Here is a 60948-nt window from a genome sequence, read left to right as displayed (position 1 = left end):
TTCAAACTTTTTGATGCCAAGCACAGCCAAATATGATGATCCCCTTACAAAGGACCCCTTTCCTGAAATAGAGGCGGTGCTTTATGTCTTAGAACTTATTTATAGGCTGCTATGTAAGAAACAATAGTGTTATAAAGAAAATGTGTTGTTTAAAATTGAATAATTGGTATTTATGTTTTCATTGTACTAAAATAATTCAAATGTATTTGTATATCACAACAAATCTACACACTTGTTTTAATGTATAATGGCAAACAAGATAGCAGTGTGCAGAGTAAATTTTTTATTTGCATTCACGTTTTGCTGGAAGAGTCTGCAGGGACACATACAACAGAAGATAAAACGCTCACCTGTTACTCCTCAGAATACTAATTACACTAACTCCGCCCACCATTGTGCGATCGAGGCAGACAAAATTACTAAAGAAAACCACTCCATGGAGAGTAACTTTTAACGCGATGACCCAAATTCGGATCCGCCGTTTTCCGCACTCATTCTTCTCCATTTTCCCATCACACATCAGCTCAGAGAAGCGTTTATTTTAGATAGAAAATATTCGAAAAGTGGGAATAAAGTATGTATCATGCATAGCTAAACTCTTTCCCCACCAAACACATAATTTTCTGTTTAGGGGGTGCTATGACATCTTCTGAAAGAGTGCTGAATCTGTTTTCTTTTGATGTTCTTATTGCATCAGATATTCATACAACAAAATATTCTGGGGGACATGACATTTTTGTGAAAATGATAAAAAATGCTGGAGGTGGCTGGCCACTTTTTAAAATGAAAAACACTGGTAGGGAAAGACTTAATGCACTTAGTAGTATCAAAAGTAAAAGTATAAATACTGCAAAAAATGGTCCCTGTCAGTGTATTTATCATGGTTTAGTCTGCTTAGTTTAGTTCTTTGTATGTTTCCATGGTTTCTAATTTGTTCATTGTTTTCTGACACCTGTTCATAGTTTCTCCCTTCACTTAGTTTAGTGGTTTTCAATCCTGGTCATGGAAACCCATCGTTCTGCAAATTTTTTTTGTTGTCTTTTTCAACTAGATTTTTCTACTGGTCTGCTTATTTCTATAATAACTGGCTGGACTTAATCTTGCTTTAATTGTGAACAGAGGCAGATAAAGAGTTAAATTGGAACTAAATTACATTGCGCACCAAAAAGACAGAACGCGTAGCAATACAATTGGACGCCATTGTTGGGCCAATGGATGATCCTTAAAACAGAGAAATTTAAATCAAATCAAAGGATGTTCCATCTAGCTCAGCTCTTTAGGAATATAAGCAATATTAACTTTCAAACAAATCTCATAGTCTGACATAAGCAGCTAACAAAAGCAGGTAAGATGACACTAAGAAAACTCCTTCATGAATCGCTTGTGGAATGTCTTCAGTCTTTGTAGAGCATCTTCCATGGTGTCCTCATGAGTTGCCACCAAAAGCCTGAGAAACAATTGAGAATTTGGTTTTCACAGAGAATCTATAGGATACACAGAATATGCTTTCAATTAAAATGGCCTAACGTTTACAGTTTATTTGAATGTCTACTATGGTAAGCATAACTGTCTGTAATTTAGTCAGAATTCATATAAAATTTGGCAATTGAAAACAATAAAATCACACAGATAAAAAGTACTGACAAATGCACATTTTCCAGCATGATTTAGTTACGAATGTTACTAAGTTATCCATTCACATCACTCATTCAACAGTGGCAGTGCAAAAACCTGAAGTGATAGCTGTCCTTTCTTTGTCCAAATTCACAGCCCGGCCTCACATGCAGACCTGTTTCTTCTAGCAAATGCAAACAATACAGCATGTCTGGTTCCATCTGTTTTTTCTACAAGGGGAAAACAACTTTAATTGAGGAAAATATGAGAACTACAGTCAGGTTACTGCATTTTAGTATTGCCTAAAGAGATTTCTTCACTGCTGTGATTCTGGTTAATTAGTTATTCAGAGTTTATGGCTTGACTGAAGACACTGCAATTGATCATGGGCCACAACTCACATAATGTGTATCGAGACACTGCAACACTTAAGTATCAGTATTTCATTCAGCCATATGTAAAGAGACTTGATTAGAAATCTGAAGGTCCTTGCATTTTGATTTTCTGTGTCGATTATTCCTATAGTTGGGTATGATCTTATGATGATTAAACTAATACCACACAAACAGTTGTGCTTCTCAAATTTGTATCAAAGTCATTGAGCAATCATTTACAGCGCAAGATGGAATGAGTAACCCTTGAAATTATTATCTTGTAGATCAGGGGATGTCAATCCTGTTGCTGAAGATCTGCCTTCCTGTAAAGTTTAGCTCCAACACCTGAACAAGCTAATTAAGATTTTCGTGAACATTTGTTATTTAAAAACAGGTGTTTTTCGAGCAGGGTTGGAACTAAACTCTGCAAGAAGGTAGATCTCAAGGAACAGGACAGCTAACTGTCAGGAAAAAAATTGCAAAAATTGTACCTTTAGGGGTACAGCAGCATGTCTCTGGGTCAGTACCCATAAAGGACAACTTTGTACCTCATCTACCCCTAAAAGGTGCATTTTAGTACCTTGGAGTAGTAATATGCAACCTTAAGATTTTTGAACTTTAATGGGGAAATAAGGTACAAAGATGACCATTTAAGGGTACTGCCCCAGTGACCATCTGTTGTACCACTCAAGGTAAAATTTTTGCAAAAAAAATTCTGAGAGTGTGTAGTAGAACCTCTTTTAGCAGCAACAACCTCAACTAAATGTTTCCTGTATCCTGCATGTTTGGGTCCAATATGTACAAATCCAACCGTTGAGTTTAAAAATTACATTTTTAATTTTAAACCAACGGTTGGGTTTTACTCTCCTTAACTTTATATTGTGGCGCTGTGTTGCAGTACTAGGGTTTCCCCTCATACGTCATACTCCAGGATTACCTTGCCGTTAGGACATATAAAACGCTTAACGTTGCTTAAAGGGGATGTTTAATGCCATTCTGACTTATTTACACTGTTAAAGAGTTGGCCCTGTGGATGTCATAAAGGGAGGAATTCCTTGTATGGGCACTCCTCCCGGAAGAGGGTGCACAACATAAACCAGAGCGAGAGCGCGCCCATCAACATGCAATTACGGGTTACGGAAGCGGTCGACAGCGCTCCACGGCACACCTCCAGGAGCTCGGCTGTTTTCGGAAAGACTCGGTACAGCGTATCTGTCTTTTATAAAGCTGATAAAACTAAAGACTCTTCGGAGATATGAAGGATGCAATACTACTCTATAGGTACTCAATAGTAACATGAGATTGGCAGAAACTGCGTGTGTTATGTTCCCTTTATTGGACTGATACAGTGATATAAAAAGACCAAACTCATACCTTACTGGTGATGTAGGTTATACTATATTGGCTACACGCAAACAGATGCACTCAGAATATGAATGGCTTGCTCCATTTCTGCAAATCCGTTTTTGTGAATGAATCTCTACCTGTTGCTTTGGTCTTCTTCAACACACGCTTGCACCACCTACTGGTAAGGCTGTCTAACAGCAGCTGATGATTTTGCATCGGTACTCTACTGCTATTCCTGCAGTTCCCGGATGTGCAATGTTGAATTTTCTGTTGAATTTGAACCACCGAATGTGGAAGCAAATTTGTAAAGCGAAATAAAATGGACCGAAAATTGCCTATCGAATATTATAGGCTGTATTTTTAAAGAGACTGACTATTTTGGAAGTGAAATCTGAAAGGTGAATGTGGATTATTGAATTTTTAATAATGCAAATGTGTATAAAATATTTTGAATTGAAATATTCACAGCTTAAATATACGACCATGTTGAATTTCAGCCCAAAAATATGCAAGCCCTAAAAATACAATGCATTAAAATGCAAGCACGGTTAAATGCAATGCATTTTTTCTCTCGGTTTGTTAATTTCAACAAGCTTTTTTTTGTTTCAAATACATTTGTCATTATTTTACTTCCATATTACTCATTGTTTTCATTGTCTTATTGAAAAGTACTAAACTATTTGTGTGTTAATAGTTCAGTCAGATTGTGTTTGACTTACAATTGTGATTTAGAGGAAGGTAAGATTTGTTTTTATAACATTTATGAGCAATCAAATGGCATTTTTTTTCCTGTCATGTAGGGATGCTACTGACTTTTAGACTGAATGATGAAATAGGCTAAATGGCAGTTGGAGGTGATATTTACTCTGTAGTTACTATTATTCAACAACAGTAATTGTTGTAATACGGTACACAGATTCTCACCTTGGCCCATTTTATTGCTCTTAGAGGTAAGTGTAGACAGGGGAAGACAAAAAATCCTGCCTTCAGTGGCTGGCAGCTGATCCCCGGTATCTCACCAAAGACCTCCTGAATCCGACAAGCATTTTTACTTATCATATTTTTAATGGACTGGACCTCCTGACAGAAAAGATAAATTAAGTTCAATACAAAATCAAGAAGTTGTGATAGACAGATAATTGGTTTGACAATTTTTTTTTTTTTTTACTGATATTGACACTTTTCAACTTTATCAGTTCTTTTATATCAGGTCTACCAATACAATAGACCATTAGGTGAGTCTCTAAAACAAGGAAAACCAGCCCTTCTCTTGGAGAGCTACCATCTTGCAGAGTTCAGTTCCAACCCTGCTCCAACACATCTGTCACATCTGTAATTTTCGGCAGAAGCTTCCATGATCTTGCACCCCAGCTATGAGGGGGTGACAGACCACATTACCACTTCCTTGATCCACTCGAGGATGTCGGAGAGAGTTAGCCATGAGCTCTCGAGCAGAATAAACCACGTCGCCAAAAAGCCCTGACTGGGGAATGGGTGCATCCAGCAGGAAAGCTCTCTCCTTGATACATATGTGAACACATTTGTTCGTACCCTTCCATGAAAAAGTAAAGAACCCAAAATTTTCTCTGAAACAACTTACTGACAAAAAAATAAAAATCCATATTTAATAAAACAAAATAAAAAAATAAAAACCAGACTTTGCTTGGGATTTTTGATTCAACAGAATATTTTGTTGCACTACCTTTAGAGGCTTTTTCTGTAGCTCCCAATGAGACTTCTGCAATTGTCAACAGATACGTTTTGGGTCATTATCCTGTTGGAGGACCCATGATCTGCGACTGAGACGCTTTCTGATGCTCAGCACAGTACATTGCACTCTAGAATGCCTTGATAGTATTGAGACCAGATGGTGGACCTGGATGTCAGCGGAGACCACAACAACTAGACGAGCCCTAGAGACAGAACCCCAGTTAGATCTTGTCGACTAGACAGCCTTCTGCACAGATCCTCGGCAAAGACCATGGGAACCAGACAAAACCTCTGCTCAGACCCCTATGACCAGTTACAAATCACCCTTCCTCCATATGCCAATGTGATGTATCCTAATCTTCAAGCAGAAGCAAATGTATGAAATATTCTGAATGATATCAATCCACAATCTGACTTGTGATGCAGCCTGGAATCATATTCACACCATGTTCATTCGTTTAGCCAGAGGATAACTTCATCCCCGACTGAGCCTGGTTTTTCACAAGTTTTTTTTTTTTCTCTCTGTTTCTGTCACCTGATGGAGTTTGGGTTCATTGCCACTGTTTCCTCTGGCTTGCTTATTTCACACTTAATATTCAGTAATATTATTGATTTGACTGCACTGACACAATCGGATGGGAACTGAACTGAGATGGATGATTACATCACTGTTTTCTGCAGAGCTGCTTTATAGCTGAATTGAACTAATTTCCAAATTTTTCAACTTTACACAGTTATTGAACTGAAAAGCAAATTCCAGTCTGGCTTTTTTATGACCATATGACCATCTGACCTCATGCCCATGGGGGAGTCCAGATGCTCACTGCTCCAGTACATCAAGTATGCTTCATGGATTACTGGTTCTCCCCTCACAGTGGAAGCAGCAAGAGAGGAAGCCTGCTCCACAATTTCCATCACCATTCCAGCCCATATTCCTCCAGTGGACTTCATAAAGCCAGAACTTAAACCCACGCCCACTACAGACACAGAGCAAGAGCCTATGCCCGCAAAAGACCCCCAGCCAGAGGCTACATCCGTCCAGGAGCTTGACTCTGCCGCCCAGTCTGACCAGGTGTGTGTGCCAGTACATCCGTCCCAGTGGGAGCATTAGTGGAGCTGGATGAAGTAGAGGCTGGTCATCCCATCCTCCAGAATCTGAATTCAGTCCACCTCAGTCTGGAGTGATAAATTACCTGATGACTTCCTGTGCCCAAGCCCTTCCTCTTCGCTAGTTCCGTCCAGCATCCAAGTCTCCTCGTCTCTGCTGGTTCTACCCGGCCACAAGTCTTCTTCGTCTTCTCCTTAGCCTCCACCAGTTCAGCCTAGCTTTGCTGCAATGCCTCGGGCCTCCTGGTCCCCTGCTCCACCTTGGTGTGATGATCACTGGCTCCGCCACAGGCATCCAAGCCCATTACTCCACCTTGGCTCCTACCTCCCTCGGCTCGACCGGCGACCATCGTCCTTCCAGCTCCACTGGGCCTCCTTATCCCTCCGGCTTCACCTAAGTCAGTCGTCACTCTAATTCCGTCACAGACAGCCGGGCCTTAGGCTGCACCTCGTTCCTCCACCCCTTTGGTTTTGTTGTGCTCCTCCTTCCCTCCGGCTCCTCCTCAGTCCTCACTCCCACCTGCTTTGCCTCAGTCCTCTGGTACCCTAGCTCCACCTCGGCCACTCATCACCACAGCTCCGCCTGGGTCTCTTGGTCCTTTGGTCTCACCTGGTCTCTTCGGACATCGGACTCCGCCTGGGTCTCTACATCTCCCGGTGGCACTCCTGTCGGTTGTGCTCATGACTCCACTCTGGCTAATACCCTACAGATTTTGTTATGGTTCAAGGCTGAGAAACGTGCTCAGCCATGTTTGCAGAGTATGACTGTGTATTGGTGATTTGGGGACTTTTTTCTTAAGTAAAAAAATTGTGCATGTGATTTTTCTGTATATGTTAAGCACTCATATGGAGCATACCAACCTCAGAGAAGGTGAGGAATGAGGGATCTCTGGGTTTTGGAGGATCTGTCATGAGGTCAAGTGCAATTTGTCCACCAACAGGTGGGCTGGACCTAGCGGAAAAAAGTGTACGAGTGTATTCCTTCACGGCAGGGTCAAGATTCACCAGCTCCACGTAGCCACCACGAAGCCCACACCTGAAAACAAAGAATGGTCAGAGAAGTAGACTAACATAGATTTGCTATTTATTCCATTTGTTGATTAAATAAATGTGCATCTGTCAGACTCACTGGCCACCTCCCATTATTATTATTATTTGTATCCAGAGTAATATTAATAGAAGGATCGATACACTGTAATTATAATAGAGAGAAATCAAGGAAGAATAATACTCAAGAGCATAACACGCTACTCACTCTCCCATGAAGCCCTTGGAAGCAGAATTGAAGGAGGCTAGTTCCACAGTGCTGGCAATAGTAGAGCCCATTTCTGATAACACCTTCTTATAGGATTCAAACTCAGTATCTTCTCCATACACACAGCTCTGATACACCTGAAGAGAAAGATACAGCTCACAGTCATGTCAATGGAGGGTTCAAGAACATAAGTGTGCAATATTGTTCCTGCAGGGCCACTTTTATGCAGAGTGTAGCTGTAAAGTTCGAGACACACCAAGCCGACGGTTGGCCATTGGGCGATTTCGGGCCGTTTTTGAGCTTAAGTCAGCTTAATTTTGTCGGTATGTTCCGCACCGTTGGCTCTAGTCGGACACCGTCAGGGTTTTTTGGGCCAATTCACCATGTTGAATCACCATGGTGAATCGGCATCAGGCCATCGGTGAGAGAACTCTGATTGGCTGTTCAGCTTAACGAATGAGTCAGTGCACGAGAATTAAAGCGAAAGTGATGAAAGCGAGTCAAGACGGTACAGACAGAAGGCTGTTTTTACGTCATCTTAATGCACAAATATTTCAAAATAACATGAGCTGACTGGAATGAAGAAAGTGATCTGCGTGATTAATATTCAAAATGGTAAGCAAGTGCTGCTTTGTTTACAGTTTGTATATTTGCAGTCCTAGTTTTGGTTTCCCTTTTTGAATGACATCAATAGGACTATTGATACCTGCTGATAAAGACAAATATTTACTTACACGCAGGTGCAGAACACACATGCTAGTTGACATTTGCCTTTAGTCCTTTTGGTGTGTTCAAGCGCAGCTTTTTGCCCGAGACGCAGCTAACGTGAGACGACAACACAGTCAGCTTTTGCCGCTGCTAGATCTTTGACGAATTTAGAGCTAAATTCTGATGGAAGGTGTCCCTCCAGGAACAGGATTGTGTTTTGCCAAAGACGGTGCACTCATATTACTTATGAATGGGAGAAAGTGCAACGCTCAATATAGCGGAAAAAGACTGTCTCTAAATAAAAGAGCCAATTGCTGATTGGTACAGTCATCGCATCACTGCAGCTGCCATTAAAAGCTGTTTTGAGGACTGCACATGCATCTAGCCTGAAAAATCATGGCAGATTTTGTTACTGATTTGAAATATGTTATTTAACTGTGAGTTTGCCAAGCAGTTTTGAGATTTCAGGATTTCCCCATTCAAGTAGATAGGACATGGTCTTGGATGCCCGAAATAGCTGCCTGGAGGCATTGCACACATGGTCGCAGAATGAACAGACTTTCCTTGAAAGGGACTTTGGTTTTAATGACAGAGAGCTCTTACATTACTTGAGAAAAACTCACCTCATCAGCCAGTAGGAAGAGCCTTTCTTCTGCAGCGAACCGAATCACTTCTTCTATGGATTTCCTACTCTGTATGTGACCTTATAATCAAAGCAACATTCATCCATTGATAATTACAAGAAGCCATTTTCCTTTTCTCAATTTTGGTTACAAGATGGCACATATTTCTCAAAATAATAAGAGTAATCTATTGCTGTACCTGTAGGATTCCCTGGGTTGCAGATATAAAGCGCTACTGGATTGCATGTCCTTCTACCTGCATGGAGCGCTCTGCGAAGCTCCTCCACCTGCAGTGTCCAGCCCTGCTCCTCACACAAATGGTAAGGTATGATGGCAGCTCCCTGGTCCTCCAGAGCCTGGGTAAATGTAGCGTAGGTGGGCACAGGTATGAGCACACCAGTCCGACACGAGCCCTTGCTCTGAACCAGCAGCTTCAGCATTAACTACAATAAAAAATATTTACTTGAAGTTAAACTTATACCATCCAATCTTACATTTTCAAAGAAAAGTGCTTGTGTGTTTATGCATTTGCTTTAAAAAAAATATTAAAAGGGGACCTATTATGACCCTCACAAGATGTACTGTAATATAAGTATCTGGAGTCCCCAGAATGTGTCTGCAAAGTTTTAGCTCAAAATACACCACAGATCATTCACTTTCCAAAAGAGGGCGGAGCCTTTACAGCTCGTGCTTCGGATACTCCGTTAACAACAAAACCGGAGAATGTCACGCAGCCAAAATGTCAGATAAATGTATGTAGTTCATGTGGAGTTAAGTTGATTCAACTCATCGACTAGCATGTACCGCCATGTTAATTAAAAAATCTTTCAGAAACAACTATTGAGCAAATCCAGAGTTGAACTGACCCTCATTTGTAACAGTCCGGCTTAAAATTATTTGTCCAAATATATAACACTTTAACGACTTTCTTTGGCACATTTCCTTCATAAATGAAATTTATCCACTGCGTCCTCAGTTGCCAGGAGTCTATGGAGACTCTTATGTTCGTTGGTACATCCAATAACAGAACATTTGTAATGTTTTTTGGCACAGACGTATATTTTCAGCTGCTACAACGAGGAACAGAAATGGCAGACTGCTCCGGCTCCCTCAGGGCGGGATCTATGCTAATAGAGCAGATCGTCATGGGTCTTACGTAAGAGTCGAGGAAAATCAGGAACCACTCGTTTGAAGAGACTGATTATGATTAATGGGGATTTAAAAAAGGAGTGGGTGGATTTTTACCATTATAGGCTGGTTGTTTAAACACACAATGGACACACATTTGTATTCAAACACCTTATAATAGTGAATTTTGCATAATAGGTCCCCTTTAAAAGGAAGAAAAAGCGATAAATGATTTTTGTTGACTAAACCATGAGAGCCATCTGTGACCCAGATGCGATGAAGATGTTGTCGGGTGAGGAAGGAACTCCTCCATCTCTCCTGGTAATGAACTTAGACACGCACTGTTTGATTTTGGCGATTCCACACGAATCTGTATATGAGCCTGAAGAGATTGGCACCACATGATAATCATGTACACATGAAAGGATTCAACACTACACATCTGCGATTCATATACTTCAATTAACATTTGATCAGACCTGTTTGTCCACACAGTAAAAAAATAAATAAAAAATCAACTCACTGAAACGGAAAGCTTAAATTTAGCTGATCTCTTGAAGTCATAACATTTGACAATAAACATTTGAAGTGGTACTGTGACAATTGCACTTTTCTTATCAAGTTACTTAAATGTACGAAAACAGCAAGGTATGCCACTGTGCACGGACAAAAGCTCACCTACGCTTCCACCATCACATTGTCTAAGAAGACCATCTGCCCTTTGTTTAACATCTAATGGCAGACTGTCATCCTCCAAAAGTGCTGGATAGAAGCAAGCAGCAAGGACCTGAAAAATATCACACAGAAACACTGAGCATTAACTGTTCCAATTTCTCATAAAGGCATGGGTTAAGAAATAATATTTTTCCCAAAATGTTTTTTTACTGTTCTCCATACAACTGAGTGACTGGTAGAAAGCTGCTACCTACTTGACGAACAAAGGTGATGGGTTTTATTCCCCCTCTGTGGAGATCTCCAGAAGACAAATCAAGCACCTCGTTATAGTTTTTTCTCTCATCCTAAAATCAGTAAAATTAAAACAAATATATTGTGTCATAAAAGGAACCATATGTTGCTCTGTGTAACCATAAAAATGGGATCCAGGATAGAAGTTCAGTAAATCAGTAAAACTGGTTTTAATTCAGGATCCAGATTTTGAATCGATTATCAAGCTCCAATATGATACAAAAAACTCTCAAAGTTAAACACTAAACGTTTTTTTCTCTCAAACAACATATCCATGTAGTCATCTGCCTAATTTCTACTTCACATCAGATACATTTGCACCAAAATATGATATTCATAATATACAAGAATAGAAGATGATAGTATTGTCAAAGTAATACCACACCTGTTGTATTTCAGCTGCAATCTGTGCCGCACATATGGATAAAACATCCCTCTCTGAGAGAAACGTGTTCTTCACCAATGGGCTGATCTCTCTCAGGAAAGACATTGTTGTTTCCCAGTGTGGAGATTTTCTTTGTTGTCTAAACTACTTGGTTAGAAACTCCCTTCTTTTGATGGCTTCTATTCCTGGACCAGTTGAATTAAGCAAGATCTTAACAGTCAGTCAAATGTTCAAAACCACTCCTTACCATGAGTTTCAGTTATTAAACCGAATTTTGCTTATACATAGGGGCAAAGTTCCCAAGAGTGGGTCTGCCTTCTTGAGACATTAACAAAGACATTGCAATATAAATAGATGATTATTCCCTGCTCAACTTCTCCCTACAGGATGAATGTGAATCATCTACAGTATTCACATCTCATATGGAATCATGTCTTGTAAAATGTGACTGAAATCAGCATTTCATGTTTTTGAAATTCTAGCCATAATATAAGGCAAGTTTAATAAGCCTAGTAGTAAGTGAAATCATTTTAAATACCTCTGCTCCCATGTGGTTGGTGGCTGCCAACACCAAATTATTTTGATACTTCACAAAAGTATATCATAATCATAATTGCGGTGGAGCTGTTTGTCTATGTGTATCACTAATCTATTCAAAGTATAAATAAATAAAATAAAAATTATGCATCGGCTCCATTTTTCATCTACCTAAAATGAATGAAACTAAAACCACGTTTCTACTTCTAAAATTCTTCAAACATTTACAGAAAGTTCAACAATTGAGATGCAGTGACGAGAGAAGTTCAGATTCAATAGTTTCAATTCATGTCAGTTAACTATCAAGCTATTAAACATGTTAGGTAAAGTAAAAAAAAAAAATGTAATTATGCAGCACAAGACAGACTACATACCATTACTAAACAGTGAAATATTGCACGAGACTAAAGATCACTCTCAAACCATTATGTTTATTCACAGCAAAGTCATGGTGAAATGCAGGTAGACTTTCTTTTGGCAAGAATTTATAACAATCATTTACAATACACATATAATCAATGCAATTACAATTCAAATCAACCCAATTCAAAACAATAGACTTTTCATTAAATAATATGCTATGTATAAAAATAAAATAAATGCACTTAATAACCCTGTCTGAACGTAGTTCGTTTGTTCCAAACAGGAACAAACTCTTTCATGAGAATTCCCAGTCAGTAAGATAAGGAATACTTAAAATTTACATAACATTTACATAACATGCATTTATGAAAGTTTTATTCAGCTGATAAAACGGTTGTTTTTCTCACTGTTTACTGGCCTCGTCACATAATGACAAAGTCACATTTAAAACTTAAGCCCCTAAAATAGAGCTTGGCGAACATAAAGAGTAAACTGATATTTGTCCAGTTCCAGTACAGCTGTGGAACAGACATGAACACTGACTTGCACGCCGTGTGGTAGAGCTGCACGATTAACGCTTGCGATGTGAAACTGTTTAAACCAGAGCCTTTAGGGACTTTAGTTAACCTTTCAACATTGAAATCTGCGTTTGCGCTGCCGCTGATCCGGAGAAAACAGCTGCCATGTAAATGTACAGTATGAAGCAGCTTCACAAACACTCTTTTCAACCACACATTATTGTTATTTATGCGTTACAAATATTTAAATAACTGGGGGGGAAAGTGTACTGGGATAAACGTTTATAGTTTGGGTATAAACAATGATGTCTACGGTAGTGATCAAAATAAGAGTAAATCATCTTTTGAAAGTATTTTGACTCTTGTACGTATTGAATTGATTACGGTAATTGAGTGTTTAAAAAAGTGTTTGTCATTGAATCATTATTTATTCACAAATGCTGATTTATCCAATAACTAAACAAGTCTTTATAAATGAGACATTGAGTCCATTCAAATATATTTTTGAATTATTTAGTTCAAGTGTAATGTTTTAAATAGACTAAAGGAATGAACATTTTGTCAGAACCTCTAGTTTGCATGTTATTTTGCTTAGTTGTCTAATGTTTTTTTCGTAATTCTCAATTTATCCAGAATCGTGCAGCTCTACCGTGTAGTGAGTGAAGAAGATTTCTAAAATGTTGCACAAGCAGAAATTACAATACACAGCAAATGAGTTTGTGATTTAAGAGCAAAAGAAGCAGAGTCACATCTGACTCGTGCATAATCTCCTTTCCAGCAAGGACATTAAAAACAAAGCTTGAAATGCTGTACGTTTAATCAGCACTGAATTCTACACTGAAGTTTTGCCAGGGTTGTTTTTTTATCTCAGATTACATATCTGAATCTGCAACCAAAGCTAAAAGATTCTTATTTTGTCCCATTTGAAACAAGAACTTGTGTGCTATAGTCCAAAATAGAGTGAGTTTGTACCATCAAGTGGCACAGAGGACAAAGCTTCCGTTTAGCTGATAAAATAAACCGAAATAACTTCTGATGCCTATCCACTTATACTGTTCAACAGTATTCAATTAAGAGAAACAAAGCAACAAATCGATTGGGCAGTTACTAGTTACTGACAACTGCACTGTGACACGACCAGGAAAACCAACTAACATTCCCCATTGCATAACCACAATGGGAGTTTGAAGCTTTGTTGCAAGTCAACTCTTATTAAAACTACAAGTGGAGGACTAGCATGTCAAGGGCGAGAGCTGGAGTTTGTGGTCGTTCGAAAGTGAATGAATGGGAGTTTATTTTAGGGTTTTATTCTTGGTACCTGTGTGTATTTACAACACAGTTTCACTGGTTAGATCTTCTTGCTTTTTCCTGTAATAGAGAAAAACAAACACATATTAGCCTGCACACTGTTCCAGCACAGTCAATGTTGTGAGCAGGTGTATTTGCTGGGGGAAGTCACCTGTTGAACGCTACTGGGATTGGGAGGGTTTGGCCGATCTGTGCTGCAGATTTCACAGCCAGGTCTCGTAGACTTATTTATGAATGTACAGGAAGGGCAGGACCAGCCTGGCTAAAGAGAGAGAGAGATATGAAAATACAACTGTTTGTTATTTATATCCAAATATTTGCATTTGTTATGTACATGAAGCTGGAAGACTGATCCACATCAATCAGGGGATACAAATGTATACAAATATACATTGCAATGATGTTTTTCATGGAATCATTTCCATTTGTGATCTCTTTCTTTGAAGGATTCTTAACATTTTAAGCTGTCCTTGCTACAATGGCACTGTCTGTGGGAGTGTGTTTTCATGGTTCATGATTATGTGGACGTAGGCTACTTATTTACAATCTGGCTGCATTCGTTAGTTTCAAGAAATGGTCAATGTGAATGCATGTAATTATTACCTGCGTGTTACTTGATTTCAGTTTGGACCGTCCAAGTTGCAACATCTCAAGGTTAATGATGTCACTGACGCTATGTTTCTCTGGGCCACACCCACTGCTGCCTATTCAACAATGAGAAAAACACACTGATGCAAGCAGTGATAATGCAAGAGCAAACTTCAGATCCCTGAAACCTATATACACTACTGTTCAGAAGATTGGAGTTAGTAAGGAATTAATACTTTTATTCAGCAAGGATGCATTTAATTGTTCAAAAGTGACATTAAAGCATTTATATTCTTACAAAAGATGTCTTTTTCAAATAAATATTGCTCTTTTGAACTTTCTATTCATCAAAGGAAAAAGAGCATCATGGTTTCCACAAAAATATGAAGCAGCACAACAGTTTTCAACACTGATAATAAGAAGAGATTGAGAAAACATTGTTGGTGCCAGACGGGCTGGTCTGAGTGTTTCAGAAACTGCTGATCTACTGGGATTTTCATGCACAACCATCTCTAGGGTTTACAGAGAACTGTCTGAAAAAGAGAAAATATCCAGTGCGCGGCAGTTCTGTGGGAGAAAATGCCTTGTTGATGTCAAAGGTCAGAGAATGACCAGACTGGTTCAGCTGATAGAAAGGCAACAGTAACTCAAATAACCACTTGTTACAACCGAGGTCTCTGAACACACAACACGTCAAACCTTGAAGCAGAAGAGCTACATTAGCAGAAGACACACCTTTGCCGCTCCTGTCAGCTGAGAATAAGAAACTGAGGCAACAATTTACAAGGGCTCACCAAAATCAAACAATACAAGATTGTAAAAATGTTGCCTGATCTGATGAGTCTTGATGTCTGCTGCTGCTGCTGTTGCAAAAAAGCATGGATCCATCCTGCCTTGTCTCAGCGGTTCAGGCTGCTGGTGTAATGGTTTGAGGGATATTTTCTTGGTACACGTTGGATCCCTTAGTACCAATTGAGAATTGTTTAAAGGGATGGTTCGGAGTAAAATCAACCTAGGGTTGCAACCAATCAGCTGAACAAATTCTTGAGCTTGAATGGATCCTTTGACAATTTTCAATCTGGTTTCCGACCGCACCACAGCACAGAGACAGCGCTCATAAAGATAATAAACGATATTCGCTTAAATACTGATTCAGGCAAATTATCAGTACTGGTACTACTCGACCTCAGTGCTGCATTTGACACTGTCGATCACAACATACTTCTTGACAGGCTGGAAAACTGGGTGGGGCTTTCTGGGATAGTCCTAAAATGGTTCAGGTCATACTTAGATGGGAGAGGTTATTATGTGAGTATAGGAGACCATAAGTCTGAGTGGACATCCATGACATGCGGAGTCCCTCAAGGCTCAATTCTTGCGCCACTCCTGTTCAACCTGTATATGCTCCCAATGAGCCAAATAATGAGAAAGAACCAAATTGCTTACCACAGCTATGCAGACGACACACAGATCTACTTAGCCCTATCGCCTAACGATTACAGCCCCATTGACTCCCTGTGCCAATGCATTGATGAAGTCAACAGTTGGATGTGCCAAAACTTTCTTCAGTTAAACAAAGACAAAACTGAAGTCATTGCGTTTGGAAACAAAGATGAAGTTCTCAAGGTGAACGCATACCTTCACTCTAGGGGTCAAACAACTAAAAATCAAGTCAGGAATCTTGGTGTGACACTAGAGTCAGACCTTAGTTTCAGTAGTCATGTCAAAGCAATAACTAAATCAGCATACTATCATCTCAAAAATATTGCAAGAATTAGATGCTTTGTTTCCAGACAAGACTTAGAGAAACTAAGGCATGTTTTCATCACCAGCAGGGTGGATTATTGTAATGGACTCCTCACTGGCCTTCCCAAAAAGACCAAAAGACAGTTGCAGCTCATACAGAACGCTGCCGCTAGGATTCTGAGCAGAACCAGAAAATATGAACATATCACACCAGTCCTCAGGTCTTTACACTGGCTTCCAGTTAGATTTAGGATTGATTTTAAAGTATTATTACTGGTATATAAATCACTCAATGGCCTAGGACCTCAATACATTGCAGATATGCTCACTGAATATAAACCCAACAGATCACTCAGATCATTAGGATCATATCAGCTAGAAATACCAAGGGTTCACTCTAAACATGGCGAGTCGGCTTTTAGCTATTATGCCAGCCGCAGCTGGAACCAGCTTCCAGAAGAGATCAGATGTGCTCCTACAGTAGTCACATTCAAATCCAGACTCAAAACACTTCTGTTTAGCTATGTATTTACTGAATGAGCACTGTGCCGCTGTTCGTCCGACTGTTTGTACTGTACTGTATTTTATTTTATTTTTCTAAACTGTTTTAATTATTCTTATTTATTTTTATTATTTTAATTTCTTCTATGTAAAGCACTTTGAATTGCCACTGTGTATGAAATGTGCTATATAAATAAACTTGCCTTGCCTTGCCTAGGATCCTTTGCACCATGACCTCGAGCCAAACACCCCCCCAGAAGAATTTTTTCCCTTGGTTGAACATTATTAAAGTTAGAGCTTATTTAGAGAAATCAGCCGAATGGCTTAGTGCAGGCGCTAATGGATCCTATGATGTATCTCATAAATTACCCCACTAATAATGTCCAGAATGGTACCAAACTTATACAGTAGTACAAATAGGTTCTGTACTCATAAAACGAGGCAATGGAAAGTTTGTAAGTACATCAGGAGCTTATTTAAATAACACTTAAGGCCTTATAGTGAAACTGCCCAAGAAAGGAGACCTGAGAGATTGTGTCAACTACAGAGGGATTATGCCTTATAGTGAAGTTATAGAAGCTGCTATAGTGAAACTAGAGAAGCTGACCACCCTGATTCGAAACACGTACCAAGACATGTCATGCAGAGTGATACATGGCGGCCAGCAGTCGGACAGCTTCACAGTGAAAACAGGAGTTCGACAAGGTTGTCTGCTGTCACCTTTCTTGTTCTTGCTTTCCATCGACTAGATAATGATGTCCACCACTGAGGGAACAAGAAACGGGATACAGTGGACCCCTTGGGCGCAGCTGGAAGACCTGGACTTTGCTGATGACCTAGCACTTCTCTCCCACAGACATGCTCTGATGCAGGAGAAGACATCACGACTGGCAGAAGTCTCAGCAAAGGTGGGCCTCAAGATCAGCAGGAAGAAGACACAGGTGATGAAGATCAACACAGCAAACAACAGTCATGTCATGCTAGATGGACAGCCTCTTGAGGAGGTGGACTCCTTTGTCTACCTTGGGAGTGTAGTGGACAAACAGGGTGGCACAGACAGTGATGTGTTCACCAGGGTGGGCAAAGCAAGGGCGGTGTTCATCATGCTCAAAAACATCTGGGCCTCCAAAGAGATAGGAGAAGCAACCAAAATGAGGCTTTTCAACTCCAACGTGAAGTCTGTTCTCCTATATGGGTCAGAGACATGGAGAATGACCAAGCGCACACTGCAGAAGATCCAGACTTTCACCAATGGATGCCTAAGCCCTATATTCAAGATCTGGTGGCCTGACCGTACCAACAATGAGGAGCTCTGGCAAAGAGCCAATCAAGAAGCCATCACCCAGCAGATAGGGTAGGAGAAAGTGGGGCTGGATAGGACACACATTACGTAAACCAACGAGTAATGTGACACGCCAGTCCCTCACTTGGAACCCTCATGGAAGATGAAAGAGGGGACGGCACAAGAACAGCTGGAGGCGAGACACTGGGACAGAGCTGAAGAAGAGTGGTATCACCTGGACTCAAATAGAAAAGACAGCCCAAGAACGCGCCCGCTGGAGAGTTGTTGTCGATGGCCTATGCTCCAGGAGGAGCGATGGGCCTAAGTAAGTATGCAATAGAAATGGCAGCTCTTATCAGTTGGGCAATGTGGTGATGGCACCAGTGCGACCTCTAACAAAATTTTGTTGCACCGGCAGGAAAAAAGGTCGCAGTCTGGAGGCCCTGGAAGCCTTGGTTAGCATAAGAGAATAAAAAAAATAAAAAATAAAATCTTACCAACCCCAAAAGTTTGTACGGTAGTATAAAAAGAAGCCTGTCCTTTTGTCCCCAGTCTGACCATCGCTGATGTAAGACATACAAACCATCTACTTAAGATGATCCTCAACTGATTTTCATTACGAATAAAGGATACTTTTTTCCTCCTACACTCAATGTGACACTTGGAATTTTCCTTACACCAAGCATACGATACTGCTAAACAAACACATGTGTGTGAAGTGCGCTCACCTGTGCTGCTGTGGCTGAAGCGGGGCGGTAACGTGCTGTAGCCTCTCCAGTCATGGCTGATGGCCGGCGTGTGGGCCAGTGCGGCGTTAAGTGGCGGCGCTACAGTCGGCATCGTGAGGCCGTTCTCCTGGTCCTGCTGGTGATCGAGGCAGGCGTGACGGGCAGACAAGAGGTAGAGAAATGCTGTGTCACCGTCCCTGTAGATGCCGTACGACGCTAAAGAACGGCCATCGGAGCACAGACACTGAGCGATCACCCAGCGCTGCACCCTGGGGTGAAAACCATACTCAACAAACATCTGGAAGAGACACGACAGAAAATTATTAGATAATCCTCTGACAATTCAGCAAATCAGAGATACTTGAGAAAGATTTGCCTTCATTTCGTCAAGACATATTTGGATCTTTCCTACCTGCTGCTTCAGAGAAGCGACAGTCACCTGCGGGTGGACTTTTACTGTGACACAACAGGAAGATGATGCATCTTCTACTACCACAGCTAAGCTGAAAATAAAAGCATATCCATGAACCTTATGTCACTATCAGGATTTTAAGCTATAAATACAAATGTATCTATATGCATGTTGATTTGTGTTGCTTTAGTCAGAAGCGCATTCATGCAAATTAAATAGATGTGCATCTTTGCTAGTAAACTTCAAGCTATAAAAAATGTCGTTACTCGTGAGATATTGCTTAACTACATCATATGATCTAAATATGAGAAAAAAACTAAGACAGGGGCATTTCTAATATCTTGAATTTTAGTGTCATTCTAACTGCATACAATAGGCTCGATCATTCAGTGAGCTGTTGCCCTGCTTCATGTTTGTCACCAATCAACTTTAGATGAACTATGTAGGTCTGGGGGCGGGGCGGGTGCGTTAAAAAAATATGTTAATCATTTAAATGATTATTTTGATATATTTGATATGATATACAGTATATCAGTTTATATATTAAACTGATAGCCCTCACGATAATTAAGCGATTAAACATACTTTTAGATGTGACAACACAGATAAGCATCTGTGTTAAATACCCATAACCATAACAAGCATGAGGCAAGGGACAGATCTACTATAACTGAAGCGTGACGAGGGCACACACACACCTTATCTCTCGGTCCTCAGCGTCCCGCAGCGCTGGTTGAATAGTCAGTGCGATCTGCTGCCGGGCCAGATCTGAGGCGTAGTGCACAGCTGCGTGAGTATCTCCGGTCTCTATTGCTCGAGAAAGCTCTATACACAGCTCCTCTACAGCAGGAAGAAGAGAAGCACAGTGACACACCGCTCATGAGATTAAATGCACTTGAACACCATTAAATGGGAGCAATACAATTTCTATTAGAAACACTGACTGATATTGATTTTTATAACCAATACTGATTATCTGTAGATTTATGTGTCCATGCAGAACCATTATTTAATGTTTCACTTCTGTTTTTGTAGATTTTTATCTTCATATCACGATTAAAAAAAACATGTTAAAAGCATGTTTTTACAACAACAGAAGCAGCAACAGTGACAATATTATAATAATAGGCAAAATAAACTGACAGTCTAATGTTTTCAAATGGAAAACAATCTAAATAAATGACAAAGGGGTCTATCAATTCTGCATAAATTTAATAATTCATTACATTTACTACAGTTTAATAAAGCAATGAGCCCTGTGAAGATGTGGTTTACAGTGATTTTGGGACAGCTAAGGTGCGCTGTTCGGCACATTAAAAACATTATTTATAATTAAAATAATTACAATTCTTTCTTTTTTTTATGACTGAAAAGGTCAATAAAAACCAATCGTTTTAAAACCACTAACCTACTTATTCAGGGTTTCTGAAGGTAGATTTAAGATTCTTTAAAGACCAAGTAAAGAAAATGGAGGGAATGAAGGAATAAAGTTAAGGGAACACAATATGTAAATGTAAATGTCTAGGGAGAAACAAAACGAGTTGTATTAGAAACACGTTAACGTTTCAAAATACAACTTCCTACTGATCTCCATTACTTTTTAATTCATTTTACGAAAAAAATAAAAAATAAAAATAATTCTTAAGGCTTGAATACCTCTGCTCCGAACCACTAGAAAACGGACATAACTTTTACTGTATCTTCTGATCACACTGCAAAAAAGTGACGCAAATAAAGATTCTTAAATCAAGTTATATTCATAAGAGAAGCAAAATTATATAAGATAAGAAGTCTTGTTTTCTGTGAAACTGATTAAAATGAAGCGAGTTTATGATTAAAATAAGAACAGATATCTGTTTTCATTGCTCATTGACATATTTGCTTTGTTTCAAGTGTAAACTCACATATTTTTGTTACATTTCTCAGAAAACAAGACTTTGTATCTTCATTTTGCATATATATCTTGATTTAATAATGAAATAACATGTTTTGAAAAACAAGACAAAAATACTGAGGAAGATATTAATTATTTGCAGTACATGCAACATTTAATGCCATAACTTTATGAATTTAAGACTTTTTGCTCTGATTTAAGATATATTTGGGGAAGAATGAAATAAGACGTTTTATGGCCTTTTTAAGACCTGCAGAAACCCTGAGAGATCTATTGTTATTATATTATATTGTATTGTATTGTTATTGATCTATAGTAAATGAGATATATTGTTCCTGAATTTAAAATCTGATTTGTCAAGTGGTTTGAAAGGTTGAGGCCAGTTTAATATCACTGCCAGCAGTCCATTTCCCATTTATAGTGCACTTTTTACTCTGATGCAGATACACAAATGTATGTGCACAGTGCCACAAAAGTGTTTATTTTCTGTCTACAACAATGGCGGAACTAAAGAAATGATCGAGGAAAACACCCAGTCAACTCCCCCTTAAGAAAACAAACCTTTCATTGACAGCGACAAGACAGAGTTTTTCTCTTCACACTTCATATACTGCAGTCCATCATGTGAGGCATGCAACATTTTGGCAACTGAGACAGGAAAAAGAGTGAATGAACAATGAGCCACAGTAAGAGCAGAGTCCATCTTTAAGAATAAGATTTAGAAAATCATTCAACAAGCAGAAAGGTTATGCACATCTGGCATGTTTTGTGTGTGTGTGTTCACATTATTCCCATTTCGCTTGCCATATATTTAAGATATAGGAGTTTAAAAGGGCTTGAAGTCTGAAGGGTTGATTTGATGAGCTCTCTGATCTTGTTTTGAGATATATGTATAATAATGGGGGGATCAATCTTCAGAGATCATGTCTCACACGTCAGGCAAGCACACTTGAGCTTCTCCATTTACTATATTTGATGAGCTCTATGCATGTGCTGGGCGATATGTAAAAATATTTGATCGATGATCGCCTTGAAAAGTATCACGAATGTTCGATTACATCGTCTCTTCGAGCGCCGTCCCCGACATACACCGTAAACACGCATCATGTTGAGCTTGGCTGCACCTCATCTAATGATATCCTGCGATTCAGTGAGTTTCATTTAAGATTGAAACGTTAAAGTTTTACTTTGGTTAGTTTGAGCTTAAACTACCATAAAACATTACCTTTGCTGTTATGTTAGTGTTGCTAATAATTTCCACACTGTTCTTATATAATTTTTGTGTTTGCAATGAATTTCGTTTTGTGAAGACTGAGGAGAACAGTTTAATACAATTAAACAACAGAACCCAAGTTCATGGTGAAGGTGATCATTCTGGTGGTGATTGTAAGAATGATAAATGCATGATGATATCATAGCAAGGAGTCCAATGTTTCTCTTTCTTTTAGACATTATCGCATGAGTAGACATTTAATGATGATAAGTTTAATTTCCTTAATTATAACGTGTAGAGCTGTTTTTAAACTTGTATTCAAGCTATGTTGTATTTGTTATCTGTCTAAAATCAGAGTTTAAAAGTGAATTGGTTTGTTCTGCGTGAGCAAAAACAGTAAGGCTATTTGTTTCTTTCTGGTTAGAGTTCTAGGGTCTCCTTAAGCTGCTTATCACAAATAAATGACTGCTTTATTTATTTAGAAATGGAAGTAATTAAAAATGATATCTGTGTATTTTATTTTCTTATTTTTTTTAATCTACAGCAAAGTATAACGCTCGCAATATTCTATAACGCTGCCAACATTGTAAACTTAGAATGCGTGCATGAGATATCTGTTTGTAATATAACTAAATTGTATGTATAAAATCATTTTAATTTCAATGGACATGTTTGTGATTTGTTTATTATGTGGGCCAGGCGCAGTTACTGCTACCATTTTATAAAAAAATTCTGATTACATTTTATTGTAGACCAAAATAAAAAACGTAATAATATTCTTATTATTTTATGTTGTATTCTTATTTTTTATAATATATTATTTTTTAAATGGGAAATATCACTGCTATTTCAAATTTATAGGATTAGTTTCACTTTTTCGCCTGCAGAACAGAATAAATTGCATAAATCAAATCAAGATGTGTAATCAAGAAAAAAAAAATATATATATTAGGAAATTAAATTAGGAAAGCAAGTAAAATTGATGTTTAATAGGGAACGCATCTCCAAAGCATCTCCAAACACACAGACGCACGTTGTCGTTAGAGCAGTCAGCGCCGAACAACAGGCAAATAAAATACAGATTAGGCTAATTAAAGTTACAAAAGTTTTTCTGTCAAATTCAGTGAGGGATTTTCTTTTTCTTTTGTTCTTTGATTAACATTAATGCTTAAAGGCACAATATGTATGATTTTTAGGATTAAAATATCCAAAAATCACCAGAACAATGCTATATATTTTGTTGACTTGTGTACTTGCACTATCCCAAAAGTTTCCAGCAATGTTCAAATCAGAAATTTAAACCAGGACACGGATCGTATCCTTGCGTCGCCTGTCAATGATGTCATGTCCGTATAACCCTCGATTTCCAGTTTTACTTTTGTAGAAACCACGGAAACACCAAAGACGCTTTAATTTATTATGTTTTATTAGACAGGTGAGCAACTGTTTGGATACATTTATCAACATAAAACTAATAATTTTAAACACGGTTTAAATCGCTTGTTTTCTTGATTTACCACAAGTACCATGTTTTTACCTCAGAGACAATTTTGTCAAGTGGCTAACATGGCGTAATCAGAGAGAGCTTTCTCCATCATACAACATATTTTAAAATGAATTGCAGGTCATTTAGCAACACAAGTCATCCAGATTTAGATCTAGATTACTGCAAAGTGCAACAAGTCTCTCTTACCAGCAACCTAGTCCTAGCGAACGCAAAGAGTAACGTTAAAACATAACTTTCAACACAGTCATATGTATTTAGTATGATTATTTTTATTTTAACCATGTAAAACGGATGCGTTACACCACATGCGCAACGAAAAAGAGAAGAAGCGGCCGACTGCAGCATAATAAAAGCTCCACTGGCCTCGAGACCGGCGTGTATCACAGGTCTCTCTCATTAGCATTCGCTCCAGCAGCCTTGTTCAAATTTAATACATTCTGATTTCTGCCCGAGTCCGTCAGATTCCTTCTCATCAGTTGTGGGGGTGAAGACGACAACTCCCATGAATCCACACTCATTAACGGCATCATCAAGCCATGCCTTTGTTTTGAATAGCTATAGTGGGTATAGCTATTAGGCTGCAATGCACGGATCCAATAGGCCTATACTGTTTTCTATCTCAACTGTTTACGTTCACTTGAGACAAAACCGACTGTGTTTATGTGACTATCTCTGTGTGCACAGCACAGAAAATTCTCTTTCGCATCTTCTTGCGCTTAAAGAATGGTATCAAGAATTGGAATCGATTTCTTCCTAACCCTACTAATTAATAGCCTATAGAAAATATTTAATTCATACTATTGCATGTGAATAAATATGTGTATGATAACCATGGGACTATGTTAAATATATTTGTAATTTTTTTTCCCGATATTGTCTGGTAACTGACTGTTATAATCGACATTGCGATACATCGCCGATATGCAATAATAACGTCACATCGCCCAGCCCTAGCGCTGATCAATACTTTTATATGAATAAAGGCGTACATTAAATCTGTTTGTTCATCATAAGCCGCGTTTCCACCGCAGGAACTTTCCCCAGGAACTTTGGGCTGGTACTCGATGTGTTTACACCGCAGGAACCAGGGTCTAAATGAAGTTCCGGGTAAATATTTCCCCCTCCGATAGTCCCTGCTCATGAGGTAGTACTTTTTCAAAGTTCAGGAACTTTCAGGGGTGGGACTTGTGCGCTGCACAAGCTGATTGGTTGTGTTCACGCCGCATTTTGGTTGGATGACACCACGCAGCATTTATTTATTTTTAACCTCCCTTTTTAAAAAATCTATTGCGGTTCGTGTCGTGGCTTCATGCAGTAAGAGTTGTCTGTCTGCAAATATGGAATTTAATTTAAAAAACTGGTGGACTGGCGACGAGTTTCAGGCTTTATTAAGGGTATTTGTGGAAGAGTAAACTTTCTGCGCGTTCGTCCCAGCAATCTCACGGTCAATGTCCGCAATAGCTGATAACATACAAATTTTATATCTAACGTTAGCATTACGAGCTTACTGAACACGCTTTATCAGTGCTCGTCTCTTTTCTGCCACAGCTTTTATTATTAAGTCATTATGGTTACACATTGTCATCTATTGCAAGGCATTTACTATAACAGGATTGAAATAGCGCTTTGAGGTTAGTAACAAACAACTATTTACAAGACTATTCACTATTTATGATTGATAGACGGGGTTAAGGCTTTTTTTTAAGCGTATTTGCGAAAGAGGCATCTCGAAAGATGCGTTCGTCCCAGGCATCTCACAATAACTGATAACATACGTTGTCTAATTTTATACGCATACGAGCTTTCTGAACACGCTTTAGTATCAGTGCTCGTCTATTTTGTTTTGTTAATTACCTCGTTAGTAAACCAATACATAACTGCAGCACAGTTTGAATCTCCTCCATACTTATTATAAATGTGGTGTTCAAAACTGATTACTGTCCGTCGCAGACTGGGAGGAGCAGTTGCGCGCAGTTTACCTTCCCGGTACTTTGGGTACTTTAGACCGCGGTGTAAACGCAGAAAGCAACCGGTCTGGGGCAAAAAAAGTTCCTGGGACAAATTGTTCCGGGTAATTTCGGTGGAAACGCGGCTATATAAAGTGATCGGGTCACAGAACAGTTTATTGAACCTTTAGAAAACCAGAAAATAAAATCAGGCTTTTATTGCTCATATAGTATGATGCAGTGAGAATTTGGAGCTCAAACTCAAGGTGGAAAAAAAGTAATGTTAAAATGTGAGTCTCAAATATGATCATCATGATTTGAGGCTTTTGAGGAAGGTTTATTTGTTCATCTCTCAATCATCATTGTATTGAATTGCATTAAATATAACTACAACATCAAAGTGATTCTTACATTTACTTAAGATTTCACAGCAAAAAGACACTAGCATCACAACCTGAAAGGGGTCTTTTTTAAATTAATTAATTTAATTACTAAACGCGTTTAGTAAACTGACTCACTCTATATCTGCCAATAATATGTCTTAGTAAGATGATATCTAAATGCTTAGTTTTATGATCAAAGCTCTGCCGTTTTAAAACTTATAATGCACTGCAGTACAATGATGATTGAGAGATGAACAAATAAACCTTCCTCAAAAGCCTGATGATCATATTGGAGACTCACATTTGACCATGATTTTTCTAAAAAATTATATGGATATGGATAAGTGAGGTTAAGTTGCTTCGGTCCAGTAAGTGTTGATCTTGAAATATAACTACAGTCACAACATCAAAGTGATTCTTACGTTTACTTTAGATTTCACAGCAAAAAGACACGTGTATCACAACCTGAATGGGCTCTTTTATAAATTAATTAATTTAATTACTAAAAGGCCTTTTACTTGCTTACAAAATATGAACTATCAATAAGGGGGCAGATGGCATGTAGCAGACTGCGTGCAACAGGTTTTCTTTAACCAAGTTTTGATTGTGTTAATATTTTAGAGGCCTTAGAAAATTATGCATCCAGAATGATAGAGTAGCTTTATAGTGTTAAATGTTGCTGTGACCTCTGACCTCTGTGTGTCTCTCTCAGTGATGACATCATGACAGTTGCCCATTCCTGGGCCTCCTGTTCGCTGCGGAAGGTAAATGTGAGACAGTCGTGGGGCGGCTTGGTGAGACGCAGTTCGTGACATCGAGCCGATGTGATCTCGTACTTCACTGAGCGTAGATCAAACTCTGCTAGAGACTGAGAGAGAGAGAGAACAGCTCATCAGAAACCCTTGAGTGACAGAGACCGGTAACAGCATACATGTTATGATACATGTATAACAGATGCTCCTTTAGTGATGCAAGACAATCCAGCCTTCACTTTGTGAGGGATAAATCGGTCTCACAAAATTGTCAATATGCCACAAGGCAGTTTAGCGAACCGAAATAAGTTTTTAATTAAATGTTTTAGTGTTAAAAACATATGTAGATGCAAAAGAAGAGCACTTTATGCAGGGAAAAACAGATAATTCTTTCAACATTATTTTAGAGAACCAATTTCTAACATGCATTATGCAAACACTTAGGGTACATTTACATTACATCGATGTACTAAAATCGGAAACATTTTTCCTTTGCACAGACGTTGTCAAAATAATCCCTGCGAAAACGACTAAAAACGCTGTATCATTCATGCCAGGCCAGTAGTTAGCAATGTCACTTTGTAAAGAAACACTACGTGCCTATGGAGTGAACACGTAATGCAAACTTCATGGTACTGTTTTCACAGATTCATGTTTTTGTAGTTTACACGGAGACGATAACGGTATCGTTTTTAAAGACTTGCAGTTTGAAACACGTTTTTAAAGGATAGTATTGTCAGGCCCCCAAAACGTTGTTGTCGTGTAAATGAACGGCCAAAATGCACAAAAAGTTTTCCCTTTTTAGTTGAAAACGGTGTCGTGTAAACAAATTCTGTCATCATTTATACACCCTACATGTCGTTACAAACCCATAAGACTTTCGTTCATCTTTGAAACACAAATGAAGATTTTTTTGATGAAATCTGAAAGCTTTCTGTCCCTCCATTGACAGTCTGCGCAACTACCATTTTTGACGCTTCAAAAAGTTCATAAAGAGATCGTAAAACTAATCCATATGAACTGAGCGATTTAGTCCACATTTTCTGAAGAGACTCGATCGCTTTGTACGATGAACAGCTTGAAATTTAGGCTTAGAGCATACATTTGTAATTTACAGTCTCTGTGGGGTTGAATAATTTTGACTTCAAGTTTATAGGTTGTTTTTACAATACAGAGAAGTTTGGATCACAGCTGATATGAACATAAAATTGCTCATGGTTATTTTTTAATGATAAATGATGGAATAAAAAATAAACTACGTATAACCCAGCATGCATATATTCAAAGGGTAAGGCTACACGAGGGTAAACAGTGTTCAAACAAGGTTGAATGACAGACTTGACAGCTGACAGGTGGACAAGACAGCACTAATCAGATGGTATGAAAGTGAGGATGGTAGATGACAGCTCTGTGTGTGTGTGTGTGTGTGTGTGTGTGTGTGTGTGTGTGTGTGTGTGTGTGTGTGTGTGTGTGTGTGTGTGTGTGTGTGTGTGTGTGTGTGTGTGTGTGTGTGTGTGTGTGTGTGTGTGTGTGTACCACGCTGCGTCCTCCGCGGTCGGTGTGTCTGAGCGTGAGCGTGAAGTGTCCCGCACGGTTCGCGTTCATGCTGAGCTGCAGCCGCAGTGAATCCGAGCCCACACTGAGCGGCCGAACCGACACCCGCACCGACATCAACACCGTGCTACTGCAGCCCGAGCTCACGGCCATCGTGTCTGAGGCAGGGGGATCTATACAGCACACACTGACACTGACATCATCATCATCAACTTCAACTTCAACTTCATCTTCATCATCACCATCACCATCTTCATCTTCATGAGCAACCAGTTTCAAAACAGGAAGCAGGTCCGTCTGATATTTACTGCCCCCTTCTTATCACTTAAACATGCAGTTCCGAGAGTGGATGTACAGCAAGCGGTGGTACTGATCTATAATTTACACCTAAACAACTTTAATAATAATTTAATTGAATAAAATCGTTTATTTTAGGCATTTTTATGTAATTAATTAGGTCAATCTATACACTTTCATTCGTAGGATTTGCATTCAAATAACTTGACAACATGTATATTATATAATTGACGTTTAATTGTATATATTTTAAACCTATGTTGTTGTTTTTTTGTATTTGTTTAGTTTTATTTTGGACCGTTTAAGTTGTCTTTTATTTTGCCACCGATGACATCATTAGGTCTGCGCCGCGGCGGTTGGTGTTTTTTGACTGAAGAAAGGTTTGTGTCTTAAACCCCTTAAGCGTTGAAGGTGTATAAAAGCTTATACGTGTTTTAAAGTTGTTTTTATCAAATGTGTTCCAACAGCATGTTCATATTACTCAAAGCATTTTGCGCTGGAAATTTTGAACCTATTTGTAGCCATAGATGAGTCTCGTAAATAGCGCCAAAATGTATGACTTATTTTTCTATGTAAAGCGCATCCACACTTGAGGAACAGAGTGTTTAACGTGTCCCCTTTCTCTATTGATTGTTCCCACTTAAACGTGACAAAGAAAAGTTTCCAGGCAAGCAGGATCTCCAGATTAAACAGCTGAGATCTTGCTTGACACACTGCTGGAGAGATGGAGTTGATTAAAGTGGAGGTTGTGGACATTCATGATCCTGAACCCTGCAGAGTGAAAGATGAAGATGATACTGAGGAACAAAGAGGTTGGTGTCCGTTCTTGATTCCAGATTAAGGACTGTTGAGGAACATTAAAGTACATTTGTTGCATTTATGCATTTGGGAGATGCTTCCAAAGCGACATATAAAGGCATTCAGTGTACAGAAAGTAATACAAGTAAAGCTTTAGAAAATTCATCAGAATTGAATTTTATTAAAAGAGGTAAAATAACAATTAAAACACATTCTGATTCTGACAGTATAGTAACACTGTATATCATATATATCTATATCTATATCTATATATCTATATCTATCTATCTATATATATATATATATATATATATATATTAGTAGTAGGCTAATCTTGCAGATCTATCTTGTTAACATGAGAATGTCAGAATTAATTTTTAGCACACTAAAGATCACATAAAAAATAAAATAAAAAAAGGTATCCCATAATTTACTAACTGTCAAGCCATCCTAGGTGTAAGTGACTTTTTTTCTTTCAGCCAAACACAATCAGAGTTATATTAAAAATATCCTGGCTCTTCCAAGCTTTAGCTATAACGGGAGTGAATGGTAACTTGGATTTTGAAGGCCGAAAAAGTGCATTCATCCATCATAAAAGTAATCCATAATGACTCCAGTGGGTTAATAATGGCCTTCAGAAGCGAAGCCATGTGTTTTTGTAAGAAAAATATCCAGATGTGACATGCTGGCAAAAGGAGTCGGAATGAGCAAATTTTCAAAAATGATTTATGGTTATTTTCATATTCTCTATTAAAAACACTCAAAATGATGATGTATGATTTGTTAGAATCAAACCAAAAATGACTGAGCTGCACCTGTTTGAAGTCAGAAAAGTTGATTTTTCTGAAAGTTTCAATATCACCTAGCAACCATACCTTAAAATCCCTGGTAATAACCAGTGGTAATAACACAAAATGTGGCACACACCAAGTCAAAACCAAAAATCCTATAGGAAAAATATATATTCAATGTTTTTTCCCCCATGATAGCACAATTGTTTAACATTTTTATTTTATTTTAACATTTTATTTAACAGACAGCCTATATGTTCAGACCTACTGTACCGCGCGGATGTAATGTTACATATCAGATGTTTTTTTTCCAACAGTTAACCAAATGTTTATTTAAGCCATAACAGATAATGTTTGCGTGAATACTCGCCAAGACAGATACTTTGAAATACTGTAATTCTGTGTCGGGATCGCGCGCTGTCTGAGGCATCTTTATGCGCACGCTTCGGCTCTGTCAGTCAGCGCGAGTAAGATTCTTTTGTTTACATTAGGAGTGTGCACGAATATTCGATCTGTAATTTTTATTCGAAAAATAAAATACTATTCGAATTTTACTACGTTGCTTTGCTGGCCGTAAATGCAGTGAATCCATGATAAATCCCAAGCACTAACTCGCAGTTATAATTAAATCCACTGGGTGGTGCTGTGGAGCGTGTTAACAAGTTGTTTGCATTTGATCACATAATGTTGTCGTCTGCCTCGCGAAGTTTGGAATTACTTAAAAATAATCGTAGTAAATGATCTTACAAAATGGAATTACTTTTGATCAAATTAATTCATTAATCTGAATTATAATATCATCACCACAATGAGAAATCACATGGAATCCAAACAGCAGTCGAATAAGGAAAGGCAGCTGTCCATCACTGCCTTCACGACTGCAGGTAAGCACAGCTGGACCCCGCGTGATCCGAGAAGATAACTTATCTAATAGCAAAATGATTTTGAGACATATACTTCCTTCCCATATTTTTTTGTTTACACATAGGCCTACTGTTTAATGTTTTCAACTTAAATAATTGTTTTACATATATTGTAAGCTTGTTGTGTATATTGCCTAATCGTAAGCTTGTTCAGAAATGGTGACAAAAACGTAAAAAAAATGTAACTTAAAAAATAACGTCTTTTTCATTAAACGTCATTTAAATAAACAAATATAAAAAATTTATGAGCCTGAATATTCGAATGCAATATTTTGGAAAAATGCCCATCCCTAGTTTACATCAACATGAGTTTTGAAAATCACATTTCATTGGTTTAGACTCATTCCACTGAGAATTTGCTATGAATATTAACAAATTTGGAATACAGCGCTTTACAACGATACCAAACTTGTGCTGAGGGGAAGCGCGAGAAGCGCTTTTTCCATGGACAAAAGAAAGGTACTCCTCTCAGAAAACGCACAAGTAAAGATACTTATAGATGTTTAATTGCTATTTGTAGCATTGGGATCGTTAGACGATCTTTCACTTGTAGCTCAAAATTATCCCGTGCGCATTCACTTTGCCAGCACGGGTCACATATTTATAACTATAAACTATAATCACTGGCTTCCGGTAACGGCCGTACGCAAGTCTAGTTCTGGCTGAAGAGTGACCTCTGACCCGACTCATAAAGTATTGACGAATGTGGAAGCGCAGAGGATAAAGCAAGAGAAAACCCCGGTCACAAATTAGAAGTCTAAAACGAGAATTTTTAAGAGAAATGTCGGAGAAGCTTGAGTTTGTTGCCCAGCCCTATTTGTTTGAACTGCAAGAGGCATCAAAGCTTACGACACTCCTACATCCTACGTCTGATCAGAGGTCAATCTTTCGCTGGAATTAGACTCACGTGTGGCCGCTTCCGGAAGCCAGTGATTATAGTTTTTAAGTTATAAATATGGATATTTTTATTTACAAATTTTACTTTGCCTTTATTAAGCCCCTGGAGCCGTATGTATTACTTTTATGATGGATGGATGCACTTTTTTGGGCTTCAAAATCTCAGTTACCATTCACTGCCATTATAAAGCTTGGAGGAGCCTGGCCATTTATTAATATAACGACTGTGTTTGGCTGAAAGAAGAAAGTCATATACACTTAGGATGGCTTGAGGGTGAGTAGCCTAAATTATGGGTGAACTATCCCTTTAAGTAGGACTTCACTTGTTTCTTGTATCACCTTTCTTGATCTGATTTTTTAACTATGTAATATGTTAATTTTAGGCCAGATGGAAGTGAAAGAGGAAAATCAAGAACCGAGTGATGTCAAGGAGAACCACTATTTTGAGAAACCTGAAGATTTTGTGGCTGGAGAAAAATCTTTCAGTTCCTCGCTAACTGACAAAAATTCTTTCTCCTGCCCTCAATGTGAGAAGACGTTCACACATAAAGGAAACCTTAGGGATCACATCAAAATTCACATTGGAGAGAAGCCTTACGCATGCCATCTGTGTGGGAAGAGTTTTATTCACAAAGGACACCTTAATGATCACATAAGAATTCATACTGGAGAGAAGCCTTATGTATGCCGTCTGTGTGGAAAGAGCTTCACATGTAAAGGAAGCCTTAATGGTCACATGAGAATTCACACTGGAGAGCGGCCTTTCACGTGCCACCTGTGTGGAAAGAGTTTTACATGTAAAGGCACTCTTACATGTCATGTGAGAGTTCACACTGGAGAGAAGCCATTCACATGTCCTCAGTGTGATAAGAGTTTCTCACATAAAGGAAGCCTTAAGTGTCACATGAGAATTCACATCGAAGAGGGGCCTTTCACATGCCATCAGTGTGGAAAGAGTTTCACACAGAAAGAATACCTTAAAAATCATATACGAATTCACACTGCAGGAAAGCCTTTCACATGCCATCTGTGCGGAAAAGGTTTAACATGTAAAGGAAGCCTAAAGTGTCACATGAGAATTCACACTGGAGAGAAGCCTTTCACGTGCCTTCAGTGTGGAAAGTGTTTCACCAATAAAGGGAACCTAAAGATTCATGCAAGAATTCACACTGAGGAGAGCCCTTTAACTTGCCTTCAGTGTGGAAAGTGTTTCACACATAAAGAAAACCTTAAGTGTCACATGAGAGTTCACTCTGGAGAGAGGCCTTTCACCTGCCATCAGTGTGGAAAGAGTTTCGCTCGTAAAGTAATCCTTCAGAATCACATAAAAACACATTCTGGAGAAAAGCCTTACACATGCCATCAGTGTGGAAAGAGTTTCACCGATAAAGGATACATAAAGCGTCACATGAGAAGTCACACCGGAGAGAAGCCTTTCATATGTCCTCAGTGTGGAAAGAGTTTTACACACAAAGGAAACCTTAAAATTCACATAAGAGTTCACACCGGAGAGAAGCCTTCCAAGTGTCCTCAGTGTGGAAAGAGTTTCACACATAAAGGACAGCTTAAAGATCACTTGAGAATTCATACCGGAGAGAAGCCTTACACATGCCCTCAGTGTGGAAAGAGTTTCAAATGTAAAGGACACCTTAAGACGCACATAAGAACTCACACCGGAGAGAAGCCCTTCACATGCCATGAGTGTGGGAAGAGCTTCACAGTTCAAAGAAGCCTACACATGCACATGAAATATCATTCTGGAGAGAAATTACATGAGTGTTCTGAGTGTGGCAAGAGGTTTGCAGAGAGCAACACTTTCAAAACACATTTGCTCATTCACTCTGAAGAAAGACCATTTAGTTGCGATCAGTGTGGCAAAAAGTTTATTTTGGCAGCGCGCTTAAAGGCACATCTGAAACTTCATACAGATGAGAGACCCTATTTATGTTCTTTGTGCGGAGAGAGTTTTAAACTGCTCGGCAGTTTAAAATCACACCAGAAAATACATGCCAGTGAGAAATCTCATGTGTGCCCTGAGTGTGGTAAAGCTTTTACCAGAGCAAGCTACTTGAAACGGCACCAACGGACCCACACTGGAGAAACCCCAGACAAAAGCATTGTCCAGAGTAGTCACAGAGAGCAAAATTTGTCTTCGCTAATTAGTAAATAGTGTGATATTCATATAGAGCAAAAAAAAATTATTCAAAAGGGGGGTTTTATCTAAGAGGGTTAAATGACCTAATGGTGATGTTTGTGCTAAAAAAAAGGGAACTGAAGAAAAATCCAATTAGGCCTCATGTAGACACATGCATTTCCTGTAAAGCTGCTTTGAAACTATATGTATTGTGAAAGCGCTATACAAATAAATGTGAATTGAATTTATCAATCGTAACGTAGAAACAAGCGCAGATCAGAGCACAGAAATCATGTTATGGCAGGGTTTATGTGTGATTCATGAAAAAATGTGTATTCCGCCAGTCCCATCATCCGATGATAAATGTGGCAGATGAAAACAATCGTCATTTGAATATCACGTCCCTAAAATTTCATGGTTTAAAAGCCTTGACCCTGGAGTTTACGACATGGAGAAATGTAACCCGGCCAAGAAGAGGAAGTAATCTCATGAAAGAACACAAAAACACCTGTTAACCTCATAATTGCAAACAATTACATTCATTTATATGAATATTAAATACCTGTAAATAAAACAAAACATTTACAAACATTATTATAGCTTTAAATTTAACGGTATTCAGAACAAGAATGAAAAATAAGTAGATATAAAATGATATATTAAAGGGGTGCTATTATGCCCTTTTACGAAGTCTTGATTTTGTTTTTGGGGTGTACTAGAATATGTTTTCATGCTGATGAAGACATTTGGGGTTATAATGTTCAGGAACAGTGTTAAAAATAAGTTTTAACCACTAGTAAGTTCATTAGACTTAGGAAGGTCAAACAAATGAGTTTAAAAAAATAAATAAAAAAAACCCCATCTTTTTGACATAGCGACAACACTGTCTTCTGTAATGCAGTTCATCCAGGCCTCGTCCCCTTTTCTGCGTATTCCGTGGGTGGGGATTATTTAAATGAGTACCATTGTGACTTCATAAGATCCGGAAAAATCACGTTGTAGTCCAAATGAGCCGTTCATTGTAGTTCTTGAAAAGGGGATTGTTAAATAAAATATCTCCCTTTGGAGTGGACTTAGAGCTTTGTAAGGCTATTTTCTGTCCTGTTTTGACCCCCCCTCATCAAAACACACGGTTTGAATAGGCGTGGCGGATTGTAGATTCGGAAGTATAAGCCCACTGGTATGATTGGCCACCAGTTTTGCATATTTAAACATTTTCAACGCCCCCTTCAGCACACGTGTGGGATTGTTTTTTAAACTTCCGATGTTGAGAAATGGCAGCCGGTGAAATTCAGCCATACAGGTTAAAAACGCATACATACTTAGTACAGGTCAAACGATCTGTAATAACGGCAATAGTGACCATGTAATAAAAACAGTTACTCACAGTGTGGTGCAATATTACTGTCGGTTCCAAAATACTTGGTACAGCATCGTCTTTTAATTTTAATCTTTCTGAAAATCCTGCGTTGAATTGTGCCTTGTTTGTAAATAAATCTGCTGTGAAATGAAGTGAACAAATTACTGTTCTTACAGTTCTGTTGACTGTTCTCACGCAGTCTAGAACTTCATTAAAAACAAAGTTAATCCACTCCTTCCTAATGTTGGGATCAGGAGGAATGTAATGCAAATGCTGTGTTGTCTCACAATTTGGAACTGCACAGCGTCTTGTCTTTAGAGCCATCTTTACCATTTGGTTTCTGCATTGATCTGCGTTTACTTCTCTCATTATTTACCTACTACATGGCATGCACGAATCAGTGGACGGGGCTAAATAAGCAGCAGTGTAGAAGTAGCCGTTGATCATCTTCTGCAGAGGAGTTGTTTAGCTACCCTATTACGTAATAAAGTAGCACATTCCACAATCAGTCGTTCGGATGGATTGGCTTCAATATAAGCTGTTTTTGGACTAACAACAAGATAATTTTGAGTTCTGAAACTTACAGGATGTTTTTATAGTACAATGACCTCTTATATGTAAAAAGATTTAGATTTCTCATTTCATGACCCATTTAAAGTCCAAACAACCCCTTTAAAGTTTAAAATACAAAAGTTTCCATATTTGCGATGTTACATTTGGGTTGCTAAACTATATTATGTAAATAAGGCTTTGTGCTTCACACGTGTTCCAATATCCACGTAAAACAGCATCTTTCACATGCGCAAAAATTCATTTTTGCGTCAGGAAAATAATCTAAATGAACAAAATGCTCTCATTACAAATCTCCACCAGATTTACTATGCTGCACGCAAGTTCACGATAACTTAAAAACTTGCGTACATGAGCTGAGACCTGATGTTAGATTTGTTCGTAGCCATCGCTCACGTCCATATTGATAAATGCCAAGTTTTGCGTGGAAACGACCATACGCCCAATTTTCTGTTGTACGTTTGTTTAGTAAATAGGCTTTCCTGCAGCTCAGTGGTAAGAGCATTGCGTTAACAACGCAAGGTTGTGGGTTTGATCCCAGGGGATTCACATGTATAAATGTATAGGATAATGCAATGTAAGTCGCTTTGGATAAAAGCGTCTGCCAAATGCATAAATGTAAATGAGGCCCATTGTGATTTTCACCTATGATAAATATTTAACATTCCATATTGTTGCTGCTTTGGTAAAGGTTTAAAGAACAAAAAATCATTAAGTCACATTGAAAGTCTAGCTCTTATGTTCAAAAGTCCAAAACCTGGCAAGCAATGCTTGTTTTTGCCTAAATTTTATGGTTTGCTACAAACTGAAAAAGCCGGCTACTCATTAAGAGTGCTCGTAATTGAGTTAAGAGTGCTCATAATATAGGCTATAAATATATATATATATGTATATAACTCAACTCTGACCCCTCAAAGGGGGTCAGAAAGTAAAAGTCCTGCCATACGTTTATTCCACCCATGAAGTCAGCCAGGTGATTGGAACAAAATACTGAGGAGGACTTTTACTTTCTGAACCTTTTACACCTCTTTACTGACATTACACCTCTGTATATATATATATATATATATATATATATATATATATATGAAGAGTTCAGATGCAAAAGCCTCTAAGTGCCATATGAAATTTTCTTCTAGAATGATAATTTTTATCAAGCTCGTATATTTAAGTTAAATAATTTCACTTAAATGGCAATGCAAATTACCTATTAATTGTCATTTAAGTGAAATTACTTAACATAAATATACAAGCTTTATAAAAATTATCATTCTAGAAGAAAATTTCAGATGGCACTTAGAGGCTTTTGCATCTGAACTCTTCATATAAGCCCAGTTCTCTTTGTATTCACATAGCTAAAATGAATACAGTCTAAATGCAGGCTGAAGTTATTTATTCCCTCCTTTGTAAAAAAAATTGTATTGCATGTCTTACTCCTTTAGTAAAAAAAAAAAAAAAAAGTTTATATATATATATATATATATATATATATATATGTGTGTGTGTGTGTGTCTCTTGTCTCTTGATTGCTGAATGACAATAAAGTTAATCATGACTCATATTATTGCCATTCTGTATCTTGTTTACATTAATTAGTACATTATAATTTCACATTTTTAGTCAGTTGGCTGGATAGTAGCTAATCTCATTCAATACTTGATATTAAATGACTGACTGTGTTTTACGTTTACTTTTAAGTAGACCATGTTACGTTCATGATGAATGCAAATCAGTATTGGGTCTTTTCGATCCCTAAAAATGTCAGGAGTGCAAAATTAACATGCAAAATCAATCATGTATTAAAATTCAAATATATTCAACTGTGTCTACTCCAGATTATTGCTGATCATTACTAAACAACATCCATTTTGGCATTTAGTAAAAAAAAAAAAAAAAGGTCTATTTTTATGTCACTTTTGTGGGTTACGACCGATCTTGGACCTGCGAATTTTGAATCGGAGCCTCCACAAGCTACCGTTCAAAATGCTCACGCAGAAACTCATTTTCTAATGCATCCGTCCCCAAGATTGGGTTGCAGCGATCGACCTGAAGGGCGCGTACTTTCATGTCTCGATTCTCTCTCAACACAGGCAATTTCTGCGAAAGTCACGGAGGGGGCCCTTGATCCCATGAGAGAACAGAGCGTGCGCATCCTCAACTATCTCGACGACTGGCTCATATTAAAGGGTTAGTTCACCCAAAAATGAAAATTCTGTCAATAATTACTCACCCTCATGTTGTTCCAACCCCGGATTTAATAAAAAATATCTTAATTTGTGTTCCGAAAATGAACGAAGGTCTTACGGGGTTGGAACAACATGAGGGTGAGTAATTACTGTCAGAATTTTCATTTTTGGGTGAACTAACCCTTTAACACACTCTCGAGATCAGTTATGTGAACACAGGGACCTCATACTCAGGCACCTCAGTCAGCTGGGTCTTCAGGTCAACTGGGAGAAGAGCAAACTCGCCCCAGTGCAGAGGATCTCTTCTCTCGGTATGGAGTTGGATTCGGTTGCACAGCGCGCCTCACAGAGCAACGCGCTCAGTCGGTGCTGAACTGCTTGAACACCTTCAAAGGCAGGACGGCGGTCCCACTGAATTTCTTTCAGAGGCTCCTGGGTCATATGGCAGCGGTAACTCCGCTCGGGCTGCTCCATATAAGACCGCTTCAGCACTGGCTTCACGGCCGAGTCCCGAGATGGGCGTGGCATCACGGCACTCACCGGGTGACAGTCACACCCGCGTGACCTTCAGCCAGACCTTCAGCCCGTGGTCAGACCCCTCGTTCCTGTGGGCAGGAGTCCCCTTGGAACAGGTGTCCATGCATGCTGTGGTTTTCATAGACGGCTCTGCCACCGGCTGGGGTGCCACGTACAATGGGCATGCAGTGTCCGGGGTGTGGACGGGCCCTCAACTGCATTGGCACATCAACTGCCTCGAGTTGCTAGCAGTACGTCTCGCTCTGAGCCGCTTAAAGAGGCCGCTACAGGGCTGAGACGTGCTGGTCCGTATGGACAACACTGCGACCGTTGCGTACATCAACCGACAAGGTGGTCTACGCTCCCGTCACATGTCACATGTCACTCACAACTCGCCCGCCATCTCCTCCTCTGGAGTCAGAAGCATCTGAGGTCGCTTCGAGCCATGTACTGTATGTGTGGCTGACGAGCTGTGCTCACGGGAGAATGGCGACTCCACCCCCAGGTGGTTCAGCTGATCTGAAGAGAGTTTGGGGAGGCTCAGGTAGATCTGTTTGCCTCCTCAGAGACCTCCCACTGCCAGCTGTTGCACTGGCACACAGCTGGCCCCGGGGCCTCTGCAAATATGCGTTCCCCCCAGTGAGCCTACTTGCACAGACCCTGTGCAAAGTCAAGGAGGACGACGAGCAGGTCCTTCTGGTGGCCCCCTATTGGCCCACCCGGACCTGGTTCCCAGAACTCATGCTCCTCGTGACAGTTGTGAGGTGTATTTATCACGTAGTCCTGAGGGATATCAGACGACGCTGTTGATGTTGATTCCTGCGATTATCATGAGAACAGCTTTCAATATCTCATATAATTATCATAAATAAGCCTAACGTAGAGGCTGTAAATAGTGTAAACGAGCACAATTTGCAAACTATTATGATAAATTGCAATAATCATGTCTAATGACATCATAACGGCCAATGTTATGAAATAATGCGACGTACATTTAACTTAATTGATGTTATCTGGCATTTTGTAATGTTTACATTCCAATAAAAACAACACAAATTAAATTATACAGTAGGCCTAGACTATAGACTATTTACTTGTGATTTAGCTGCAATCATGTAAAAACGTTATAATATAATATATTTACGACAGTGCAAGTATTCCACAGCGACTCTAGGGGTCGCTGTTTGACAAAAACACAATTTCTACTTAGTGTGGCTTTAATATTAAGGTCTGAATGGAACCCATTTAGGCTACCCATGAGCATTAATACATAGAGGCAGGAAGAAGTACTTTAGAAACCAGCCTTTATTAATTATTATTGCAGATATGGGGTTTGGGGATGGGTCCGTGGGACTGTTTCTGGGGATTTACTTTTTATTTGACTTACCTTTTGTCTTCTGCATTCTCCTTACCATTGTCTCCTGTTCTTGCCTCAGACTTCTTCCTGCCTCTATGTATTAATGCTCATGGGTAGCCTAAATGGGTTCCATTCAGACCTTAATATTAAGTGTTTTACTGTTATTTGTCAACAAGATTCAACAAGACATTTTCACCAGGCTAGACCCAATGTTTAGATCTGTTGTGGTATTTATGCAAATTAGCACATCTGTAATTAGATTATGCACCGTTTGTCCATGTTAACAAATAATAAAAATAAAAACTTGTAATACATTTTTTGTTTGTCTTGATATAAGTAATCAACTCAGTAATTTTCATGGTGATATCTAAAGGTTAAATTTTTTACCATGTGAGAAAAATAATGAATAGGCGTATGAATAGGATATATTTGGGTCTTTTTCGGAACTTTCCCCGAATGGGATTCTTCTGGGCTTTTTTTCCTTACTCAGGACATATGGAGGATACAAAATCAGTTGAGTTTGATTCTGTTGCAATTTGTTCACCCTTTTCCTAAAACGCCTGGACTATTAGTACAACATGATTAGCCGCGTTTCCACTGTCGGGCCAGGGCCGGGCCGTGCTAGTGCGTGCCAGGGCCAGTCGCGTTTCCACTGTCACTTCCGGGGCTTGAGCGGGGCTTACTCGGGGCCAGCGGCCAGGATTTCTGGCCCGTCGAATACCTTGGGCCAGCTCGGGCTAGAGGCGTGGTCAAGGTAAAAGGCGGAGTTTATCGGTGTCAGGGAAAGTTATGGTCTGCGGCAACTCGGCAAGATGCACATTTCACTTTTTGATATCGTTATAATTAAACGCTGCTTGAAATGGAGAATCGCCTGTACTGGTCTGTCGAAGATACCAAAGCTCTTCTGAGCATTTGGGCAGAAGAAAGGGTACAACGTCAATTTGACGGCGTGTGCAGAAACGAGGACGTTATTAAATACATCGTTGCTGAACTTGCTAAGCTAAGCATTCAGCGAACAACGCTTCAAGTTTGGGAAAAAATAAAAAAGTTGCGGGCGCAGTACAAGGCGATTAAAACGCACAATGGACAAAGCGGTGCCCAGAGAAGGAACTTTCCATGGTTCGACTTGATGGACGGTGTGCTGGGTCACCGTCCCTCTGTTAGTGGAGAGACAAGTCGGGACATTCTTTTTAGTAATTCATTGTTGGTTCATGTTAGTTCACACTGCATATATGTTAGAAAAAAAACAATTTCTTATGAAAACCTATTGTAAAAGTTTCCTACATGATAATAAACTAAAATATAAAGACTTTGTGACTCAGATAAGCCATTAAGGCAGGTATTGGTATAGACTACTATGCATACTGATGGACACATTTTTTAAACGGCTGTCTGATGGGCACCTTTTGTATTCTGTAATGCAAATACAATCCTAGTCAGTAGAATGATAATTAGGCTATAAGACATTTATTGGTATAGACTACTATGCTTATTGATGGGCACATTATTTAAACGGCTTTCTGATGGGCACCTTTTGTATTCCATAATGCAAATACAATCCTAGTCAGTAGAATGATAATTAGGCTATAAGACATTTATTGGTATAGACTACTATGCTTATTGATGGGCACATTATTTAAACGGCTTTCTGATGGGCACCTTTTGTATTCCGTAATGCAAATACAATCGTAGTCAGTAGAATGATAATTAGGCTATAAGACATTTATTGGTATAGACTACTATGCTTATTGATGGGCACATTATTTAAACGGCTTTCTGATGGGCACCTTTTGTATTCTGTAATACTGTAAACAGTGCAAGCAGTTTCACATTTAAAAGTACCATTAACAGAAGTGACCATATCTAAAAACATTTGAACAGACAAATACTTACAACTGCAATAAATACATAAAAACATACCTGTAGTATTTTTGATTTTATTTAAAAATAGTGAGAAGATTGTTTAATTGTATGTTATTTAAAAAAAATATTGCAGTATTCACTCTGTATGCTTAAATGGCCTATTGCTTATTGATCAAATAATGTCTGATGTAACCATGTACCATTTAGGATAAAGAATTGTATTCAAGTCACAAAACAGGGTTACGCCAAATCTTCATTTCAAATATTTTATTTGTAACAAACACAATATAACAACAACTTACAATTATTGGTGCTGCATGAACAACTGTTGCAGAGCACTTCTTGCATCTGAACGCTCATCACCAACATTGCAAGGTGAACGTTCAGCATCTTTATCACGATCACACCACTCTGGTATAAATCTGTCCATGTACAATTCACACAAGTTGTGCAGTGTACAGCATGTCTCCACCATATCAACAACAACATTTACATTGCAGTCATTTCGCTTACTGAGACACTTCCACCTTCCTTTCAACCTCCCAAACGCATGTTCAATCACACAACGGGCTCGACTTGTTCGCATGTTGTAAAGTTCTTGGCCCTCTGTAAGCCTGCCAGTATCAGGATATGGTTTTAGCAACCATTTCTGCAATGGGTAAGCAGAATCACCAAGAATGAAGTAGCCAACATCAGTTCCACATATGTTTTTTACTCTGCCAGAAAAAACATTACTGTTTGTGGCCCAAGCCCATAGGCGTGACTTTCTGAGGACACTAGCATCGTGTTCTCTCCCTGGCTGTCCAACATTCAGGTCCCAGAACATCCCTTTGCCATCCACAGTTGCTTGTAAAATTATGGAGTGCCAACCTTTTCTGTTGTGGAAATCTGATTGATATTGTGGAGGTTTTACTGTAATATAGGGATGTGAGAACCATCAATAGCACCCACGCACTGTGGAATTCCAAACCTCTCTTCGAAGTAATCTGCCATCTCAGATAGTTTGTCCTGGTCTGGTGTTTTGATGAACTTGGGCCGAAGTATTGAAATCACAGCCTTGCAAAAGTCATGCACACAGCGGCAAACAGAAGTCCGACTGACAGCAAACAGGTTGGTAACCGTCCTGTACTCTGTTGTTGATGCTAGTTTATACAATGCAATGGCTACCCGTTTCTCCAGAGGAATGCATAATCGATATGTTGTATCTTGTCGCTGTAGTGCAGGCTTCAGAGTTGTACAAATGTATGTGAATGTTTCTCGGGAAACTCTGAAGTCGCCCAGCCACTGCTCATCTGTAAATCTTTGAGCAGTGTTCTCCCACCAGTCACTTGTTCGCTGATAGGCCCACACCTCAGCGGTCCGCATTATATTGGTGTAGTAGTGATGCATCATCTGGAAAATAATAGAATGAAGTGTAAACATTAATTCCATAATTATGTTACATATCTGTACATGAACATAAATGAAAGGCACTTCTACAGCATTTATAAATATTTGCTAACCCATTTACTAATACATTTTTACACTCCAATGTTTTATTTGTTAAAATCCGTTAACGCACTGTGAACTAACATGAACAAAGCGGTACTATAAACACTAGGCTACTTCCCTAATTATGCGAAATACATATGCATATACAAAATCATGGGTATAAATAGATGTATTATCAGACGAATAATACAATGAAAGTTTAACTTTAACGTTACCTCCTAATTATATTAATATAGCAAGCAAGATATGATAAGCTAGCAAAATATTTGTGTTTTTTCAGCAGACAGTAACGTAAAGACAGTTAATGAAAGCTCATAAAAACAACTCTGTGCTATATGATTTGAAGTTATGCTCACATCGACTACAAGATACGAATTAACTATACTATAAACGGAAATATTTACCGTTTCCATCCATTGCTGGCGACTCTGCATTCGCTGTAACCGAATCGCACGTCGTTGGATCGCTCTCTTTCGCCTTGCAGCCAACATAAGCTTTCGGCGTTGTCGCCGCTGAACCTCCATCTTCTTATCTTGGCTTTGCTGCCTCATCTTCCACCAAGCAAAAACCAAAAAGAGCAAACAAACAGACGCTTCGGTCCTCTCCATCTTGATCGTTCTGTAATTTTAGCAAGCTAGTGTCCTGCCTGAATGAACATCATAATTCCCGCTGTAATGGGTGGGGTTGTATGACGGTTGATCCAGGAAGGCGTGTTAAGGGCGGGGTTTAGGGCAGCGCTGCAGGGCTAATGGCCCGGCAGTGGAAACGGCAGCCCGGTGCTTGAGGCCCGAGGCCACTGGCCCGGCTCGGCTCGCTGTTAGCCCTAGCCCGGCCCTGGCCCGACAGTGGAAACGCAGCTATTGTCACACGGCCCGAACTCTAGGCACGATTTGTCGACCGAAAATGCTTGCAGGTCCCATACCATCTTGATAGAGGCCAGTGCAATCAGTAGCAAAGTCTTCAAAGAGAGAAGCTTTAAGTCCGCTGACTGCAAAGGCTCAAAGGGAGCATCCTGAAGTGCTCGAAGCACCAGGTAAAGGTCCCAAGATGGTATGGAGGGGGGGACGAGGAGGGTTTAACCGTCTCACCCCCCTGAGGAACCTGACGACCAGGTCGTGCTTTCCAACTGATTTGCTATCTATGTGGCCGTGATAAGCTGAAATAGCAGCAGCATGTACTTTGAGGGTGGAGGGAGACAGCCTTCGCTCCAACCCTTGCTGCAAGAAGGAAAGCACGGACCCTATCAAACATCCCCGCGAGAAGAACACCACTCGATGAACAGGTTCCACTTCAAGGCGTGATGGTGTTAAGTACCTCTGGGGGTAAGTCACCCATATGGAAAAGGTTTGCTAAAAACACCTGTGATTCCAACGCTATCTCACGACCAATTCGTACGAATTCGTACGAATGATAAAAAGTTGGCTAATTCGTACTAATTCGTACGACCTCACTCGTACGAATTTGTACGATTTGTCTAAACCCACGTGATGGGTAGGTTTAGGGGCGGGGTCAGGGGTAGGTCATTCGTATGAATTCATACGAATTGGCCAATTCGTAAAATATGTACGATTTTGCAAAAATCGTACTAATTCGTACGAGTCAGGTCGTATGAATTCGTACGAATAAGCCACTTTGTAGAATTTGTACGTTTTCCCGTGAGATCGGGCTGGTGATTCTTATATGTTCCAACAGAATATTGTAAGGGACATATATGCTGCAAAAACCACATGTATAAATTGCATAATATTAATGCATTTTTAATCATATTATGTCATATATGTCCTACATACAACTAAAGCCATATAGATTTTCATGATACAAAAACAAAGGAAAATAATGCTAATTTAATATGAATGTCCAGCATGGACGTGTATAAAACACAGTGGCAAACTAATTCGTGAGGCATAGCTATCTGATTTATCAAAACGATTCCATTTACACCTGGTCACATAAATGTATTTTTGCGAAACGGATTTAAATTCGATCTTCAATTCTCGCGCTATATGCAGATTTAATGGAGTGCACGTCACCGAAAGCAACAGATATGAGCTGCATTTTATAGATCATCAGCTAAAATTTCTAAATCAAAGACCGCAATAAGAGAGAGCAGTAACAGCCCTGGTAAGATCATTTCGTTTCTTTACTTTTAATGATGAAGATTGTGTGTTAAGCGTCTGCGACTTACTTTCACTTTGATTTGCGATAGTTTGCACGTTTGCTTGATGCAGTTGCTCATCTGCGGTGATGCACAGCGCGTCGTCATATCTGGATATAACATATAGCCTATACAACGCTCTCACACGTCTTATTTTTTTATTTAGCATTTTTGGGAGGAGTACAATTTACATATGTGGTTTCAAAAACCATATGCATTTACACTTGTCCAGTTTCGTCTGGAATGCGTCTCAGATCTCCTCCTGAAGTGGTTTGAGGGATCGGATTCAAATCCGTCTCAAATGCGTTTCGGAGGGCATTTAAACCTGGACTTTTCACGATCGGATATCTATCCGATCTGAGAAAATGCATGAAGTGGCCAGGTGTAAACAACCCCCATGACAAAAACATACGCACGAAAGCCGAAAACAAACTCTGGTTGGCCTCTCACGTCCAAATTTGACGAAGTGGTGGGGGAAGTGACGTATGCCGTAAAGCAGTCGAATTTTGTAGTTCTTTTTGTGCTCTGGTTACTACCCGAACACCGAAGTTACATAGTGCCAGTAAAAGCGATACAGACCCTGTCAGGCTATGGCAGACATGTCATTCAACCTATTGTAAGTCGATGTACCATCACAAGGATCTTGGAAATATATTATGAAGGTTGAAAAGTTACATAGTGTTGCTTTAAGTATTTTACTGTTATTTGTCAACAAGATTCAACAAGACATTTTCACCTGGCTAGACCCAATGTTAAGATCTGTTGTGGTATTTATGCAAATTAGCACATCTGTAATTAGATTATGCACCGTTTGTCCATGTTAACAAACAATTAAAAAAAAACTTGTAATACATTTTTTGTTTGTCTTGATATAAGTAATCAACTCAGTAATTTTCATGGTGATATCTAAAGGTTAAATTTTTTACCCTATTCATGTGAGAAAAATAATGAATAGGCGTATGAATAGGATATATTTGGGTCTTTTTCGGAACTTTCCCCTAATGGGATTCTTCTGGGCTTTTTTTTCCTTACTCAGGACATATGGAGGATACAAAATCAGTTGAGTTTGATTCTGTTGCAATTTGTTCACGGTTGACCCCCATTTTGGCTTAAAACGCCTGGACTATAAGACCCCGGCCTGGCTATGTGCCAAAGGTTCCTACCACTCCCTTCAGAGATGAGGTTGTGAACCTGCAAGCGCTGCCCCTGGAAGAGGCAGACCCAGCCCTGGCTTTGCTCTGTCCCGTTCGCGCTCTGCGTCTGTACGTGGACAGAACTCAAAGTCTCAGGACCTCAGACCAGCTCTTTGTCTGTTACGGAGGCCAGCAGAAGGGAAAGGCTGTCTCCAAGAAGAGGATGGCCCACTGAATAGTGGATGCCATCGCCTTGGCTGCTCCTAATCGAAGCCCTGTGTCTTTCCCTTGGGCTAAGTTACCCAATATTCATATGCAGTACAACCTTCGGGCTAGTCCATATGTATTTTTCCACATAACTCCCTCAAAGAATGTGGCTTCCGCAGCGTTCCCCTTCCATAGAAAGGGCACACTTTCCCAGTTGTTACGATTTCCCCAGTCTAGGGTAAGGGAGAACGAACAGAAATAAACGTCTTCAGAGCCCCTGTCTCCCGTCCCAGTACTGATTAAACACTAGAACAATTTTCCAAATCAAAAGATGGAATTTATTTAGGAAACATATAATAACAGTGACCAAAAAAACTCAAGAACTTTACAAGGAAGCTGTCACAGTGTCTGGTTTGTGTTTCCTCGGGTGTCCACTAGAGGTCCTTGTCCCCCACGGTGTCATTCTCTCATGCACTACATTTCCCAACATCCTGTTCTGTCTAATCATTGATCATTGCACACAGCTGTTTCTCGTCACCTTGTTAGTATCTGTGTATAAATACCCTGTCTGTTTCAGTCCATGTCACGGAGTCGTTGTTATTTGTCGCTACACTTCTGGGGCCCGTTCTTCGTACGTCGCTAACTCAGTTAGCTGGATTTGATTTTTGACGATTTGGCATGATCTTGGATTGTTTGGTTCTTCGACGCTCATCCTGGACTTGCTGTCATAGCAACAGGTGCGCAAACTTGAACCTGCTCGGGAGCAGGCTTATTTCATGTAAACAGGATTAGATGGCAGCTTTATAAGCGGAGCTGATACGGGAAGTCCAGCGCAGCGCGATAGTGCACTTTCTGAGATTGAAATTTTTTTCTCGTGACTCGTGAGATTGTCGTTTACATTATTAATTTGTTGGAAACGCACATTATTTTCGACTTGTCGGAGTCGGGCTTTAACTACAGCACAAACTGTTTGCATTGCCCTATGATTATTTGCGAGTGGCTCTTTCCTTTACACTATTGGAGCAGAGAACTTGATGGAAAGTGCTGTCTGTCGTGTCATTCGGAGTTTACCTGGCGCTAAACCTGGCGGTTTAAAAAAGTTTTAGGTTTTTAAGACCCAATGTTGTAAAGCAGTTTTTTTTTTTTTTTTTTTTTTTTGGCTATCATTTTTTATGAAAATCATGACCATGCCGATTACAGTATGTCACTCAGGCTTCACTAACGTGATTGGTACCATAGACTATAGGCTTCCATAGACTGCCATCAAGGCCTCAATGAAGGGGATTATGTGAACAGAAAGGGGGTTCACAATGTAAATGTGCAGCCCAGTTACTATTGGGAGTCTTAATATTCCAGATTAATAATATTATATCAAATAAAAAAAGTCAGTTGACTAAAATCTTCCATATCACAAATGTGAAAGCAAAATGGCCAGGATCTGTGCATGACTTAAGAATTTTCAGAGATTCACATTTATGCACATTATTTGAAAGTGGTAAGAAAAGTTCCACAATTAAATATCAAGCTCACTGTATACACTTATGCTGATCCTAACAGAACTGCATTTCTTCATAGGTGATTATGACATGTTCCTGCCTGCAGACAGGTGTTTTATGACCCCATTCCCTGACCCAAACCAGTTACAATGCAGTAGCCAGGACAAGGGCACACAATGAAATGAACTTTGGCTAACTAAAGGGAAGATTTCAGTGTCTGATAAGTCTGAGGTTTGCACACCTGACAGGGCCTGTGACATTGCTGCATGTGCCATATTACACAACATTGCCAAAAAAAAAAAAAAAAAAAAAAACCTTTTCATTATAATATAATGAAAAGTTTAATAAAAGACCAATATACTTAGTTCCTTGAGTTTTATTTCAATTGTTCTTTGTAAAGAAAAGCCAGTGTTCAAGTGCCTGCAACAAGAGATATTAGACACATGCCTCATGCAACAAATAAAAAGGAAAAGTTGTCTATCCACTGCCCACCTGTAGGCCTATGTCTCCTCTGTCTGTGCAGACTCTTCTGTAGGCCTTTCTGTATGTGGTGGAATCCTGCAACTTATATTGCTGCCATAAAGCATACAAGTATAAATTAAGTAAAGTTATTTATGCACTTGCAGGTAGGCTAGTTCCTCCATATGACAGTTATCTGAGAGGGTTTATTCACTGTCCAGTGCAATGGAAACAAATGGACATTACAAAGTCTTATACTTTCTTTCCTTTGGAAAGTTATAAAAAAAATGTCCACTTACTGCACATATTTCAGCCACCACTTTCTTGGGAACAGATACAAGTGTTGGTGTATTATGTAAAAGTGCACAAAAGAGGAAAACACAATGTCATTATATGAACTACACTCTGGAAAAATATTTTTACATTAATATAAGTTTATTAGTTTTCACTTTCACAATTCAAAGCAATTCATCATTACTCAAGATTTAACAGTTGAAATGACTATACAGCCTTAATTTAATGCAGCAAAAATTATTTTACAGTGTAGGCTACTAAGATCTTTTCTTTTTTTTTTTTTTTTTGCTCAGCCTTTTTCTTGGTTGCTTTTATAAACAGCCAACCATTTATTTAACAGTGTCTTTTATAAAAGAGACTATAATATAACAAAAAAATTACCATTATGTAGAATATTTTTGTACTTCACTTTTGTTTGTTCCCATGTTCTAGTGTGGTAACTCTGACATTACAATGAACAAAGTAATTATGCAATTATTCAAATACAAAAATATAGGCTAATAAGTGATAAAAAACATCTAACATGGCCACTTCTAACGGATTTAAATTGTCTGCTACTTTTTGCCAGCCCTCTCTCCTGGCTTTTGCAGACTTTGAGGTGTTCCCTGGCGTTTTGCATTAAAACATAAAAATTCCGAATAAACTTCGACTATTAGTTCTTGCTCTGCTGAGGAGAAAAACTGTGCGCGCTCTTTGGCCACGCTGAGCAGCCAATAGCAGCGTTGCTGATCAATGTTTCTACTATCGACCCCAGGGGCTCGTTCTTCGTACGTTGCTTATTACATCCGAGATCAAATGACACATCCAAGATAATATCATCGTGCTAATCATGATCTGGCTAACTCGGTTCTTCGAACACACTTGCCGGATAGGATTAGTATCGCTGGATTGAGTTATCTGAGATAATTGCGCGTTCATGCGCTGGGTTAAAAGGGGACATGTATCGATAGTAGAAACATTGATCAGCAACGCTGCTATTGGCTGTTCAGCATGGCCAAAGAGCGCGCACAGTTTTTCTCCTCAGCAGAGCAAGAACTAATAGTCGAAGTTTATTCGGAATTTTAATGTTTAATCAAAACGCCAGGGAACACCTCAAAGTCTGCAAAAGCCAGGAGAGAGGGCTGGCAAAAAGTAGCAGACAATTTAAATCCGTTAGAAGTGGCCATGTTAGATGTTTTTTTATCACTTATTAGCCTATATTTTTGTATTTGAATAATTGCATAATTACTTTGTTCATTGTAATGTCAGAGTCACCACACTAGAACATGGAAACAAATAAAAGTGAAGTACAAAAATATTCTACATAATGGTAATTTTTTTGTTATATTATAGTCTCTTTTATAAAAGACACTGTTAAATAAATGGTTGGCTGTTTATAAAAGCAACCAAGAAAAAGGCTGAGAAAAAAAAAAAAAAAGAAAAAAGATCTTAGTAGCCTACACTGTAAAATAATTTTTGCTGCATTAAATTAAGGCTGTATAGTCATTTCAACGGTTAAATCTTGAGTAATGATGAATTGCTTTGACAAAACTAATAAACTTATATTAATGTAAAAATATTTTTCCAGAGTGTAGTTCATATAATGACATTGTGTTTTCCTCTTTTGTGCACTTTTACATAATACACCAACACTTGTATCTGTTCCCAAGAAAGTGGTGGCTGAAATATGTGCAGTAAGTGGACATTTTTTTTATAACTTTCCAAAGGAAAGAAAGTATAAGACTTTGTAATGTCCATTTGTTTCCATTTCACTGGACAGTGAATAAACCCTCTCAGATAACTGTCATATGGAGGAACTAGCCTACCTGCAAGTGCATAAATAACTTTACTTAATTTATACTTGTATGCTTTATGGCAGCAATATAAGTGTCAGGATTCCACATCTCCAGAAAGGCCTACAGAAGAGTCTGCACAGACAGAGGAGACATAGGCCTACAGGAGGGCAGTGGATAGCCAACTTTTCCTTTTTATTTGTTGCATGAGGCATGTGTCTAATATCTCTTGTTGCAGGCACTTGAACACTGGCTTTTCTTTACAAAGAACAATTGAAATAAAACTCAAGGAACTAAGTATATTGGTCTTTTATTAAACTTTTCATTATATTATAATGAAAAGTTTTTTTTTTGTTTTTTTTTGGGCAATGTTGTGTAATATGGCACATGCAGCAATGTCACAGGCCCTGTCAGGTGTGCAACCCTCAGACTTATCAGACACTGAAATCTTCCCTTTAGTTAGCCAAAGTTCATTTCATTGCGTGCCCTTGTCCTGGCTACTGCATTGTAACTGGTTTGGGTCAGGGAATGGGGTCATAAAACACCTGTCTGCAGGCAGGAACATGTCATAATCACCTATGAAGAAATGCAGTTCTGTTAGGATCAGCATAAGTGTATGTAATACAGTGAGCTTGATATTTAATTGTGGGACTTTCCTCACCACTTTCAAATAATGTGCATAAATGTGAATCTCTGAAAATTCTTAAGTCATGCACAGATCCTGGCCATTTTGCTTTCACATTTGTGATATGGAAGATTTTAGTCAACTGACTTTTTTTATTTGATATAATATTATTAATCTGGAATATTAAGACTCCCAATAGTAACTGGGCTGCACATTTACATTGTGAACCCCCTTTCTGTTCACATAATCCCCTTCATTGAGGCCTTGATGGCAGTCTATGGAAGCCTATAGTCTATGGTACCGATCACGTTAGTGAAGCCTGAGTGACATACTGTAATCGGCATGGTCATGATTGCATGATCTTCATAAAAAATGATAGCCAAAAAAAAAAAAAAAAAAAAAAAAAACTGCTTTAAAAAAACTGCTTTACAACATTGGGTCTTAAAAACCTAAAACTGTTTTTTAAACCTAAAAGCGCCAGGTAAACTCCGAATGACACGACAGACGGCACTTTCCATCAAGTTCTCTGCTCCAATAGTGTAAAGGAAAGAGCCACTCGCAAATAATCTTAGGGCAATGCAAACAGTTTGTGCTGTAGTTAAAGCCCGACTCCGACAAGTCGAAAATAATGTGCGTTTCCAACAAATTAATAATGTAAACGACAATCTCACGAGTCACGAGAAAAAAATTTCAATCTCAGAAAGTGCACTATCGCGCTGCGCTGGACTTCCCGTATCAGCTCCGCTTATGAGCCGCAGTCTAATCCTGTTTACATGAAATAAGCCTGCTCCCGAGCTGGTTCAAGTTTGCGCACCTGTTGCTATGACAGCAAGTCCAGGATGAGCGTCGAAGAACCAAACAATCCAAGATCATGCCAAATCGTCAACAATCAAATCCAGCTAACTGAGTTAGCGACGTACGAAGAACGAGCCCCAGGTCTGTGTTTCCTAGCCTGTTCCTGTTTTGTTTCTTGTTTATTTGTTATTGGACTGCTATTATGGATTTTGACCACTGCATGGATGACTACGAATTGGATTGCCCTAACAATAAATATACTGCTAATGGATCTTACCGTTTCCCGTGTGTGTTCCGTGACAGAAGCAATTTGCTTCAGGAGGAGGTTAATGCCAAAATAACAAACAAAACAAGTCTAACTGTTTTAATAAACTAAATAACCTAAATACCAAAATAACGATGTAAACAAAAGACAATGCTAAACCTAACTTCCTCTCTAAATTTAAACAGGAGAAAAATAAGTCATTCAAATTAAATGGCGCCACCCTCCCTACAGCTTCCTTAAATTAAAACAAAGTAATAAAGAAATAATATAAACAACACTTAAAGGAAACATCTTACCCTCCACTCAGGGGGAAAACAAAATAAAAAAAGAAATCCTGTAACAATCAACTCAACATTGCACTGATCTCTCACCTCAGTAATAAGTCTTACTTGGTACACAAACACAAATGGGGAAAACTAAAACACAGGACTGGAACAGGAGAAAGGGTCTCTTCAGAAGAGAGACGGAGGGGAAAACCTCCCGCCTCTGCAGAGCTGCAAAACTGGTCCGCTTTTATGGCAGAGCACACGCCCGCAGGAGCGAATCAGCATAGGGAGCTACTCAGGAGTTAACCACAGGTGCTGCTACTTATCCTATGGCAGAGCAGAAACAATAGAAAGACAAGCATTCACAACACTCTGACAAGAATATGCACTTTGATGTAACACAGTGTTATCCAATAATCTCACTGTATGGGTTATCATGGAACAACAGTGACAGATACACTCTGTGTAAGCCCTCTCCTATCGTCCTTCCAGGCAAGAAGGGGTACAGCCTTACACCGGGCGCTGGATGGGGTGCAGCAGCTGTGGCGCATGGGTAGGGATTCCTATCAGTCGGTCACGACATATGTCGAGAGTGACCGACCAATAAGGGAACGTCTCGGTTACATGTGGTAACCCTCGTTCCCTGAGGGAGGGAACGGAGACATACATCCCGTCGCCACATCTGCTGCTGCCCGCCGGGGCGGCCAGCTTATCAGGCTTGGCTCCTCAGCAAAAAACTTAAATGCAATCGCACCTTCTGCTCATTATATACCTGCGCTGCGAGGCTGAACAGCTGATGCAAATGATTGCATTCCAATGTGTATTGGCTCATTTTAGTTTCACTCGAAGTAGATTGGCCTCTCTAGCGAGATTCCTATCAGTCGGTCATGACGTACGTGACGTTCTTGGTCCTTCTAGTTCTAGTGCTATGAATGTTTTGTTTCTTTGAGTTTTTTTCGAATAAAAGTAGCTGCAGATCCTGCCAACTTTTCTTTACTACTGCAACCAGCATATGACACTTATATGGCATACAATATTTGTTTTGGTGTTTATTATTATTATTCCCCTATATATAATTGAAAAAGCCTATAAATCGTGTCAAAAGCAGAACACTGGATGTGTACTAAGTTGCCGACGTTCTATTTCTGATGCATTAAACACGCTTGCGCTACAGATAAAAGGACTAATGGATTTGAAACTTGTAAGGGACAATTCACACAGAACATGTTTTTCCATTCTGCTGCGCTACTTATAATTTTTTTTTACTATGTAAACATGTGCTAGAAGTACGTTTTTATGTTGCACTTACGTCTCATGCTAAATCTTTGGCGTAACTTTGACTTAAACAAACACCCCCAAAGAAGACCTCAACGCCCCCCTTTCAAAAATATTGCTTTCATCGCCATTTTTGATTATTCAGTAGTTCTAAGTGTAGGAAACTTTTTCTTCTTCAAAGCAGACCAGGAGACGTTGGGATCACGTTCAAAACAGAAGTTATTCTTTATTGAGCGCGGCTGCGGCTCGTCCAACAAAATCTAAAGTATAGAACTGTACATGGTGTCTTATAGGCATTTTAGGAGGAGGGACTTTTGAAGGTGGAGACAAATTCAAACAAAGCATGTAATCCCAGATAGCAACATTGTTTCGGCCCGGATCCGGCCCACATCTGGCACTTGTGGAATGCGGATCTGGCCCACATGCAGCGTGGAATGACGGCCCTTGTGTGGCCCACTCCTGTTTGCCAGATCTGGGCCAGAAGCAGGCCATAGCAATGCCACATGTCAGCCAAGAGCAAAGAAATAAACCAGAACTGGACCTTATCTGAGCCACAAAATCTGTGTATATTAAATATGGAGTCATCTCAGCCTTAATAAGCCTGTTAACAAGCAGAATCACTGAAGGAAAGAAGAGAACAGAAAAAGAGACGAGCAGAAACACAAGAACTACAACTGACTTCAGACACAGTCTTAGATGAAATCAACTGAAGAGAAAAGAAGACATTAAATCTGTGACGATCTCAGCAGAGGAGGATTAAACAACTCCCCAAACAGCATTACCAGCTTCACTTATTACTAACCAGACTGACTTTATTTCTGTGAGACGTCTACAGAAGTTTTTATTGAGATTTAACAGAGGTTTAACTCTAATGTGTTTCATTTAAAGTCACCATAAGAGTGACTAGTGTTTCCATTAGTTGGGCTCTTAACTCTTAGTATAACTTATGTCTTTTTTGGCCGCTGTGACAGTGTGTTTGTCAAACACATTTGCAGCAGCAAAGAAAGCTAAAGTGAACCGAGATCAGGTGATGATGGTTTCCTGTTGATGATTTTATAATCATCATGAAATAGACTGATTCACTGATGATTTTGGACTCTAACAATTGTGTTGATCCATTAATATTGTCACATCACAAACCCTGTGTTACTGCAGCATGAGATCTAGCAATATTATAACAATCAGTTTAAAGCTTTTAACAAACATGAGATCAAAAGATTAGCTTATGCTGACACACACAGATATCAACAATCAGCGTATGAATCTCAACAATGGTGACAATCACAAATATTTAGATAAACAGATAAATTCAGAACATCACTGAAAAGCTATTAATTCACAACAAAAACAACAGCAAAAGATAAAAGCAAATATTTAGAATCAAACAAAATTATAGGACAATTCAGCTGCATAATTTATTCACGTTGCAATGCATTCTGGGAATTTTGCACTATGCTGGTACCCAGCATGCATTGCAGCAAAGTACTTTTGATTGTCACCATTGTTGAGATTCATACGCTGATTGTTGATGTCTGTGTGTGTCATATTAAACTTCTTTTTTGTGCTCATGTTTGATAAAGTATTTTATCTTGTTATGATATTGCTGGATCTCATTCTGCAGTAACACAGGGTTTGTGATGTGAAAATATTAATGCAACAACACAATTGTTAGATTCCAAAAACATCAGTGAAAAAGGTTATTTCATGATGAATATAAAATCATCAACAGGTAACCATCATCACCTGAACTCATTTCACTTTAGCTTTCTTTGCTGCTGCAAATGTGTTTGACAAACACACTGTCACAGCGACCAAAAAAGACAAAAGATATAATAAGAGTTAAGAGCCCAACTAATGGAAACACTAGTCACTCTTATGGTGACTTTAAATGAAACACATTAGAGTTAAACCTCCTTTAAATCTCAATAATAACTTCTGTAGACGTCTGACAGAAATAAAGTCAGTCTGGTTAGTAATAAGTGAAGCTGGTAATGCTGTTTGTGGAGTTGTTTAATCCTCCTCTGCTGAGATCTTCACAGATTTAATGTCTTCTTTTCTCTTCAGTTGATTTCATCTAAGACTGTGTCTGAAGTCAGTTATAGTTCTTGTGTTTCTGCTCGTCTCTTTTTCTGTTCTCTTCTTTCCTTCAGTGATTCTGCTTGTTAACAGGCTTATTAAGGCTGAGATGACTCCATATTTAATATACACAGATTTTGTGGCTCAGATAAGGTCCAGTTCTGGTTTATTTCTTTGCTCTTGGCTGACATGTGGCATTGCTATGGCCTGCTTCTGGCCCAGATCTGGCAAACAGGAGTGGGCCACACAAGGGCCGTCATTCCACGCTGCATGTGGGCCAGATCCGCATTCCACAAGTGCCAGATGTGGGCCGTATCCGGGCCGAAACAATGTTGCTATCTGGGAAGTGTCTGTCAGGACCACTACCTGACAATCACTTTGCACTATGTCAGGCAGGGAAAAATTGAAGGCAAAGTGCTTTGTACCAAGGCAGTTTATCAGGCACAGACAGGAATTAATGTGGCTGAGGAGATTGAAGAAATACTTCAAGAATACAGGGTTAGAGAGAAAGTGGTGGCAGCAACGGTTGACAATGCTGCCAACATGGCTGTCGCTCTGAGGACTCTAGCTATTGTGAGAATAGGCTGCTTCGCCCATACTCTGAATTTAGCTGCTCAGAAGATAATAAAATGCCAAAGCATCTCCAACTGGGCAGCAAGAGTGCGGAGTGTCATCGTGTGGATGAAGAGCGTGAGCATGGCAAAGGTCGTCCTCAAAGAGAAGCAGAAACTCCTGAGTAAGAATTTTTATATTTCCATTGCATGCTAATATAACATTTTGATGAGATATATAACTAAATATATGCAACAAACAAATTGATGGTTCTATAATGTGGATTAGGTGATGTGCTAACAATAGATGTTCCTTTCTCTCAGACCTGCCTCAGCATATGATGATTTTGGATGTAAAGACAAGGTGGAATTCTTCTTATCTAATGATCAAAAGGTTCTATGAACAATTCCCCGCAATACAGGCCGCAGTTATGGACCCCAGATTGAGGAAACAATCAGATAAGGAAAAGTAAGCTTTTATGACCTACTAAATTATGACTGATTATATATCTTGACTGAGTAGTTTGCGAGACTAAAGGGTAAGGGTAAAGTGCAAGGGTAGGGTCAATTGAAATTTTAAATTTATTTTTACAGTTCATCTTGAGAACGGAGGGGTAGTATGGGGAGATTACTGATTTGCTTGTTATGAACAATAATCGTTATCTATTATAGATTGGTGGAGAATTTACAGACTGAAGACATGAGGAGGGCAGAGGAGTTCCTTCATCTGATGGGTGTGCTATACACATCCACCCTCTGCATCTCAAGCGAAAGAAGTCCAACATGTGGTCAAATTTTGCCAATTTTAAAGAAGTTGGAGAAACACTATACCATCCAAGCACAGGACTCTGCCTTCACAAGGAACATAAAGGAAAAGATTTGGACTGATCTCTCTGCACGCTACCAGGTACTTTGACTGACATATTCATGGAGGACAAATGTTCACTGCTCAAGAAAAATTATATACTGATGTGGACGGGAATTTCACATTTGTCTCTGTTGAACATGAATCTTTCTTTCTAAATTCAAGAATGAAGAAGTGCAGATCTTCTTGGAAGAGGCAACAGTAATGGACCCAAGGTTCAAGATGAAAATTGAGAGTGATGCCATCTGGGAAAGGCTAAGAACAGCAGCAGTGGTGATGGCCATCACAGAAGAGGTATTTGACTGTCTGTCTGCTATTGTTATCATTTTACACCAATTTCATATATGGGACTCACAATTTGTTTTTAAGCAGGAGCAAGAAGAAGCTCAAACACTGGAGGAAGAAGAAGACCAGGAAGAGGTAGAAGAGGAAGACTATGTAAGCTCTGATCTCTGTTAGTTCATTACAAAGAGTGTACTACTAACAGTCCTCTCTAAAAGCAGGTTTGTAATTGTTTTTTTATTTTATTTCAGTCCCCACCTGCAAAGCACCGCAAGACAGCCTTGGAGGAGCTGTTTGAAGAGGAGGACCATTCGACTGTCCCGAAGCAGGCCCGCCGGACCATCAGGGAGCAAGTAGATTTGGAAGTGCAAATCTACAGCAGCCTTCCTGCCATTCCTATGTCAGGTGACCCTGTACTCTGGTGGTGGGAAAAGAGTGGCAGTCTGCCCCTACTGTCTGCTTTAGCAGAGAAGTATTTGTGTGTTCAGGCATCTTCCACACCTTCAGAGCGGGTGTTCTCCACAGCTGGAGACACAATCAGCCTGGAGAGATCAAGGATCCTCCCAGAAAAAGCAGACATGCTTGTTTTTCTGCACAAGAACTGCTAGAAATGTTTAAATGTTAAATGATTAATTGATTAAGTTTTTGTGAACACAATAAAAGTTAAAGTTAAAATGTAAACCATGATTCGTGCTTTACTCTTTTATTGTTTAGCACACATGAGTCGACTAAGTGTGATTACAATACAAAGCTTTGTTTTAGAAATGTTTACTTTTTTTTAAATTTCAAAGCATTGAACTTCTGTATTGATATTCCACACTTGGTTTTCATTCTCTAAAACCACTTTAAATTAGACATTCAAAGCCAACAACTCTCAAAGCACCCTGTAAGTGTTCAGTAAATGGTACAGGAATCGATATGGGAATCGATAAGGAATCGCATCGATAAGCAGACTCGACAATGGCATCGATATCGATAATTTCTTAACGATGCCCATCCCTACATGCAGCCGTCAGTGCCAAAAGGCTGATTACATGGCAGTTTAAAGCTTGATACCACCCTGTCGTTCCATGTCCAGATAAAAGCACGGGAGACGTCGCTACCTTCACCGGCATTCTTTCGCAGAGGCAATATCGTAGTCTATGAGGCTCATCCGAGACGTGATCTTTGCTGGTTGAAAACTTTACCCAATACCCCGCTGGGATGACTTGAAATACAGTCAGCCTTGGCAATTTTTGCCGGTCTCTTAGGAGGCTTCGTGACTTGTTGGAAAATGGAGTTGAGCTTTTGCTTCTGTTGCGTGCTGCTTTCGCTGTGCTGGCGAAAGCATGAGCTTGAAGAAGGCTGGTGTAGCCAGGATTTGGACCTCCCTTAGAACGTGTTTTTGTATTTCTAATGGTCATATCCATGCACCAGGGGGCTTCTTGTATTGATCCTGACCTCAACAATGTTTTCAGAAATGAACATGAGCTTTTTCCTGCAGCTATAATTAAAATGCAATTCAGCTAAAGCTCGCCATGAGCGGCACCCCTGCGGTTGACCTGTTCACTAGGCTCTCTGTGAAACTAAACACCAAGGGTGAGACTCGAACCCATACGCGCGCAGAGCACAACGGATTAGCAGTCCATCGCCTTAACCACTCAGCCACTCGGCTGCCGGTGGTGTTTATCCGCAGCTATTTTTAGTATGATGACGTTATTGTTGGCAGCAAAGTGCTATGGCAGGCGCACTTGGCTCTCTCGAAACACTAAAGCCATCAAACGACGAGGATGGGATTCGAACCCACGCGTGCAGAGCACAATGGATTAGCAGTCCATCGCCTTAACCACTCGGCCACCTCGTCATGCTGCTTCGGCTGTCGGAAGCGCTGTTTTGGTGCTTTTCAACCGCTCTCATTAACATGACGGAGATAAAGTTGACCACAATGTGTTGTAAAAGGTTGGGCTGATGAGAGAGGTCGAGGCTTCGACTGACCTGCAAGGAGCGTTGGGTTCTATGGGTTAGGAGACTCACAACCGTGTTGATAGAGGGAGATGTGCTTATGTTTCTTTTGTGTGCTGCTTCTGCTTTGTTGGAAAGAACCTAGAGAGAACGCCGGGGTCATGAAAAGGGCAGCATAGCTTGCATTGGACCTCTCTCAGAATATGTTTGCAGTGTCCTTGCATTCTTCTTTATCCTACCCAACCTCGTAGGGGGCTCGTCGAATCGATCCCGAACTCAAATATGTTCTTGGAGATTGAGCGTTATAACTCCCCCCCTTTGCTACCAGGATATCCATAAGTCTCTCCCCCCAAAATTACGAAAGCAGCCCACTCTTTGTTCTTTGAGCGAAGAGAGAACAATGAATAAACCTTTTTGTGCATATCACTCGCCTGTTCCGTAGACTCACCATGCAGCCGTCAGTGCCAAAAGGCTGATTACATGGCAGTTTAAAGCTTGATACCACCCTGTCGTTCCATGTCCAGATAAAAGCACGGGAGACGTCGCTACCTTCGCCGGCATTCTTTCGCAGAGGCAATATCGTAGTCTATGAGGCTCATCCGAGACGTGATCTTTGCTGGTTGAAAACTTTACCCAATACCCCGCTGGGATGACTTGAAATACAGTCAGCCTTGGCAATTTTTGCCGGTCTCTTAGGAGGCTTCGTGACTTGTTGGAAAATGGAGTTGAGCTTTTGCTTCTGTTGCGTGCTGCTTTCGCTGTGCTGGCGAAAGCATGAGCTTGAAGAAGGCTGGTGTAGCCAGGATTTGGACCTCCCTTAGAACGTGTTTTTGTATTTCTATGCACCAGGGGGCTTCTT

At 39.5% G+C, this 60948-nt stretch overlaps 3 protein-coding genes across 4 annotated transcripts; 1 reads left to right on the top strand and 2 right to left on the bottom strand.

Moving 5' to 3' along the window:
• Window positions 1-268: 268 nt before the first annotated feature.
• Window positions 269-11484, bottom strand: LOC309500705 (alanine aminotransferase 2). Its single transcript, XM_082172399.1, has 11 exons — window positions 11218-11484; window positions 10796-10885; window positions 10545-10653; window positions 10115-10248; window positions 8938-9181; window positions 8739-8818; window positions 7408-7544; window positions 7014-7188; window positions 4260-4415; window positions 1732-1844; window positions 269-1447 (listed from the first exon to the last, which is right to left on the bottom strand). The coding sequence occupies exons 1-11, from the start codon at window positions 11320-11322 to the stop codon at window positions 1357-1359; spliced, it is 1434 nt and encodes a 477-aa protein (XP_082028525.1). The 5' UTR covers window positions 11323-11484; the 3' UTR covers window positions 269-1356.
• A 681-nt stretch (window positions 11485-12165) lies between these two features.
• On the bottom strand, window positions 12166-28739 carry sharpin (SHANK-associated RH domain interacting protein). Its single transcript, XM_082172400.1, has 9 exons — window positions 28432-28739; window positions 26837-27011; window positions 21656-21742; window positions 19899-20040; window positions 19201-19291; window positions 18789-19086; window positions 14547-14647; window positions 14095-14205; window positions 12166-14003 (listed from the first exon to the last, which is right to left on the bottom strand). The coding sequence occupies exons 1-9, from the start codon at window positions 28600-28602 to the stop codon at window positions 13977-13979; spliced, it is 1203 nt and encodes a 400-aa protein (XP_082028526.1). The 5' UTR covers window positions 28603-28739; the 3' UTR covers window positions 12166-13976.
• On the top strand, window positions 28616-37301 carry LOC309500704 (uncharacterized protein). 2 transcript variants are annotated; one of them, XM_082172398.1, is made up of 4 exons: window positions 28616-28740; window positions 29032-29126; window positions 29407-29558; window positions 32539-37301. In XM_082172398.1, the coding sequence occupies exons 3-4, from the start codon at window positions 29471-29473 to the stop codon at window positions 34323-34325; spliced, it is 1875 nt and encodes a 624-aa protein (XP_082028524.1). In that variant the 5' UTR covers window positions 28616-28740; window positions 29032-29126; window positions 29407-29470; the 3' UTR covers window positions 34326-37301. The 2 variants fall into 2 exon arrangements, with proteins under 2 accessions (XP_082028524.1, XP_082028523.1); XM_082172397.1 differs by having other exon boundaries at window positions 29402-29558.
• The last annotated feature ends 23647 nt before the right edge of the window (window positions 37302-60948 follow it).

The sequence above is a fragment of the Leuciscus leuciscus genome, assembly GCF_965113295.1.
Source record: "Leuciscus leuciscus genome assembly, chromosome: 6".
Classification (NCBI taxonomy): Eukaryota; Metazoa; Chordata; class Actinopteri; order Cypriniformes; family Leuciscidae; genus Leuciscus; species Leuciscus leuciscus.
Note: the sequence above shows the minus strand (reverse complement) of the source record. Positions and strands in the feature narration are given on the sequence as shown.

Bases quoted from the DNA above. Each gene is read 5' to 3' on its own strand.
- LOC309500705 (XM_082172399.1), bottom strand. From the start codon at position 11,322: ATGTCTTTCCTGAGAGAGATCAGCCCATTGGTGAAGAACACGTTTCTC. The intron at 7,189-7,407 runs GTGAGTAGCGTG...CTTTGTTTTCAG, and splicing joins TCCAAGGGCTTCATGGGAGA to GTGTGGGCTTCGTGGTGGCT. The intron at 4,416-7,013 runs GTTGGTATGCTC...CTTTTCTGTCAG, and splicing joins CATTCCTCACCTTCTCTGAG to GAGGTCCAGTCCATTAAAAA.
- LOC309500704 (XM_082172398.1), top strand. From the start codon at position 29,471: ATGGAGTTGATTAAAGTGGAGGTTGTGGACATTCATGATCCTGAACCC. The intron at 29,559-32,538 runs GTTGGTGTCCGT...TGTTAATTTTAG, and splicing joins TGATACTGAGGAACAAAGAG to GCCAGATGGAAGTGAAAGAG.
- sharpin (XM_082172400.1), bottom strand. From the start codon at position 28,602: ATGGCCGTGAGCTCGGGCTGCAGTAGCACGGTGTTGATGTCGGTGCGG. The intron at 27,012-28,431 runs GTACACACACAC...TCTCTCTCTCAG, and splicing joins ACCGCGGAGGACGCAGCGTG to TCTCTAGCAGAGTTTGATCT. The intron at 19,292-19,898 runs GTGTGTGTGTGC...TTTTATTTTCAG, and splicing joins GCTGAGGACCGAGAGATAAG to CTTAGCTGTGGTAGTAGAAG.